Source organism: Leuciscus leuciscus (genome assembly GCF_965113295.1).
Source record: "Leuciscus leuciscus genome assembly, chromosome: 24".
In the NCBI taxonomy this organism is placed as follows: Eukaryota; Metazoa; Chordata; class Actinopteri; order Cypriniformes; family Leuciscidae; genus Leuciscus; species Leuciscus leuciscus.
In genome coordinates, this window is record NC_138723.1 from 26,446,422 (window position 1) to 26,518,212 (window position 71,791).

At 37.1% G+C, this 71,791-nt stretch overlaps 4 protein-coding genes across 5 annotated transcripts; 3 read left to right on the plus strand and 1 right to left on the minus strand.

Moving 5' to 3' along the window:
• The first annotated feature begins 18,816 nt into the window (after positions 1–18,816).
• npy8ar (neuropeptide Y receptor Y8a) lies at positions 18,817–33,613 on the plus strand. 2 transcript variants are annotated; one of them, XM_082157634.1, is made up of 3 exons: positions 18,817–19,031; positions 27,407–27,510; positions 31,201–33,613. In XM_082157634.1, the coding sequence occupies exons 2-3, from the start codon at positions 27,494–27,496 to the stop codon at positions 32,459–32,461; spliced, it is 1,278 nt and encodes a 425-aa protein (XP_082013760.1). In that variant the 5' UTR covers positions 18,817–19,031; positions 27,407–27,493; the 3' UTR covers positions 32,462–33,613. The 2 variants fall into 2 exon arrangements, with proteins under 2 accessions (XP_082013760.1, XP_082013761.1); XM_082157635.1 differs by lacking the exon at positions 27,407–27,510.
• A 4,571-nt stretch (positions 33,614–38,184) lies between these two features.
• On the minus strand, positions 38,185–42,969 carry marchf5l (membrane-associated ring finger (C3HC4) 5, like). The gene is made up of 7 exons (XM_082158226.1): positions 42,819–42,969; positions 42,224–42,323; positions 41,941–42,143; positions 40,525–40,655; positions 40,264–40,447; positions 38,849–39,015; positions 38,185–38,763 (listed from the first exon to the last, which is right to left on the minus strand). The coding sequence occupies exons 2-7, from the start codon at positions 42,250–42,252 to the stop codon at positions 38,602–38,604; spliced, it is 876 nt and encodes a 291-aa protein (XP_082014352.1). The 5' UTR covers positions 42,253–42,323; positions 42,819–42,969; the 3' UTR covers positions 38,185–38,601.
• Positions 42,970–43,399: 430 nt separating this feature from the next.
• On the plus strand, positions 43,400–50,037 carry actr1b (actin related protein 1B). The gene is made up of 11 exons (XM_082158225.1): positions 43,400–43,609; positions 44,701–44,765; positions 45,339–45,414; positions 45,686–45,811; positions 46,311–46,435; positions 46,521–46,737; positions 46,870–46,962; positions 47,274–47,448; positions 47,533–47,594; positions 47,678–47,718; positions 48,447–50,037. Exons 1-11 carry the CDS (start codon positions 43,562–43,564, stop codon positions 48,547–48,549), a joined length of 1,131 nt encoding a protein of 376 aa, XP_082014351.1. The 5' UTR covers positions 43,400–43,561; the 3' UTR covers positions 48,550–50,037.
• Positions 50,038–50,573: 536 nt separating this feature from the next.
• Positions 50,574–55,323, plus strand: kctd9b (potassium channel tetramerization domain containing 9b). The gene is made up of 12 exons (XM_082158224.1): positions 50,574–50,739; positions 50,839–50,960; positions 51,045–51,088; positions 51,174–51,273; positions 52,308–52,363; positions 52,457–52,585; positions 52,864–52,931; positions 53,010–53,105; positions 53,190–53,339; positions 54,310–54,415; positions 54,501–54,634; positions 54,718–55,323. The coding sequence occupies exons 1-12, from the start codon at positions 50,623–50,625 to the stop codon at positions 54,832–54,834; spliced, it is 1,239 nt and encodes a 412-aa protein (XP_082014350.1). The 5' UTR covers positions 50,574–50,622; the 3' UTR covers positions 54,835–55,323.
• The last annotated feature ends 16,468 nt before the right edge of the window (positions 55,324–71,791 follow it).

Genomic DNA, 71,791 nt, shown 5'->3' on the forward strand with positions numbered 1-71,791 from the left:
GTTCTCTCCATTCTGTAACCTGATGGAGTTTGGGTTCCTTGCCACTATCGCCTCTAACTTGCTTAGTTGGGGACACAAAATTATTGATCTGATGTTGTTGTATGATAACTGAGCTGAACGATGACATCATTTTTTGCATGATGAACTAATTGAATATGATCTTTAAAACGGATCTGAATCAACACTGAACTGGCTTCAGCTGAAATGCATTATTTTCCTGTTCATCACTGTAAAGCTGCTTTGAAACAATCTGCATGTTTAAAGCCCTATATAAATAAAGGTGACTTGACTTGGACATTTAATAATGTCACTGAACTGTATAAAAAGGCATTGAGAAGAGTTAAAAGTCAAGGCAACATGATGCACTGGAATTTTTCATTTCACTCAACAACTGTCTTAATAAATTATTCATGTGGCAATGCATGCTGGGTGCTCACAAACACAGCAACAGTTTTGTTTGTTCAGACCTCTTAGACAACAAATAGACTTGTTAGAACAATATTTGAGGGAATATTGTTTGTCTGACTTGTGTTTTTATGTAGATTTTAAGTAATCCTTGGTCTGTGTTGGAATGATAATGGACTGATAGTTTGCCACATACTGAATACTGTATACTGCCTACTGTGTTTTTAAATAGTAAGTGAAACAGCATGCATTATTCCATGGTAGCATCTGAAATCGCATACCTCCCTAGTACTATATAGTAGTCGAAAAACAGTATGTGACAAAAGAAGTATGTCAGTTCTCACAAAAGAGTAGGCAAAAAGTAGCCGGATTATCTATTTTTTCCTGCGAGATTCTGAAGTGTGCATACGATGGACACTTTACTATCCCATGAGGCCACAGGACAGGATTTGTGACTGGCAGTGAAGCTGATGCTGGTAGGTCACATGACAGTGACAACATGGTGAATGTAGTACATTCGGATTACATTCATACTGCACACATTCATACTATATAGAACAAGCTTTTTTAGCGGGCGTGAAGTACTAATTAAAAATAAGAACCAAGAGAGTATGCGATTTTGGACACAGCCATTGAGTAGCATCAGGTTATTGTCATTTGTTTTATCATTAAATTTGGGGTCATAACATCTGGTGGTCCAATGAATTGGTTCACATTTAGTGTTTCAGAATGGAAATGGAAGGTCAAGTTATATATAAGCCACCCACTCAGCTCTGGCTTGCATACTTCCCTACTATATAGAAGCCAAAACCAGAGTAATATGTCAGAATTCACAGTATTCTTCAAATATGCGAAAAGTATACCACAGATTAATAACTCCTGAAGTGTACATCTGACACTTTACTATCCCATGAGGCCACGGGAGAGGATTTGTGAATGGCAGTGAAGCAACGCAACTGGGCACATGACAGTAGCCGCGTTTCCATTACAGATTTACGCAAAACTTTTGCAATATTTCCCAAATGTTGATTAAAAACTTTTGCGAAATGACAGCGTTTTCATTAACTGATCAATCATTCAATAAATCAACTTTTATTTATATAGCACAATAAAAGCAACAGTGGTTGGCCATTGTGCTGTACAACAGGATAAATATATAAAATTCAAGTGAAAATTCAACATTAAAATCAAGGACAGTTGTAAGCCTGTGAAAAGAGGAAGGTTTTTAACCTATGTTATGCAAGTAATTTTTTCCTCTTGCGATAAGTCATTCCAAAAATCATGGCAACTGATGTTAGTTGGTTTGAGTATATCCCAGCCACCGCACTAGCCATTATTTTTAATAGAAGGAGCTAGGCGGGTTATCCAAGCATTAATGGCAAGGAAAGCCTTTATACTGGGAGCGGCTCGAATGAGGTGTTTCTTTGTGTTTCTCCCTCCTGCTTCAAGGTCTTGATCAATTGTAGCATTTCTTTGTTGTTTAGAATCCACTATTCCCGTAATACTTTTGTCTTTTATGAGTTTAAAGGTCCCATTGCATGAAAATGTCACTTTATGAGGTTTTTTAACCTTAATATGAGTTTCCCTAGCCTTCCTGGTCCCCCAGTGGCTAGACGTTTTGATGGGTGTAAACCAAGCCCTGGGTATTTTTGAGAAAATGAAAGCTCAGACCAGCGAATCTAGAAATCTTCCTCTTATGTCATCATAGGGGGAAAGGTCACCTCCCCTTTCTCTTCTTTGCCCGCAAAGAGAATTTGGCCCGCCCATGAGAAAATGAGCTGCGCGATATTGGTTTTTCCTCGAGAGACATCATGGCTTGCAAACGAGCGAAGCATGGCAGTTGCTCAGTGTCTAGATGTACAAATGAACACAAAAGTATTTTTTTAGTTCCTTCATCCGAGCCTCTGAAGAACCAGTGGGTTATGTAAATTTCTGATGTGTAATTGTTCAAGTTCAGACAGATAATCTTTCTCTCAAAGTTGTTCAATACGGTTTATGCATCAGTAAATCAAGCCAGTGACTAAACGATCAACTTCACATCGTTTCTCTTAGTAGGATGGAAATAATCTTACTTAAACTGTAATTAATATATATACAGAAAGTGATCAAAGACCAATCCCTTTCCAATCGCCCAAGCTGTCAATCACATAGCGCGAGTTTATCTGGACACTTGCCAAAACTCGTTATGAAATCAATGACGCTGTTACGCTGCACAACGAAGCTCTTACTGTACTTACCTCATGTTTGCATTGGTGAAATCATAGTGAGAGTGCAGAAACTGCGTTTTGCGATGATAAGATCTTCATTCACGCGATCAACAGGCTGTCATCTGCTCAATGCTCATCACTGCAACCTTTTATGTGATGGGAATAGATCTAAATACTTAAACTTCTCACGATTCATTAATCCCGATAGCTGTAATAGTAAAAACGTATAATAGCAGTAATAGTAAAAGTTTTCGAGAGAGTTCCACACGTAATGCTAAATATTTCATATGCAAGCATGTCAGCCAATCACAGCAGAGGGCGTTTACACTGAAGTCTCACAGCAGACACGCCCCTTCAAACAGAGCTTTCAAATCAGAGGCTAAAATCAGGCTAGGAAATATGCCTTTTATTTCTAAATTATAACAACTTTTGATCTAAAAAACATACTAACATTATAAGGGCACCCCAGGAAACATTCTAAAATAATAAAATAATCCATGCAATGGGAACTTTAATAAATAACACTGTCTCCTGTCTTCTGTCCAAACATACCACGTCATCTTTAAATAATAATCGACTTTTACGTATACACCAGATAGGTGACCTGTAAATGAACAAAAACTGTTTCCATAGTTTTTCTAAATATTCCTTTTCCGAATATCCTGAAAAACCACCTCATGCAGGCGTAAAACTTTTTTGCGATATATGGGAGCTTTTGCGAAATTGTAGCCTATTTTCAATTTTGCAATTTCAATTTACGCAATTTGAAAGGTAGCCTAATGGAAACACGGCTAGTGACAACAGAACGTATGTAGTATGTCCGGATTACAATTTAGATTAATTCATACAATTTAGAACATATTTTACTAGTTCAAAGGAAGGACCGAATTTGCGAATTTGATTTGCTGCACTTCACACATTTTGGTGAATGTACTAGTTTATGTGTATTTTGTGCATGTTTCCTACAACAATGTCCCACAGTTTGTCCCATCTTTTCAATTTTCCATGCAAATGAAGTTAAAGTTACACTTATATTTTTAAGTGTTTGAAAGGATCTTGTTTTTCAGGGTCAGAAGTGAACTATTCTTTTTCAGTTTATCCTTTTAGCCGTCATCTACATAATGTGACCGTCCTTGCAGCGTTTCCTCGTTGAATGGAGTTCCAACGATAGCGACCTGCGACACGTAATGAAAGTGATGAGAGATGTAATGAGATAGATGAGGACGTTTTACTCCCTCTGTAGTGGGCTGCCCATCACATCTGGCCTAAATGATTGAATAATACCTCTCAGTATTCCACAGGGCACGCTACATGTTCCTGCAAAATGACTGAAAAAAGCCAAAGCTCCAGGCGGTCTGAGTGTGTTGTGAGATTACAGAGAGTTGAAGATGAAATTATGTGAATTTCAAGGGGACGTACATGTTTTATATCCTTCCCTTCTCTTTGAAATCCTTTTTAACATCCTGCTTGCCTTGTCAGCGTAGCTACGAGAACTTGCCTTTAATTAGTCTCCGAAGAACATTAAAGAAAAGTGTTGAACGATATCGGCATTCTAACAGTGAAAAAGCATCTATTTCACAGACGAGGAAGCTTAGTCATGTCTAGCCTTTCACAACAGCGTAAACAAGGTTGTTCTTTGTGATTCGAACAACTGCATTCAATATGATGACGGTAATGTTACATAATAGTGCTTTCCAGAGCCATCCTAACAACAGGTGTACAATGAATCTCCCAGAGAATATGCTATGTGTGTTTCCGGAGGATATACTGTGACTAGATGTTTCATATGCTAAAAAAAACACCCCCTCAGATATACACTGATTTTGATAGGCTAGACTTCTTTTAATTATTTAATAGCTGTATTGTTTTCAGGCCAAAAAGGGCTCTCAGCGTCCTTGTTTTGCACAAGTCATCTCTGCTTTTCAATTCTCCACTTCCTTTCTGCATCTCTCAGTGGGGCCGAGAAAAGAAAACAACTGCAGAAAGGGAGAATTTTAAGGAGGGAGAGGGATTTAAATGTACCCGAGGAGACCAGCCAGACATTTGGCAGGCGGGGTCCATACGCACAACACATTTCAGGACAATAGTCTATGATTAGCACTGTGTTTATCTGCGCAACGCGGCCTGCCATTAGTGTGCTGCAGGGGCGCTGTCTCCATAGCAACCAATCTGCCTAAAGTCCAAACCCCAGTTGTGCTTGTCAAAGATCCGCTCAAAAACCTCTATTCACCGTTTTCTGCCTTGAAAGCCCATTTAAGGCTATTATGGCCATTGTAGGGGTGCGTGGGGGGGGTGCGTCACATAGATCTAGACATGGCTGTAAAACCTCACATTAACTTGATCCATTCGCAGAAGATTAATTAACCCAAGTGACCAACGAATAAATGTTTCGATGTGAACTTCACTATTAGCCTGACACTTACTGCCACTTGATATTTACAGAACGAACGGTAGAATAGTGAGCGCATTTCTCCACTGACACGTTATAGTGTTTTTGACAAAATAAAAATGGCAAAAGGTTTATTAGTGGTGCTAATACAAGCACCACTTTTACTATTGCTCATTGGGATATTGAATTGAACAAACCCCTAGCTAACCCTAAACTTTGGTATGTAACTTAACCCACACCATTTGTGCTATACGGACATGAATTATACCTCAAATCATGTGGCTTCTTGAGGAGAGAATGATGTACAACTGGTTTTCTAACTGACCAGATGTACGATTTTAACCTGGCAGATGATAAAATGTGGGGCTAGGTATTGACACAAATGTAACGATTCGATTCTGATTCAATTCGATTTGATTCAATATCGATTATTTTTTTTACTAATGCTGTAAACTATACAGAAAGTCAGTTGGTAGCCTACTACATTACTATAATATTGAAGGTTAAAATTACTTTTTATACAAACACTTAAATTAGACACAAGGATTTTTTTTTAAATAATAAAGTTTTAATAACTTTAACATTTAAAATGGTGGCTGTCGTAAAAAACTTGACAGATTTACTCAAGCATGCATTAAATATTGAAAAACAGTAAAAATTAGGGACTGTTCATTTTTTATTTAAGGGGCTACCGGAGGAGTTTTGAGATCTATAGTCAAAATAGACTTGACCCTCCCTTCGCCAGCAATACATTTTTCTATGACCCTCCAAAATGATTGTGAAAAAAGGCATGATCATTTATTTATTATTTCTATACTGGTTTGCGCTTGGCAAAGATGTCAGATAGCCATTGTTTTTTTGCATAGACAGTATATAAACTGGACACAGCGTTTTGGATTCAATTGGATTCAACGGAGAAAAGTGAAGTCAATTAGAAGCACTCACTTCCTGATGGCCTAGCGTACTGCGCAGACTCAAACTGAGCTTGACGACGTAGATGTGACGTGAGCAACCCGTCTGTCTTCTAGTAGCTGTGCCAAGAGAAATCTGAATCATTCCCTTCCGAAACTTGCAGAGACGGAGATCGTGAGTAGGAGGTCTCCATTAGCTAGGAGCAGGAGAAACTTTTGCTAAGTATTCTGATTAATTATTTTGTCATTTTGCCTCCACGTCCCCCCGATTGACTGCGAGCTTCTCCTCCTGTCCATACGGTAATTTCTCTACTGTGCGACAGAGAGTCACGTGGGTATGATGCAATCGTTAGCCTATTTTTACAAAAACTGCTTCTACGGAGCCATAACGTAAGAACAAGGTAATGGAGCCTTTTATACATTTTCGTGTTTCTTTAGAAATAAATAATGGACAAATGGAGTCTTTAAACGCCTCAGATGTAAAGTTATTCGCTGTCAAAGTGACACCAAAATGAATGGGAGTCAGTGGAATGCTAACAGCAGGTGATGGTCTGCCAATCAATGGCGGCCCCCGGGGAAGCTTCAGTTTTTTTCTGAAAGATTACCCCCTTGGGAAAAAACAAACTCTAGTCAGGCCAATCACATCGTGTATAGAGTTGGCGGGGTGGGCTTAACATAATGACGACGACAGAGTTGCGACGGTTCCCTGTCGGCTGCTGCTGCTGGCAAACAGCGGTCTTTCGAATCGGCTTTGGCCGCGACTCTGGAGGACTTGGAATTAAGCTGTTCTTTGAGAAAAGAGCAAAGCACGGTACTTAAGTCATTCTTAAAAAAGGAAGATGTGTTCGTAGTTTTGCCGACCAGATATGGCAAAAGTTGACTCTATCAACTAGCTCCGTTGGTGGGAAAACGCTCTGGTTGGTTGTAGCGCTGTCCTATTGCATGCAGAGGGAATTTGAAAGTCAACTGTTTATCCCGCCCCTCGGATTGAACCGTGCCAATGGTGAGTTGCCAGACCTAACATCTTGATGTAGGTCTGGCTTGCCAGGCTATGATAATAGGCTACTACTGTAAGATTTTGAGATCCATCTTTTCACACTGAGGACAACTGAGGGACTCAATTCGCAACTATTACAAAAGGTTCAAACATTCACTGATGCTCCAGAATGAAACACGATGCATTTAGAACCAGGGGGTGTAAACTTTTTGAATTTGAAGATCATGGTAAATTGTACTTATTGTGTTTTCTGGGAAACATGCAACTTAAGTATCATCTAAAGGGCATTACTAAATTAACTTATATTAACTTACTAAATTAGCTACTCTATATATATATATATATATATATATATATATATTATATATATATTATATATATATGTTTTTTTTCTGTCAAATCTAACAAACGTTGGTAAATATATAATATATGGTGATTTTTTTACGTTTGTTAGATTTGACAGCAAAAAAAACAAAAACAAAAAAACCCTCTGAATAACAGCAGAGCAACACACTGAAAACCAAGAAACACCCTGGCATTGTGGTGATGAGTTTCGCACTTACATGTTGTTCATAAAATGTGAAAATGTAGTTAGCTAATGCGGTTTTGAAAGTGTATTGTTATCACACACTGTTCATGTCTATTCTTGCTGCACATTCATTATTCCGTCTCTTTGAATCCTCACACAAGTCTCGACGGCACGGCTGTGGTGCTGGCTGGTGATTGACTTGCACCCTGGTTGATTCATCTCAAATTAAAGCACATTCTAGTCGAATGCTCCAAAAATGAGGATTATCAAATGCAGACTCACAGCCAGCCTCCTGCTCTAAGGGCACCAGTGTCTTTCCAAGCTCAGGGAGAGCCTATTCAGACACATCTGGTCTGCCGAGGATTTCTGATAAAGACCAGAGTGATTTCAAACGGAGATAAAACCCCTGAGAATTGCAGTGCGTTGAAAGACCTGACAGTCCTCTTTACCCCCAGGGTGACTTCAGCCCGGGCACCCGCTGTCACGCCATTATGAGAGGAGATTCTTTATAATTGCCCATTCCAGAAATGGCAGATAAGGTGTGTGATATAAATTGATCGGACAACTTTAAATCTGACTGGAAAACCTGCTAGAAAAAGAGTCTCTTCACATTTATATCACATCACATAATGTGATCTAGACTATATTGTTGGAGTTTAATCGGCAATTGAAAACAATTCTATATCTGATAATAATATTCTCCATTTAAATTAGCTTTTTGTTTTGTGTCATTAACTCTTTCCCCACCACTGATGAAATTTTCCATTATTTATGACACAACGCTTCCCCGTCATCAGTAGGCCCTATTGCCAATTTAGGGACTTTGTCACTATTAGTGACTTTTCAGACCCCTGTAGCAATTTTTTTCAAAAATGCAACTAGTGACAAACAGTAACAAAGTATTTTTACTTCGTTACAGTAAGTACATTTTTCAAGTATCTGTACTTTACCAGGAGTGTTTTTATTTACTGAACTTTTACTTTTACTTCACTACATTCTTCTAATTTTTACTCCACTAAATTCCTAAAAAACAATGTCACGTGCTACATGACATGACAACAGTGTCATGTGTCGATTTGTGAGCGAGCTGATTCTTTTCAATGAGACTGTTAAATCGGTTCGCAAATTGCACCAAACGATTCATTCACGAATTAGACTGATCCAATTGCAGCTGTTTTAGAGTCAACAACTCACCGACTGATCCGTTCAGAGCGAGTCTCCTCCAGTTAACTGAATTCACAAGTCGGAATACTTAATACTTTTACTTGAGTGATATTTTATAGTATACTTTTACTCAAGTAGGCTACTTGATTTGTGTACTTTGTCCAGCACTGGCGACAAATCTAGCGACTTTTCACAAGTTCACACTTACATAATCAGATGTAAGGGCCCTATCTTGCACCCAGCGCAATTGACTTTGTACAGTGACGCATGTATCATTCCTATTTTGCACCCGCGCACAGCGGACTTTTCCCTCCACAGACGCAGAAACTAAGAAATACACGTTCCCTAATGCTATTTTGCATGTTTAGAAAACAATTCCGCCACTAACCGAAAAAATCTAGTTTAAAGTCAGTGGCGCATTGCGCATGTTATTCATATGCTATTTTAACGGTGCATGCTTGGCCATAATCAATGTAGCGTGTGCACAACGCGCATACACTTTGATTCTCTCATCTACACAGAAGCAGCAGTTTTCATTTTTGCAAATCATACATTATTACGATAGATAGATAGATAGATAGATAGATAGATAGATAGATAGATAGATAGATAGATAGATAGATAGACAGATAGATAGATAGTTTATTATAAAAGCATACATCTAGCTTACACATTTACCCAAATTATCATACGCCTGTTTAACCGAAGTTAATTTGGGTGTGTTTCTCCATCCCCAATGTCACTTCTCTGTGTTTTACGGCCCTGACGAGAACGTCGGTCTCCTCGGCTGTGAACCGCTCCTGGCGCGCATCTGGCAAATCCGCCGTTATAATAGGAATCCGCTATAGAACAAGCGCGCCTGCTCTTAAAGGGAATGTGAGATGACGCTCTGATTGGTTTATTTCACGTTACGCCCAAACCACACCTATGAATAATGAAGCTACTTCAGACAAACCCATTTTAGATATGCGTCGGTCGCAAGAGTCATTTATCCCGCCGGTATAATAGCAACAGCGCCCAAGACCCGCCCACAAAGTTACTTACGTTTCGCACTTGATACTTGCGTTTCAGATCGTTAAAATAGGGCCCATAGGCTATATCATACTCGTTTCGTACTTCCGTTGTCTGACAGAAAATATGTAAATGAAAACAGCTTTATTGGACATTTGGCTATAAATATATAAAGATTAGGATATGTGAGCACAGATTAGAAAACAAATAAACTGTCAACAATTGGTGCATTACATCATCTACCGACATTTAGCGACATTTTGAGCCATCTTTACTTTGCATTGAAATAGTAGGCAACACCACCTGCCATTGACAAGATTTTCCGGTGTCATGAGTAATCGATGCTGTGTCCAAAATAGAATACTTCCCTATATACATGTGAAAAACATTATGGGAAAAAAATTGTGATCTGAATACATAGTACTATTTTAAAAACAGTAGGCAAAAAAAGTCCCTGAATGGCCTACTACTTCCACCGAGAAGTGCAAAACGTGTTTTTTTTTCAGCTTTTTTCTTTTTCTTTTAGTTGATAAAAAAAAAATATATATTTTTTTAATTAATTTTTTAAAGCAGATGCTCTTTTGATATGCCTATTTTATGTTCATTCATACTGCATAATATTCTGTGACATTTGAGTTTATTATCATGAGTTTATCGTTTAATTTCCCCCACAATTGCTTTAATAAAATAAATGTACTTAAAAAGGTATAACATATGTTAAAATGACTTATTTTTGACCCCCAAAAGGAAAAAAGCGCATACATTTCTCCAACTAAAGTAAAACACCTGCTCACTGAGCTGAGAAAAATGTCAGCTTTATAATTTCAGCTTTGCTAATAGGGTCAAAAGAAAGACATTTTCTTCGTGGCTAATTTGAATGCTAAATATATTGAGAGCATACTTGAGCACTTGCTGACCTTTTCTTTGAAGAGGTTAAAATTATTCTACATGAATGATCACATTAGAAGGGAATTATCGTTTAAAGGGAAAGTTCAAACAAAGATGAAACTTCTGTATTCATTTACTCAACCTCATGTTGTTTCCGAAAACTGTATGACTTTCTTTAGAAATGTCTGTACTGTTAGTGTTTTGGTTACCAACGTTCTTCAAAATATAATTTTTAGATCGACTGTCACTTTAAGGGTACATGTATGAAGTGTGGCTTTAAAACAGCCAGTTAAATGGTTTACAGTTGTGACCTCATCAGCTGGCAGCGCGGGGCAGCGTTGGATGCTAGTGTCATATTGGTGTTGGTGTGACACCACGGGGCGAGCGTGCCAGGATTGGATCCCCTCCCACTCCACTGGCAATCAACCCTCCATCATCTCCTGCCATCTGGCCTTCCATTAGATCACTGCAGTCATTCTTTTTTATTACAGTCTTTCTTTTCCCACTGAGTCTGAATGCAACTACCATCTTTTTTATGTCCTCTTTCTGATGATATTGTCCAGCACCACGGGACTGTTAATCTGGCTGCCGAAAAATTGGCTTGTGTATAAAACCTGTGAAATAAATCATGTGGCTTAGTGTGGCATCTGACAGGATACAAGCGAAGCGACTTTGAATGCTTTTGGGTTTCTGAAGCGCAAAGAGTTGAAATTTACACAGGCTGCCCACTATATGAATAAAATGAACAACATTCACACAAACGTTCAAGGGTAAACACATAAACTGCACATCTGAAGAGACGTGACAGGGGCCAAAGGGATCTCTGATTAATTATGAGGCTTGTATCAAGCATGTAGCAGAAATAAATACACATGAGAAGAGTGAACACGGACTGTCAGACTCAATACATCTCTGCTCTGTTTACATTTATTCATGTATGGAAAGACATGAGTCATCCTACAATAATACACAGCGTGTGGCATCCCTTTCCAGCTTCTCCGTACTCTTATCAACAATTGTGCACATCATTTTGATACTATATATCAATATTCTGTGCTATATTTTTTTTAGTTGTAATAATATATTAATTATATTAATTATATCTATCTATCTATCTATCTATCTATCTATCTATCTATCTATCTATCTGTCTATCTATCTGTCTGTCTGTCTGTCTGTCTGTCTGTCTGTCTGTCTGTCTGTCTATCTATCTATCTATCTATCTATCTATCTATCTATCTATCTATCTATCTGTTCAAAAGAACAGCATTTATTTGAAATAGAATTTTTCTAACAATGTACTGTCACTGTGGGTCAGTTTCATACATCCTTGCTGAATTTTTTTTAATTAAATGTAAAAAAATTATAAATTAATGTTTCATGTGTCTGCACTTTGTCTTAGTTCCATTTTTTAGATTCTAGTTTGAATGATAAAACTAAAAGTCAACCCTGTTACTATCATAGGGTTAGGGATGAAATATCACATAAATATTCCATTCCTTTCAAGTTGTTTTACAAATTAAAGTCTCCTTTTTTATTAATCTATTTATATTTTATTTTTTCTAATGTTTATCGGTTGGCAGTGACCTTAAGATTTCATCCCTGTTACCATTTTTTTTTTTAAATAGTAATCAACTGTTCATTGAAATTTGGTATATTTGTAGAAATGTCAGCAAAATTCAACTCTGTTATTGTCAATCCTGTAAGCTTTTTAAAGGCCCCAACATATAATAAAATGTACTCCTGGTGGCACATTACATTTTATTATTATCAACACATTTTACAGCATTATAGAATGTTTACAATCTAATGAAATTCAGCTATAGGCTATTAAGACTGTGGTTCTGACATTTTCCATTCATAATTTCCTCACCCAAACAAATCAAATGTAGTGCAAACAGTGAGGTGAATGTTAAGGAGAGCCATACAGGGATTATATAAATGTCAGAGACACTCCGTATTTATCATCGGTTCACAATACTAGGCTAGGTGACGTAAAGGGATACTCAAGAGAAATGTCATCACACATTAATTCTCCACATACTGAACATTTTAAATAATTTAGTCTGGGATTGCCTACCGAGTGGGATAATTTGTTTTAGTGTTTGGCTGAGCAATTTTCTGACCATGCGGTCAAGACGAGCATAAGAAGCTTACAGATCGGTTCACTCACCAAAATGTGTTTTCAGTTGAAGACCCTTGAGAGAGCCGCAAATGTCACATTTATGCATTTTTAAAGAAGCTTTTCTTACATGTTCTGTCCTCTCTTTTTACACATGCAGCATAGAGGAAAAAACAGGACCAAATGACCCAGAAACAGTTGGTCACTTTTGATTGGTGTTGTGAATGCAGAAGCTCTGGTTTGATTTTTCAGGGATGATTGCTAAAATGACGAAACGAGCGCTGGATGACATCAGAGGCTTAGTGAACTAATTTCAGCAGTGCTGCAGAGAGATTTTCCAGGGATTTTCCCAAGACCGTGTAAGGCTTTTCACCACTTAAGACTCTAAATTGGGATGCTTTCAATTTCTCAAGTGCCAAATGAAGGCATTGAGCTTCAAGAAATTACAGAAGTGGCATCCTTTCACTTTATCTCATAACTAAATGAAGCTAATAAATATTCTTCTTCTTGTAAGTGTTTATTGTAATGAACTGGGGCTAGTTGTGACACAGAAAAAAGGCTGCATCTCATTAACAGTTTTGAGCCAAAAGTTCAGTTGCTTATTTCACTTCTTAAGTGGCTTTGTATGTTGATTTCAAACACTTACACTGACATCCTCTAAACTAAATCCTCTAAACACTTAAAGGGATATTTCACCGCTGGAAAGATGAATGTGTATTTAAATTGGGTCATTTATGTAGTAGAAATGTGAAATTATTTTAGAAGTTGGTGCCTTCTAGACTGAGAAAAGCCAGAAAATACCGGTTACAGAGGGCAGTATCGGAAGAAATGATACAGCTAGGCTACTAGTCGACTCGAAACTGAAAAGACGCCGTTTTATCGTGAGATCCCCCTATGGGCAGGTCCTACTACTGGCTGTAGTCTCTCACCTCTGGCCAAAAAAGCCTCAGATGACGCAAAAAGTTTTTTTCCCAGACACACAATAGAGGGTTTTCACAACACGTCATCAATCCGGAAGTCGGCCATATTGGAGGCATTGAACGTAAACAATGCCACTGAACTGAACGGACTCGCAAATTTGGCTTATTATTGATGCTGAAAAATTGTCGTGTTTTGGTCTGTATTAATCGGTCGCACCGGGAAAAACATTTGGAGTTCTGTAGACTGCCAAAAGTTAAAGAGAAGAGTGCAAGAAACTGAGGAAAGAAGGCGTTTGTGGTTGAGAGAGGCACAGCATCAGCTCATCAACCACATGTGTAAATGAAGCGTTGACTATGGCTAAAATGTTGACGTAAAGTAGTTCACTATGGCTACGTTCACACTGTCAGTCCAAATCCGAATATTTTTGAATCCGATTGGAATCTGATCTAAAATGACATCCACACTGTGTATCGCAACTGTTCAGATCGATGTGTGTTTTTCCATGCAGCTCTTTCGTTTTCCGGAATATCTACATTGGTTTCTATGGCAATGACGTTAAAGCGGCGCTATGCAGTTTTGGCAATTTCTTCGCTGTTTTCTCGCTTTTTGCTCGCGGGTTTCTCTATAGAGCTCCCCCTACAGCTTCGGAATAGATATGTGACAACACTGTCGTCAACACTCGTTGGCGAATCACCCCCCTCCCATCTTCTCCCTCTGGCCATGTGCATTTGTTTTCAAAGAAGCCGGCAATTCGTTACATCGTGAGACCTGATATCACGCCATACTTCCTGACGCTGAGCCCGCCGGCCCAAAGTTGCAAGGGTGTTTTTTCCGCTCAAAGGCGCTAGGGGTGTGCGAGAAGACCACCATTCACCCCGAAAAAAGTCATATAACCATTCCAATGACTCCGAATCTGTTTAGTTAAGGTAAATTAAGCTAAAAAAACCTGCATAGTTCACCTTTAAGTTGATGGAGGGGTTTGCATTTGCAATTGAGATGTTGTCTTATTTAAATTTTACAACATGGAAATGTGTAGCCGCCGCGCTGGACTACTGCGTCTTGAGGCTGCTGCAGAACTGTAGGAGTCTGGTATGCACAGCTTTTTTCCGCGCTCTTGTCTCCGCAGGTTTCAAAATTCAAAAATAATAATTTTATGCTCGTCCGACACTTTGCAACAACGCAGCCTTGTTTCGGCAGTGACTTTCAGCATGTTTCCTATAACAACGTCTAATGTTCACATTTTACGTGGTGTGAGAAAGTCACATAAACCACACGAAATCCGATCAGAGCGTTCAGACTGAAGCGGATTTCCTGAATAGGATTTCAAACCACATATGGATGTAGCTTGAAACGGATTTCATGTGATTTTTTTGCTGTTCACGTTAGCTAATTCTGATCAGATTTCAATCGGATATATATAAAAATCGGATTTGGACTGACAGTCTGAACGTAGCCTATGTCGGATAAGAAATAGAAGGAAGAATTGTCGGGTCGTCAGTCCATGACGAAGAACTCGTTTGAATCTTTACCACAATTTTGCGCTCTTTCCTGCTTACTAAGTCCTTCTCTATATGATTTAGCAGCTTCCACATGTTTTTTCCGTGGTTTAGATATCATAAATTAGTGTAACAATGTGTTCAGTAGTACATAAACAGTGCAATCCATGCTGTTGTTTACATCCGAGTATCTCCAATATGGCCGTGCATCCGGGTAACTGACCAAACCGTGACGTAGGTGCAAACACTCTATGCAGGCCCTGTCCCAAATGGCACACTTCATATGCACTTTCGGTCTTGTGGACTTACAATGGCTGCCGCGTGCGCGTGTCCGTTAAGTCCGTGAGACCGTAGGGTGTCCCATTTGTCATTTTAGGTCTCAGAAGGATGCTCGCGAGCCTATGTGGTCGATTTGCGCCCTCGATGCGCACTTTTGCCGAGCCCGCACTGATGCGAGCTCCGTAGCAGACTTCTTCCCGACAGTCAAAGCGGCGTTACGTCACGAAAGTGCGGACTCAGAGGAAGACCGCAAGTGCATAGGGTGCCATTTGGGACAGGGCCACAGAACTCTCTCGTCTCAGGGGGACATGAGGGAGGGAAGCACGGTCATTCAAAAATACTACCTGGTTTCTACTGATACAAAGCTTAATGCTAATGAAGTATCCCTTTAAATCCAAAACTAAGTCACATAACAACTCTCCAAATGAGGCTAATAAATATGAGTTGACCAACATATTTTGCCTTTATTACTCTTCCTGTTATTAATTGTACAGAACCGGGGCTAGTTGTCATGCAGAGCTGTATCACATAAGTTCAGTTACACAAATGCTTTCTTTTCTTCATCAGTTGTGATGTATAATTAATTAATAAAGTATAATTAAATTATAGCTGTGTATTATTTCCATATGTACATTATACTCATCTCTGGCTGATAACAGAATACTTAAATTATAACAATAAAACAAGCATTTTCTGTAAAGCTGCTTTGAAAAAAATATGCATTGTGAAAACTTGAACTGAACTGAATTTTCGGTATAGACACATTTCTTTAAGTCATATATGTTTGATTATATGGTTAGTTAACTTCATGTATTCGGTTAAGCAGACACCATGAACGTGTTTGGCCGACATTACAACTTGTAATGATTACAATATCAGGATAATATAATATTTGAAAGTTTTGTGTGTTGATCCAAAATTGCAGTCATCTGAAAAATAAACTACTCTGAGACATTTAGTCTCCTATATATTCATTGATTTGTCTGCACTGACACTATTGGATGAGACCAAAACATAAACTGAATTTAGCTAAATAATGACACTGTTTTCTGTAGAACTGCTTTGTTTGGATGATTTTGCAAGAATGACACATTGAACTGAACTGAATCAACAATGAATTGACTCAAAGTGAATAATGACACTATTATCTTCTGCTTATAGCTGAATTAAACTCATTTCATGATGATGAACTTTCCACAGTTACTGAACTGAACACTGAACTGAATTGAATTCTTTTTGGCATCATTATTTTCCTGTTTATTATTTAAAGCTGATTTGAACAACCAGTATTGTTAAAAGCGCTATATTAGGAAAAGCTGACTCACTTGACTAGAGTAAATATTCCCTTTTAAAGAAGAAAAGAAAGCAACACTTTGAACATCCTTTGCTCAAAACAGCAGCATCACCTGCTTTTCTTCTGCAGACTCAAGATCTGCACTTCATAGCCTTTGGCTCCTGAAGTACTTCTGAAAGTGGTACTGAGAAGCTCATTTGCATTTCAATAGCATGGGTTTAGTATCTTAAAAGACCAAAAACCAAGTTTTGTCTCCCAGCAAGATCTGCTTTCCATCACAAATAGGCTAAGCCAAAAATAGCATCTGTGCAGTAAATCATAGGCAAGAACCAGCGAAGTGAGCTTAATATTTTCCATGCTCGGTTCACACGTCAAGGTCTAGCCATCATCGACTACGCCACACCTGCCACCGAAGTAACTCAAACTCCCAACGCACATCTAATCAAACATTCGGTTAGGCAGCAGACGGCCTGCTCGTTGCGGTTTATTTTCTATTTTTCCTGAGATGAAAGAGCGATATTCGTAATGACAGTTCCTTCTCCGGCCTGCCTTCTTTGTCTTGCATGCTCTGCTCCTTTTATTATCTTCTGTCTGAAATCCTTTTCCCAGGGCCTGAAAACTCATTATTCACAAATTACTCAACAATACAACCCAGTGGAGATTTCTTGGATTTCATTTGTTCTTAAATCATACTGTCATGTTTAAATGGAGCCTGAGTAATTAATTTTGACCCTTAATTGGGTCAAGGAACAAAACGTCGGGAAAAAGTAATAAGCTACTCTGCATTGTACATCTGTTTGACTATCTAATCTTTGAAGTATATATTTTGTGGTAGTTCCAGCTGCTGAATAGCTCGTGTGAACGACATTCTCACTGAATATTAAGTGAACTATAAATACTTTTTCTCCTCACTCTCTTTTCTCAAAAGTTTCTTTATGCTGCAGTAGAATGAGATATAATGTTGTTGAATAAATGGGATTTTAGATAAATCATAACTGGAAAAAAACCATAAAGATTATTTTATATAACCTCTGGTCGGAGAAGTACAGAATAATATTTCTGTTTCAATCTACAATCAATGTGCACTGAAGGTAAAAATGCAGATGCTATCATATTGAGCTTTTTTTATATGATCTAACTATTAAAATGACTTTTGCTGGTTTAATTTAATTATTAAACGGTGTGGTGGCACGTATAATTCAAAGTGACCCCCCTCCATTTTTCTACAATAATTATAGACATGCATAATTTATAACTTCATAACTGAGAGGCCCATGCTGACACTGATTAATGCATTTTGTTCTAGGCCTGTTAAGTTATTAAAAGAAATACATAAAAAAAAAAAAAATACAAACATGAGCACACCTCTACTAAGATTTGACATGTAGCCTATATGACATTTTTTGTGGGGCTTGAAGTCAAAAAGGACTAAGTGGCATGCGTTTAAATACTTAAATAAAATAAAAATAGATTAAGTAGATTAAAAACAAAATTATAGCTGAAAACGTTTGTCAATTAAATAAAAACCAGTTGGGCGTAACCAAGGTGCTATAGGGTGTAACTACGCAGGCAGGAAGCCATTGTTGTCATGGGAAGAAAGTCGAAAACAGAGGAGTCGTGGATCGTTGTGTCTGTGAAGTTAATTAACTTAAATAACGTAAAGTTAATTAACTTTTTTTTTATTATTATTATTAGCCTACATATTTCGACATTTGATAATGATATAAAGGCGCATTTTCTTCAGGTCAAACGGAATAGGCTAACCCTGAGAAAACATCTTGATATTGCTCTAGCCTTCTCTCCTAACGTTTTTTGGAAAAAAAATATTGCGTGATAGCCTGTGTATTCGACGTGCAAGACAAATAGCCTATATGTCCTGATAGTTAGGCGACTCCATTTGAGATTTTTATTTGGTTTTAAATTTAATGGCACCATATTCGTTCTTAATGTAAAGTTCACCCACCTACAATATCGATGTTGAAAAACGTAATTTAAATGACGAGACATCTATTTTCAGCCAATAATAGCCTAACAACACAGTGGCATTACAGCAATGACCTATCATCAGTTAGCCTCTTAATTAACCATCTTATTAATTAACCTTTCTCACAGCATTCAGCGCGACAAAGTCTGTTTACCGAGAGCTCCAAACAACAACCAATCGAGTGATGAGGTGCTCGCGAGAGGGGGATGACACCAAATTCACGTCCACGCAAAGTTTCTCAGCATTTCATCTTGACACTCTCTGCCCATCTGTACGCATGAAGTCTCGTTGAGAGAATCAGACAGATGCTGATGCTGTTACATTGAGTTTCAGCAAATTCCTCCTCCTCCTCCTCCTCCTCCTCCTCCGTCAGTCGAGTTCGGGCTCTCCGCCGCACTGTCGGTATCAGCGCAGGAGAAAATACAGCTGGACTGGTAAGATTGCTTATATCGTGAATATATCGTGCTGTAGAGGTTTAGAAATAACATAAACTCAGTTGTATGCATGATGTGTGAACATCTGAGCAGATTTGCGACATGAACACAGTTTAAAAGCGTCTGGAATTTTAATGATTCCTTGCATTTCTGTGTTGAGTTATGCAACTGATTTTATCATCTGAATCTTGGCATGTGATATGAAATGTGTGTTTATTGACTTTTAGATAAAAATAAGCCATGAATTGATCAGAAACGCTAAATGATCCTTGAGGTATTTTAAAGAAACTTCATTAAAATAACAGAAAAAGTCATTAAAAATGTGTGTCCAACAATCCAGTATCTGAGCATAATCTCAATTCAGGAAGCATTATGTGAAATGTTGATATCTGTTGATGGAAATTATAAGTGAAAGGAGGTGAGAGCATTTTCACCTTTTCCACCAAGTTGGAATTTGAGACTTGATAGAATGATCTAGTAGTTGACAGCTGAATGTGATGAGGAAACAGTCGGAGCAAATAGTAATTCTGGGAACGATTAACCACTACCGCACTAGAGATTTCCACAAGTGGGATTTAAAATATAATATTTGGCTTTTGCTTGTCAGGGTGCATTAAAAATATAATCTCAGAAAATAATGAGTGTTTTTTTTTTTTTTTTTTTGGTCAAGACTAGACACAGGGATTGTTCGGTAATGCAGCTTGAGAGACAAAAGATTAATGTTAGGATGAGAGGTATGTTATTGCACTTTATATAGATTAAGAATCCTTCCAGCCCTTGTGGAGTGTTTATCTTGGTGTCTCTCTCTCTGCAATTTGATAGACAGGTGTGAAAGGATCTCAAGTTAATGGTTATTACACTGTCCTTTCATCTTAAAATAGACCATTCCTGGAGATATTCTCATGACCGTATCACAATTCAGACAGACCCTTCAGTCAAGACATGGTGTGGGGCAGTTGTCACCTAAGTCATCATAAGATTAGTTTTCGGACGGCACCTCCCCTCGCATTATCCGGAATTCAAGGGGTTGTGCTTGTAATCTTCAATGTTATTGCATATTAGCAACACTTCACATTGAACTGCATTTTCTTAGAGGATTACATGCACAAGATGGAAGAATAGTAATGGCAGGACATCATTTTAATCTCTTTTTAAATTAAAATCTGCACAGAAAGAATTAAGAAACAATAACAGATGGCCATAGCAGTTTTAGTTTATGGAGCTTAAAAAGGAAACCTCAACTGGTGGATTAATATTAATAGAAATAGGGGGAAAACGATGCCCTAAATGTACTAAATAAAATGCATCTAACCATGTAATTGTGTTTAGTTGGGGTAGCAATATAAATAGACATGTCAACTTTAAAAGGGAGAAGAAATGCAGCAAATATATTTTGCTCTTGACGTCGAAGGCTCAAATTTATGTAAATTGGTTGACGTCAGATAAATTAGGTTTGTGTTATAAGAATTATGAACAAAACTTCAAAAGGTAAAAGAAAATACAGAGTAGTAGACTATATCACAATGTGGTGTAAGGGTGTGTTCACACTTGGCATGTTTGGTTCGATTAAAGCGAATCCTGGTGCGATTGCTCTGTTAGTGCGGTTCATTTGAATAAGCGTGAACGCAGCCGTCCGAACCCTGGTGAACGCGAGATCGCTGAAAAGATGGGTCTCGATCCGCTTCCAAACAAACTCTGTTGAGGTTTGAATGACATATGAATGCAACGTGGACCACAGACATGTAAATGAACCAAAAACCGGACATGATGCCACGAGATGCGACAGAAATGGACAGAATGCTCAAGCATACCTATTTTTTCTCGTCATATTCGCGATGTTGCTAATCACAGGTTGTCAGAACCGCTTCTCGTCACAGCTGATCTTCGTTTGTGTGTGACGGAGGGATTCCTGCCGCTGTTTTAACTCCTTTACACATTTTATAAGCTCTTCACGAGTTCTCAGCTGGCCAAAATACCATCATATGTAGGCTACGCACATACATTGAGCGCATTTAGCACAGAACAAAGCATTGTTTTGGATGTTCGGTAAGTTCAGTTGTGAAATATACTTAAAGGGATGGTTCGGAGTAAAATCAACCTAGGGTCCTTTGCACCATGACCTCGAGCCAAACACCCCCTTAGAAGCTTTTTTTCCCTTGGTCGAACATTATTAAAGTTAGAGCTTATTTAGAGATATCAGCCGAATGGCTTAGTGCAGGCGCTAATGGGTCCAAAGTTGTATCTCGTAAATTACCCCACTAACCTTATGCATCGCTTTCTGCCAGGACTTTTACAGGCTTTTACCAAATCATGGAAGTGACCTCGACGTCCAGGTTAGCGGTAGCATAAGCCATCAGGCAAGTGTTATTTAAATAAACTCCTGATGTACTTACAAACTTTCCAATGCCTCGTTTTATGAGTAGAGAACCTATTTGTACTACTGTAGAAGTTTGGTATCATTCTGGGCATTATTAGTGGGGTAATTTACGAGATACAACCTTGGATCCATTAGCGCCTGCACTAAGCCTTTCGGCTGATATCTCTAAATAAGCTCTAACTTTAATAATGTTCGACCAAGGGAAAAAAGCTTCTGGGGGGTGTTTGGCTCAAGGTCATGGTGCAAAGGACCCTAGGTTGATTTTACTCCGAATCATCCCTTTAATAAAGGCTGACCAATCAGGTTGTGAACACATCCCTATGCCTTTAGATTTGGTATCTTTAGGCAGGTGTTAAAATGCCAATGTGAATGCTAAGCGGACCATCATTAAATGTTTTTATTTTATTTATTTGTATCCAGAACAAACAAACCAAACTAAAATTGTGAACACACCCTAAGAGGTGATTTTGGGTTGGTTTGGTTCATACTTGATGTTCAATATAAAATCTGCATCCTGCAGCAAAACAAGTTGAGAACCGGGGCAATGTACAGGGTGTATAGATTGTAGACCATTGATTAGTCATGTAGGACTACCTTTCATATTTTTCTGCAGAGGACCAAGAGGTTCAAGGTTGAAAAAAGAAAAAAGTCTTTACATGTGCTGTGTTGAGGGATTTCATAATGAACAGAGATCATACTGTACATATGTCTGTTGGATGTGAAACCACATCAGCCACTGAGGGGAAACATTCCCGTCCTTAAAAGGTGCTGATGAAAACATCAAAGGTCAGTGATGGATGTAATAGATTTTGATGGATTGTCAAACTTCATCAGTCGAATGAAGATGAAGTGTCTAAAAAAGCTATATTCTTATAGTACACTTGTGTTATGCTTTAGCCATCCCCCGGTGCATTTTCAACACCCGTTTTCCAAGAACCAAGGTGACACCAGGAGATTCACCCTGCAGCAATTACTGGATGGGGTGAAGTTGGAGATGATGTGTGGCCTGAGTTTTTACTACAGCCCCGTGGCCCAAAATCTGACATTTTAAAGAAAAGCTTGTATTTACGCTTGTCTTTGATGAAAGATACACAGCTAAGATGCATCTTAAAATGTAAAAGTTCAGTCAAAAATCAACGTGATGTTGATTAAAACCTTTTGAATGAATATGGATGCTGCTCTTTTTCATACGTAATGGAATATTTATGTGTTTTTTAAAACGGTTAGTTCCAATCCTTGATTCTGATTGGTCAATAGCTGTGTTTTATTCACGATATGTTTATGGTCAGGTACTATTTTTTTTTTTCAGCGGAAGGCTTTTAGTGATTTTACTTAATGAAAGTTGCATAGAAACATATTTTTCGGCTTTAATATGTGTATTGTGTGGTAACCGTTTTATAAAAGCAATAAGGTACTTGAGGCTAGTGCTGTATCGTGAATAATTAACGGCTGAAGGGGTTGCACAACGCCCTTCGGCCGTGACTTATTCACGATACAGCACAGCCTCTCGTACCTTGGGGTCAGTATTTTTTTCATGTTTTTGAAAGAAGTCTTTATTTGATCAAAAATACATTAAATACAATAATATTGTGAAATATAAATTCACAATATCAAATATTATTTCACAATTTAAAAGAACCGTTTTCCCATTTGATTATATTTTCAAATGTTATTTATTCCTGTGATGCAAAGCTGGATTTTCAGCATCATTAACTTACTCCAGTCTTCAGTGTCACATGATCCTTCATAAATCATTCTATGCTGATTTTCTATTCAAGAAACATTTATTATTATTATCAATGTTGAAAACATGTTGTGCTGCTTAATATTTTTGTGGAAACAGTGATGCGTCTTTTTTCAGGATTCCTTGATTAATATAAAGTTCAAAAGAACGCCATTTATTAAAAAATTTTAAAACACTTTTGTTCAATTTAATGTATTCTTCCTTGCTGAATTAACTTATATAAAAAAATATTACCAATCCAAAACTTGTTAATGGTAGTGTGTGTGTGTGTGTGTGTGTGTGTGTGTGTGTGTGTGTGTGTGTGTGTGTGTGTGTGTGTGTGTGTGTATTATATGCATATATACACAGATTTTAAGGATCTGTTGAAAGAGAATAGTGACCAGGTTTAAGGGTGAGTAAATGACAGCATTTAAATTTTTGGGTGAACTGAAATGGCTCCTTTAAAGGTATTTTAATACCCTTTTCCCCACATAGCTTTATTCTTTATTTCTGAAACGGCTCCTTTTAAGGTATTTTAATACCTTTTTTCCCCACATAGCTTTATTCTTTATTTCCTGCTATTCATGTCCTCCCAAATAATAGACTACACTAGAGCAGCTGTTCTTCAACCCTGATTTTCCGATAAATTGACTTGTCTCTGTGTAGTTGGCCTGCCCAGATGGATTTAAACCACATCGCCTTGGGCCACTTTGTTGTATTTCAGCAGTGTTATTACCTTCAGTGTGCGTCCTGTGTAGTGAATTGCCCTTCCACCATCCTATAGGGAGACACATATTTATGGAAACTCTTGTGTTCCTCAGAACTGATGTGAATCCACTACAGCAGAGAATCTGGCATTTCCTCTTCAATCAGAGGGCTTCTGTGGCCATGAACCCGCATCAATAACACTGTTGTTCAGCTGTTATGTGCCACATGTCATTGTCCTTCTGCTGAAGGTCGAGAGAGCTCATGTCAAAGAAAGAGAGAGAGATAATGTCCTGCTATCCAGGGTTGTTGAAATGTGTAATTGCCATCTGTGTAAAGAACATAATGAGTGGAAATGTGGTTGTATGGTCAGAATAGCTCAGGGATACGATTCTCAATCAAGATGTGATTCCATCCTTGACAGCTACATTATATATATATATATATTTTTTTTTTAACAAATTAGAGTTGAAAAAAAAAGATGTCTAGATGTCTTTAGATATAACTATGGTCTCTCCTTGAATGTAAATGAGTTTTCTTCATTTATATTATTATCCATCAGGTGAACATGGTCAAAACAATTGGTCAGATGATTTAGAAAAGCACTAGCACAATGTAGCTGTCTTCAAACAAAAATGTTTTTATATGCTATTCGAGCAAATCAACCTAAATGGTTTACTTACAGTTGCCGTGTCATTCCAAACCTCAGATTTTTTCTTCTTCTATGAAACACAAAAGAAGATATTTACAAAGTCATTTGACACCACTGACATCGTAAAAAAAGAAAAGAAAAAAAAAGGTTAGAACAACATAAGGGTGAGTAAAGATTAATCTTTACTCTTCAAAGATTAAATAGGAGAAAGTATTTTATCGGAGAAAAAAATTACACACTTCAGCAAGACAATTATTTTAAGGAATGGTTTGATTAGGTTTGATCACTCCCGTTATAATTTGTTGATTCGACAGTTCCATCAATAGTCTGTTTAATCAGAGGTTGTGCTTAGCCTGGCATAACTCAAGGTCATTATGAAGCTGTCAATTTCCCAAGTGACTCACAGATGCTAATATGAGTCAAATATCTTTCTAATAACGAGAGCGCAATAAAGTACCAATAAAAAGGTTGCCAGAAAAAACATTAATGTTCCACTGAGTTGGTAATGGTATAGTAAAGGTAATGCTTGTTGTCTGACTTTGATAGTGGTAGTTGTCATTAGCTTATTAGCTGCTCTTCAAGCGGTCCCGGAGCCAGGACACACCACATGGGGGGGCTTTTATAATTCTTTTTCTTAATGCGCTTGAGATCATGTGAAGCATTTTAACCTCCCAGATTCAAGCGAATGACAAGAAACGTGCAGCTACAGTGAAAATGACAGGATCCAAATCCAAATCATGAGGAAAGATCGAATAAACTACTAGGGCCAATCGTGACCTGTTCCTGGAGATCTGCCTATACCTGCAGAGTTCAGTTCTAACCCTGATCCAACAAGCCTGTCTGTGAAGCAAGACAAAACTTGTAGTCCATTATAACATCTACAAAGACAGCCTTCATGCTTTCAATATGGAACTAGGCAAAGCTAGACAGACTTTCTTCTCAAATTTTATAAACAGCAATTTAAACACACGCACTCTTTTTGCTACTGTAGAGAGACTGACAAACCCCCCAAGCCAGATTCCCAGTGAAATGCTCTCAGACAACAAGTGCAGTGAGTTTGCTTCTTTCTTCTCTGAGAAAATCAATAATATCAGAAAGGTGATCAGCACATCCTTGAGTTGCGCTGGGGTCAGACAGATCAGACCACCTGAGAAAGTAGTTACTATGTCTGATTTCAAAGAAATTGATGGCAAAATTTGGAAGAAACCGTACAGCACCTTAAAACATCAACATGCGCTCTTGACACACTTCCCACATCTTTTTTCAAAAGTGTGTTAAACAGTTTAGAAGAAGATCTTCTAGAAGTGGTAAATGCCTCACTTCTCTCTGGGAGTTTTCCAAACTCCCTGAAAACTGCAGTTGTCAAGCCCCTCCTGAAAAAGAGCAATCTGGATAAGACCATATTAAGCAACTATAGACCGATTTCAAATCTTCCTTTCATAGGCAAGATCATTGAACAAGTTGTCTTCAATCAGCTGAACAAATTCTTATGCTCGAATGGATACTTCAATCTGGTTTCCGACCGCATCACAGCACAGAGACGGCGCTCATAAAGATAATAAACGATATTTGCTTAAATACTGATTCAGGCAAATTATCAGTGCTGGTACTACTCGACCTCAGTGCTGCATTTGACACTGTCGATCATAACATACTTCTTGACAGGCTGGAAAACTGGATGGGGCTTTCTGGGATAGTCCTAAAATGGTTCAGGTCATACTTAGATGGGAGAGGTTATTATGTGAGTATAGGAGACCATAAGTCTGAGTGGACATCCATGACATGCGGAGTTCCTCAAGGCTCAATTCTTGCGCCACTCCTGTTCAACCTGTATATGCTCCCAATGAGCCAAATAATGAGAAATAACCAAATTGCTTACCACAGCTATGCAGACGACACACAGCTGTACTTAGCCCTATCGCCTAACGATTACAGCCCCATTGACTCCCTGTGCCGATGCATTGATGAAGTCAACAGTTGGATGTGCCAAAACTTTCTTCAGTTAAACAAAGACAAAACTGAAGTCATTGCATTTGGAAACAAAGATGAAGTTCTCAAGGTGAGCGCATACCTTCACTCTAGGGGGTCAAATAACTAAAAATCAAGTCAGGAATCTTGGTGTGACACTAGAGTCAGACCTTAGTTTCAGTAGTCATGTCAAAGCAATAACTAAATCAGCATACTATCATCTGAAAAATATTGCAAGAATTAGATGCTTTGTTTCCAGACAAGACTTAGAGAAACTTGTGCATGCTTTCATCACCAGCAGGGTGGATTATTGTAATGGACTCCTCACTGGCCTTCCCAAAAAGACCATAAGACAGTTGCAGCTCATACGCTAGGATTCTGAGCAGAACCAGAAAATATGAACATATCACACCAGTCCTCAGGTCTTTACACTGGCTCCCAGTTAAATTTAGGATTGATTTTAAAGTATTATTACTGGTATATAAATCATTCAATGGCCTAGGACCTCAATACATTGCAGATATGCTCACTTTATATAAACCCAACAGATCACTCAGATCATTAGGATCATATCAGCTAGAAATACCAAGGGTTCACTCTAAACATGGTGAGTCTGCTTTTAGCTATTATGCTGGAACCAGCTTCCAGAAGACATCAGATGTGCTCCTACTGTAGTCACTTTCAAATCCATAACACTTCTGTTGAGCTATGCATTTACTGAATGAATGCCACTGTTCGTCCGACTGTTTGTACTGTACTGTATTTTATTTTATTTTTCTAAACTGTTTTAATTATTCTTATTTCTTTTTATTATTTCTTTTAATTTCTTCTATGTAAAGCACTTTGAATTGCCATTGTGTATGAAATGTGCTATATAAATAAACTTGCCTTGCCTTGCCTTGCCTAATTATCAAGTGTCTTAATTAGCTGGTTCAATTGTGTTTGATCAGGGTTGGAGATGATCTGTGCAGGAAGGTCTCCAGGAACAGGATTGGGCGCCCCTGTACTAGAGCATCTGTCAAACCTTTTCAAGGTTAATGGAAGAAGAAAGCAGGTTGGCAAAATTCACTCTTTTGTTTTCTGACTGAATCTATCTGACCTTGTAGACAGTCAGCAGCTCACAAATAGTGATAAATGTCCTGTTGTGTTTTGGCTTCCTGTGAGAAGAGTTTTACATAAGCTTTAGTTAAAGGGACAGTTCACACAAAAATGAACATTTTGTCATAATTTTCTCGTGTTGTTGCATGTTGTTTGGCTTTTTTTCTTGGAACACAAAAGGATATTTTGTTGCCTTTGAATGAAAGTGGATGGGCAGGGGCTATCAAGGCAATATATATATTATTAAAAAAAATACATCACTATAATAGTATTTCAAATGACTTTTATGAGTTAATTCAGGTCTTTTTGTTTAGCAGTGGTGGTCACCATTTACGTTCATTGTATGGACCAGCTTGGACATTCTGCTATAATTATTTAATATATATATAAAATTCCGCTTAAAAAAAAAAAGTCATACCGGTTTGGAAATGACATGAGGGTGAATAAATAATGACAAAATCTTCATATTTGGGTGAATAGTTCCCTTAAGTGTCTTTTTTGATTTTTATTCTGTACCTCAGCTTGATTTAGATGCCTGCTAAAAATACTTGTTTTCATTCATTTTTGTCTTTTTGGTGTATTCATTTCTTTTTTTATCCCAAACGACAATGCATTTGATTTGCACAAGTAGTGAATCTCTGTGAGCGGTTATGAAAGCATGTCGCTCAGACTTGTCTGTGTGATATGAAAATTAGATGATTAATTTAGTTCTGCCTTATATAATTTCACACACTCCCTTAAATTCTTGAGTCATTCTCTCCACACACACAAACCTCCGATGCAGCTGCCTGTGATATATGCCAATATATTTCAGAGAGACAGCATGTCAGCGCTGTGGTAATACGATATTTTGTATCCTGTGAAGGACACATCTATCAAAGATATCACATATCAGTATATCATATTCTCATATCTGACCTCTATCTTAGAATGTAGTGCTTTTAAAAATGCTAGGTTGTTTCAACCCATGTTTAGAGAGATCTAACATATAGGGAACAGAATAGACTATTTAGACTGACAACCTAGCAACCACTTAGAACAGTTTAGCAACCACATAGAAATGCCCTGTCAACCTTGCAGAACACTCTAGTAATCACCTGGCAAGCACCCAAAATGTCTAGAAGCCACATAGCAACACCCTAGCAACCATTTAGAACACTTTGGCCACTGATAACAGTACCCGGGCAACCACCCAAAATGTCTAGCAGCCACATGGCAACACCCTAGCAACCACTCAGAACGCCTGGACTGCCTTGTAACTAGGGTTGGGTATCGCTTTAATTTGAACAATTCCGATTCTTATTGATTCCTTTATGATCATTCACATTTATTCTAAGTCTTATTGCAAAACATTTCATTTTAGCTGAATACCATGAACAAAAATCAACAGGCTAATAAATAAGACTTACACAAGGAATTTTTGCCTATGGACTCAGTATAGTATCGGGAACTATTCAATATGAGAGGCGGCCTTCACATTTTGTGTGCGCAAGACAGAAAACAGAACGCAAGTCTTCTTGCGCTTGAATGGTTTAAAGTCATTTGAATGCACACAAAGGAATCGATAAGAGGAATTAATTTTTTTATTTTATAACAAGTATCTGTATGACCTCACAAGTATGACCTTCAGTATTGATTTTCGATTCCCAACCCTACTTGACACCACCTAAAATGTCTACCTGCCACAAAGCCACACCCTAGAAACCAATCAGAACACTCTATTAAACATCTGGCAACCACCCAAAATGTCGGCAATGGCCTACTAACCACTTAAGCTGCTTCATAACAATGTCCTAGCAACCACTTATAATGTCTAGCAGCCACATATCTACACCCTAGTAACCACTCAGAACACTTTGCATAGCAGTGCCCTGGAAATCACCCAAAACATCTAGCAGCCACGTAGAAACACCCTAGAAACCACTCAGGCAACGGCCTAGCAACTACTCAGAACACTTTAGCTACTGCATTGAGAGCCCCCTGGTCTTGTTTTGCCAAAAGCAACATACTCTTTTGCTGCCTTAAGCATTGGTATTTCATTTGTGAAATGCAAATTGTAGAGCACTTCTTTAAAAGATTATGTGTGATAAATTATGCTCTTTAGAGCTGTGAAGGATTGAAACTGTGGAGTAGATAAACTCAATAAGGCATTCCCTGAATCAGCTTCCCTCTCCATGTGAGATGAATGACGTAATAAGCTGGTGTGAAACTCTTGACAGTTGGTTTGGAGGAGCGAGAGGATATTAGCCGCGGCTTAATTACAACACTTACTCAATCCAAGTGAAACTCAGAGTGGCCGGCTCGGGGAATAAATTAGCTAAAGTGACTGCGAGAGTAAAATATTTTATGCGATTGATACCAATCTGTATGCATTACAGAAGTCAAATGAAGTCACTTTATATGCCGTGCTTATTCAAGTATGTGGAGTAATAGAACGAAGGAAGGAAACAATTCTACAATTTCATCTAAAAATTGTTTTTGAGAAAGCATCCCTAATACATACTATGCAAACATATATAAGTCGTCATGAAATCAAAATAGACACTATCTACTTTCTTAGTGGACATTTACTAGTGATGTGGTGAACAATTAACATGTGCAAGTTAATACACAGAAAAAAATAGTTTGTCGTGGTAAACTTTAATCAAAATCTAAAAAAGTTGCTTCCACTCGAGAATGGTGTTCCCTCTCCGATGTTCCTCCAGAGAGAGAGAGTTGCGTCAACTCCGTTCACTCCAATTGACCGTTTTTCTTTTTTTTTTACAGCAATGGCTTCCCAGAAGTAGCGGCAAATACACCGTAGAATTGCAGCGTAACAGACAGCTTGTGATGCATCTGTGATGCATCTTACATGTTCTCCTATTTCTTGTTATGCACAAATAGCTAGGACAATGCAATAGAAAGATGTATTTTCTATGAATGTCACTGTATTATTTGACAGTGTCCAGTTTTCCTGTCTCATGTTCAATTCAGACTGCTAACTAAAGCATAATTTCTTTGGCTACGGCACGGTAGATTCAGTAGCATAGCGTGGCCTCAAAAATATTTGGTTCTAGTATTTCATTGAATAAGGTTCTCAATATCCATCCCTTCAGATTGACTGAGGTTGACAAGGTAAACCGGTCAAATACTGTGTAAAAATGTGCTGATACATTGGCAGCTTTTAAATCAGTAGTTTGTGATATGAATATTTTTATCACATCATCACATAAAAGCCATTTGAGGCCAAAGAAAAGAGAACTTGGAGATAAAAGGGATAAAGAGAGAATACTCATGAGAGAGACCTCCATCTGTCAGCTTAACGGACAGGATGACCTGTCAACATCCCAAGGGAGTTTTTGCACAGAGTATTAGTTGAGTTTATGCCATTATTAGAGCATAACGAATCAGATGTTTTGGTGGACATATGCATAAACTAATTTATGAAATGATAAGGTGAAAATACTGTAGAGAGATTTGCAGTGTTTTCTCCTTAAACAAGATCTGTCTGCTCAGATTTCAAGACCACAAACATCTGTTGGATTAAGGGGTTTAACCTCTCCCAGAGATTCACTTGTTGAGTTAAATCCTTTCCTATTAAATCCCTCTCAACATATTGCACATTTTAATGCCAGCTAATGGTCTTTACATGCTCCTTTTCCTCCAGGTCAACCAAATGGCCGTCTGCGAATAAATGCAAGGACCTCAACAATGAGTCAACTTTCTTATGGTGTTTGAAGAGTGGACGCTTCTGTGAACGCCTAGCTGTTTCTCATTCAACTTTGGAACTTATGGAGGCCTCTCCAACCTCAGACAACATCAGCAACACCTCAGCTGTGTTGGGCCAGAGAACATGGGTGGATTCCAACGTGTGCCCTCCCTCTGTGAGTGGCACAACCCTTCTGATCGTGGCCTACAGCACTGTTATAGCGGTGGGCTTGGTGGGCAACACTTGTCTGGTCTTCATCATATCCAGACAAAAAGAGATGAGAAACGTCACCAACATCCTCATCGCCAACCTCTCCTGCTCCGACATCCTCATGTGCGTGGTGTGCCTCCCCGTGACGGTCATCTACACGCTCATGGACCGCTGGATCTTGGGTGAGACGCTGTGCAAGGTCACGCCATTTGTGCAGTGCATGTCCGTCACAGTCTCCATCTTCTCGTTGGTCCTCATCGCGTTGGAGCGGCATCAACTCATCATCCACCCCACCGGCTGGACGCCCGCGGCAGGCCATTCGTACCTGGCCGTGGCCGTCACCTGGATGGTGGCCTGCTTCATTTCCCTACCCTTCCTGTCCTTTAATATCCTAACTAACGCCCCATTCCAGAACCTCAGCCTGCCGTTCAACCCATTCAGCGACCACGTCATTTGCATGGAGCTCTGGCCGTCCGAACGCAACCGTTTGGCGTACACCACCTCGCTTCTGCTTTTCCAATACTGCCTGCCCCTGCTTCTCATTTTAGTCTGTTACTTGCGCATATTCCTGCGTCTGCGCAGACGGAAGGAGATGGTGGAGCAGGCCACCGAGGCCCGGCAGAGAAAAGCACGGGGCGCTCAACGCATCAATGCCATGTTGGTCTTAATCGTAGTCGCTTTTGCTCTCTGCTGGCTCCCGCTCAATGTTTTCAACACCATCTTTGACTGGTACCACCAGGTGCTTCCTTCTTGCCAGCATGACGTCATCTTCTCCGCCTGCCACCTGATGGCCATGGCGTCTACCTGTGTGAACCCGGTGGTGTACGGCTTCCTCAACACCAACTTCCAGAAGGAGCTGAAGGCGACGCTCCAGCGCTGCCATTGCGGCTGGGGCGTTCCGGAGACCTACGAGAGCTTCCCACTTTCGACGGTGGCCACCGATGTCACTAAGGTTTCGTCCATGCAGCAGGGCTCTCTGGGCAGATCGGAACAGTGCGCTCACTGCTAAAGAGACTGCAGGAACGGAGAAGAGAACAAGGGGAGGGGTTGAGGATGAGCTGGCACTGTTTCCATGGAGATGTGGAATTGCTGTGTGGGTTTCTGCATCAGTTCATACCCAAGAGATCTAAAAACAACCTCTACCAACTGTTGCCGTGTTTTCCGGGGTCCAGGTCTGCGTGTTCCTACGAGGAACACAGCGTGATGTTTTGTTAAAGACAGCTACGGTAGTCAGGGCATCATTCCTTTCCTCAAGTACGACTTGTACGGGATAAATGTTCCATCAAGAATGTGATTATTCCTCTGATGATGCTTTCAAGCTGTTGTGTTATGAGAGTAAGGACTGATTTATGAGACTGGATTGTTTTAGCGCTCATTGCGCGCCAGACGTTTCGCATCAAACAGGAAGGTGTTAAAATGAAATTACTTTTCATGTTCAGTTCTTTTAGTTCTTTGTTAAAATCTCTTTAGCAGTGAGTTGGTGCCCTGACCAAAGTATTTATTCTTTTCATGTCAGGTTTTGTTGTTGTTGTTGTTGTTTATTGAATTAGAACTATTACTATTTATTGTGTTGCTTTGGTGAGATCGCTTACGCTGCATTTGAACTTTGAATTGTGCCTCTGTAATGTTGGGAAACATATTAAACGTTTGAGCATCGGTGTTAACAACACACCCATCTTCTGCTACAATAGATACATGACTGTACCAATGCCAGTTTGGTATTACACATTTTCTTGATGATCGAAGTCAAAGCAAAGTTAAGTTTCTACAAAAGTGTTTGGTGTTGACGTTCTTGTTGCCTTATGAATACTAGTTCTGAAAGCGCAAATAAATTAGGAAACATGACATCCATGTACTTCTCTTCTGTCACTTCTTGTTTCTCTTGTTAAACTTCACTCTCTTGTGTGGCGACATCCCTGGTAATTGCATTGAACGCTCATTCTCCAAGCTCATTACTGAAGATGAAATCATTTGCATATACAGCAGGAGTGTCTGTATTACCGATGCATGAACCACTAAATGCATGTTTACAGAAAGAAATCTTTTATGCAGGTAACATTCCACCTGAGGCATCTTCCTTTAGATGCCCGTCAAGGTATCGAGTCGAGTTTGCCTCTTTAGAAACAGATTGCCATCTGAGAGGCAATTTTCCTGGCTTGCATAACGGCAACAACGTAACAGCAATTTCATCACAGATACAAGAGTAAATGTTTTATAGCATTCCTGTGGTGATGGAAAAATATGGGGAATATTAAAATGTATGATTCTCATTTTACAGATGCTGTAGTGACATTGCATTCAAGGTATAGCTTATATATATGCATATGTACATTTATTTTAAATGATTTTTTTAATAATAAAAAAAATCCTTTTGATTTTTTGGGGGTGAAATGTAACCTTGACATGTTCTTGAAAGGTTTCATGTGATTTTTTAAACATAATCATTAACCGTAAAACATATAAATGTCTTTTTCATTCAAAAGTTCATTGGTGAAAGGGGCATCTTACATTTTGTCATAGAGAGTTAAATTTATGCTAGATCATGCCGCTCTTCAATGCGCTGTCCAGAACATGACATCCCAGGTGATAAAATCACAGCCATTCGTGCGTGAACGGTGTCCAGGTCAAGGAGTCCTGTTTAGAGGTGTTACTAATCTCAGGCCACTTGATCTGCTGTCTCACGTGTCCCATTTCTCTTTCACTGCTGTGCCGTGGTTTCCTATTAAAGGAGATGAAACGTGTGGCACACAGATAAAAGCTTTTTGGCCAACCTTGTTTTCTCATTCTTGATAAGATGCACTTATTTTAAATTGCCATTGATTTCCAGCAGGTCACTAATAATATCCGAAAGTGAAGTGTTTGAAGACAATCCATTGGTTCGTGTAGGATGTGTAGGCCGAAGCCTCTGGGGACGCGGTACCAGCAAAATAGAGCTTATAAAAAACGGATAATCATCATTTGTCCAGAGGGATTGTCACTTGCATCTCCTATCTGTTTTATAATTCTCACCACAGTTTATTAGCTTGCCGTGGGTTATCTGCAGTCTACTCTACTCTAATGAGCCCCACTTTTGTTATTTTATTCATACGTCATATAAGTAAGCCCAGCAGCTTTGATGTGTACTGCTTGATATGACAGAATCTCCCCTATAGTCTTTCTGCAATCAGATTTACTTGCTAATGCAGCACATTTTGATAGTGTTTGATGTTTGAGGGCAATGCCCTAGCTATATAGCACATTTTCATGTTTATTGGATAAATTATTAAGCTAGAAATACAAATTTTAACATGGAAATCTTATTCTCTTTTTTTAAAATCATATTTTCACAGTTAAGTTAACGTAGTGGTTAATTTATCTATTTAGTATAAGCCAATTCCTCAATAACATCATCCTTCAGGAAGTGACATACTTTTGGTGGGAAAACAAAGGCTTGAGCATCTGTAATGGATAGCAATGGATTTCATGAATTCTGTGATGTTATGTTTTGTGATGTTTGTTCTATTGTATATTACAAAAATGTATGTTATAAAAAAAAGCTAATACAAATCCTTATGAGCTGGCTAACTGTAGAAAGGGCCATTTACACCAAGAACGATAACTATATTGATAATTATAAAACGGTTAGTTCCAATCCTTGATTCTGATTGGTCAATAGCTGATACCAGTGACCAGAGCCTATTTATGAAAGTATGATATACTGTTTTATAGTAATACTTCCTTTAAAATACAACAGGAATGAATGTTTATGCTTTGAAAGTGACAGATTACAAAAGGTAGGCTACTGCAGAAAAAAAGGACCCACTTATGTTATGAGTTATAATGAGTCATTGTTATAACACACTTTTTGCTGTGGTTCTAGCGTACTGTTTATAGCTACGTTTCCGCATAGACTGTCATTTTATAGTAGATAAAGTAACATAGCCTATATGTGTATGATTCTAGTTGTTGTTATTTTGTTTTGTTCTTAAGATGTAAATCCAAAGTCACATAGGCCTATGTATTTTCCAAAAATTGCCTTTTATCTTTTTACTTTTGGATCTTTTATGCCTAGCCTATGTGTCTCTTTTAATGTTCCTTTTCTCGTTCCTTTTCATTATGTCTCAAAGTACATTTATTTTCATCTGGATCATCAAGTAACAAGGATGGTCTAAAAATATCAGAAAATAAAATGTGTTCTACTTCGATGCCGTGACATGAATTTCGACTGTCATTTTGCCTGTGTTATGCATCTTCAGCCATCCAAATCCTTTGATTTCATATCTGGCTGACTGGCTCCATTCAAATACCTTAAATTAAAGCATTTACTTACAACTTTATGTGCGAAGTAGGCCGATTACATCGTAGGTGGGCCTATGTTTATGGCCCGTAAGTGACAGATGCATTGTGGGGTTTAAGATTTTCTGCGTCATGAACGTTCCACTGTCTGACTGTATGTTTGACAGCTGTGATAAAGCCTGACTGTCTGCCGTAGTAATACTTGGTAGAGATGTTTAAAAATGAGCGACAAACAATCCCAGAGGACTGTTTTAGATGCGGCTGTGAGCGGGGGTGTATTTTTAAACCCAAATGAAGTCATCTCGGGTGAGCCGATTGCGCTCCCCCTGCTGTCTTTTCTCCCAGCCAGCCCTTTACCATCTGCAAACTTTTACATTATTCATGTTTTTTTTTTCTTGTTTTTTTTCTCTCAGAAATAAAGAAATAAGAGATCAGAAGCAAACCAGAATGTTAATGGGGTGCCTTTTCCCTCAGTCTTGTCTTCACCATTTCTTCAAAAGGCAGCCGGAGTGCAGACATGCCGCTCGCTCTCGGCGTGAAGGAAAGCGCGGGAAAATTCTACGATTTTGTATGATTAACACTTCTGTTTAAGATAGACATCACTGTTCTGCGTTCCTTAACCCAAAAAAGATTTGTTCCCCATCGTTTACTTACCCTCATACATAAGCCCGCTGCCCTAGAGTCCACGGATTAGTTTTATTATTATTCTTTCTTGTGATCACGACATAGCAAAAGTTGTTTTCTCATTATCAGTTATCACGATTTAATTTTCGTTAATCTCGACATAAAACATTTTTCTCTAAGTTACACAAATAAATTTTTTTGCATACATTGATTGAACAGTGGTTAATTAGCTCATAGCCTAATTTATTTATTGTATACTTTATTATTAGGTGAAGCAAACGTTTTGTTGAAAATATCCCCAATAGGCCTAACGTTATATGAGTGCACGGTTTATCTGTCGACAGAGGCGCTGAGGTTTGCATTCGTTCGTGCAGTGTGTTTTAATTAAACAATCATTGTAAAAAATAACAACTTTTGTTATGTAGACATACCGAGAATATGTCAAGATCAGGAGTAAACAAGATAGAAAAAATAATAATCTATGGCCTTTTAGGGCTTCCATACCCTCAAGATATTCCAACCATGTATGAATTTCTTTCTTCTGTTGAACACAAAAGAAGATATTTAAAAGACTGTTGGTAACCAGACAGTTGACAGTAGTAGTATTATTATTATTTTTATTTTATTTTTTTTACAATGGAAGTCTATGGCTACTCTGATTACCAACATTCTTTTAAATATCTTCTTTTGTGTTCAACAGGTTTGGAACAACTTGAGGGTAACTTTTTTTTTTTTTTGGTGAACTATGCCTTTAAAATATGATCAACACTCACACATTTATTAGATCCACTCAGTATTTTCCTTTTCATGCGAAACTTATGAGACCTGTCCAAGATCAGAGGTAGCCTATATATTTTTTTTTAATTTTTTACCCCAAATCAAAAGAGATTTGTATATTTGTTTTATATTATGCATGTATTTTGCATAAAGAAAATAAACCCAATTTTTGGCACCATTAAGATTGGTTGGATTGATACATTATTTTCATGACAAAAATCTCATTACTCTGACAAATTCTCCTTTTCACTACTTTAATGTTAACATTTTAAATATATTTATTTCAGATTTTTTATTTATATTGCATATGCTACATCATATTATATAGCCTACATATATTTTTACTTTTCATTTTTATTGCAAAGTTGTCTGTTAACATTAGTTAATGAACCTGAACTAACAATGAACAGTTGTATTTATACTAACAAAGATTAATAAATACTGTAACAAATGTATTGCTCATTGTTAGTTAATATTAGTTAATGCATTAACTAACTTAACTAATGGAGTCTTATTTTAAAGTGTTTCCAATAATGTATATATATATATATATATATATATTTTCTTTTTTTTATACATAAAGGCCTTTTGCATTAACATGAGAAACATTGAAAACTATGACAATCACTAAATATATAATAATAATAATAATAAACATCCAAGTGCATTACAGCTCATTTGAAATCGGTCTGAAAATACATTTATTTAATACATCACAAATCCAATGCAAAAAAACAAAAAATGTAATAGCTCTAAAAAATACATCTTTATGCAGAATATTATTTCTTATTTCTTTAAATTTTGGAGTGAAATGATCCAAATGTTTCTTTCCATGTTGCACCTCCTAATCATGCAACCAATCTTAACGGTCCTAAAAATTACAATTCATGCAAAACACATGCATAATATAAAACAAATATAAAATCTCTTTGGATTTTGGGGTCAAATATGACGTCTGATCCTGGACTGGCCTTGCCCAGATATGCAAATTGATCTTTATCTCCAGGTTGTACCACCTTTATCAAAAACGATTACAGTAAAGCATCAAAGTCAAAGTTTCTGGGTTTATTATCTTTATTAGTAATTGCCTTTAAAGAGAAAGTGTGTATTGCCTTCAATTAGAATCAATAAACTCATTCTCATTCCATGATTCTGCTGGTACATTTGCAGCATAAATGACAATGTCTTTCTTCACCAGACATCAGTGCACAGTGCAGTTTCCAGCTTTGTTTTGGCGCCATCTGAAGGTGCAATTCGCCATTACAAGCACTTCAACACCCCAGCAAGAGTTTCTCACAGATGAAAGAATTTCAGCCATCATTGCATTATAATAACACATAGCAAACGTGTTTGTGCTATATTAGAGCCATGTGAAGCTGAAAAGTGATGTCTTTAAACATCCGTAAATATGTATTTTTATTCTGCGAATCCTATACTACAGTTCATTTGTTGATTTCCGTAAGTGCATCCTCTTCATTCATTGCTACTGTCTTCGTTGTCGTCCTCAACAGCGCCGTCTGCTCGTCCCTCGGGCTCGGGGTAATTCAGGATGTGTCTGTTGGCCTGGATGAGGTACTGCTGCTGTTTGAAATACACTTTCAGCACTCCCTTAATCACCACGAAGGCAATGCCACCCTGGAAGAGGAAAGCGGGGTTAGGTTTGCACTTGTTAATGTAATTCCAGGTTGTATGGTAGGCGCTCAGGGCTGTGGACTCTCACCAGGATGGTGCGCTGCAGGTTTGACGTGACTCTGCGGAACAGGAGACGACCCACCAGGCTGGCGATGGAGGGGAAGATGAGGGCTCCACACAGGGTGCGAGACACAGAGAGATGGTCTCCTCCGTATCCGCCTTCTGCTGGGGCGCGGGGCAGAGCACGACCCATCCCTGTGCAAACAAATGAGATTTTGTACTTCAAAAATGGGTTTATGGTATGATTATGACAGTAAATCATCCGTTCTAAGATGCTTTAAAAGAACAGTTCACACAAAAATGAACCATCCACTAAATATTTATACATATTAAAATGGGTTTAGAATGAGAGGGTGAGTAAATGTCAAAATGTTAATTTTTGGATGGATCAGTGTTATTTTAGTATTATGTGTAATATACTATTATAGTATTTATTAATATTTTGAATTCGCTTTTATTTAAAAAAAATTATATTTAGCTTTTTTAATTTCAGTTTTAGTCATTTTAGTACTTTAACGACTTAACTGAAAATATTAAAATAAAAGTGAATTAAAGTACTAAAATGACTAAAAGTGAAATAAAAATAAAGCTAAATATAGTTGCTTTTTTAAAATAAAAATGACAAAAGCAATTAAAAAGTGAAACTTAAACTAAAATGAAAATGAAAACTTACAATAGAAAAATAAAAGCTTTAATTTTAGTTTAAGTTTTAGTCATTTTATGTTTTAAACAATTATATTTAGCTTTAATTTATTTTTATTTCAGTTTCAATTTTTGTAATTTAAGTACTTCGCTGAAACTAAAAATATAAAAATAAAAGGGAATTTGAAGTACTGAAATTACTAAAATGTAAAAAAATAAAGCTAAATATAATAGTTAAAAAATAAATATAACAAAAGCAAATCAAAAGTGACAAACAAACTAAAATGAAAATTTCACTTTTCATAAACATAAACGCTTTGTTTATATTGTTATAATTTCAACAAATTAACTGAAAACAAAAATAAATTAAAGATGAATCTAATTGTTTTTTAATAATGACAAAAGCAAATAACAAAATGACTAAAACTTAAACTAAAATAAAAATAAAAGCTTTAGTCATTTATGTGTTTTTTTTTAAAACAATTATATTTAGCTTTATTTCGTTTTAATGTTAGTAATATTAGTACTTCAACAAATTAACTGAAAATATATAAAAATTAAAGCAAAATATTATAGTTTTTCTTAATAATAGCAAAATGACTAAAACAAACTTAAATCTAAATGAAAACATAAAAATAAAAGCTTTCATTCTAAATTTAGTGTTTTTGTCTTTTTTTTTTTGTTTTTTTAAGTAATATTTAGCTTTAATTTCAATTAACGAAAAAGATTTTGGATAGTTTTAGTTGAAGTATAAAGAATCTCAATGAACTACAGCCCAGTTTAACCCTGTCTTCCACATACCAGGTACAAGCCCGCTGAAGATCTGAAGCTTGGAAGAGTGTCGCTGCCAGAGCCGCACCACGTAATCCTCCCAGCGGATCATTTTCCCCAGTACCAGCATGACGGGGATGGTGGGTAAACCCATGAGCAGGAAGAGAGGATCCGCGCGCTCCATCACATCCAGACCCTTCTTATGCCCCACCACCTGAAAACAGAGAAGAAAAAGTGTTCAAAAGAGCCAAGGAGAGCCAAGCTCCTATCTTCCTCCTGTCTTCAACGCACCTGCATAACCGTGACGGCACCGTAGGTCACGGCCGACCAATAAACGGTGCCCACCACGACTCCAGCCGCAGCGAACGGACTGGCCCTGGACAGAGCTCGATCCACCTGCTGGAGGAAGTACACCAGAGGCCCTGGAACAGAGACACAACCACACACTTAACACTTCCCTATTCACTGACCAAAATAACAGCCACACAGAATGACGGAATATTAGTCATTAGTAAGCCCACACAGCATCTGTGCACTTTTGGCACTTTTTCTGAGCTAATTTGTCAAAAATTAAATACATGATGATGATGTACTTAAATGGTAAGTGAAAATGAGTGCAAAACTGTTATAAAACTATATTTAGTATTACTTATATACTATTTAAATACAGAGGACATATTCCGAGTGTGGGTTACTATACTTGGCCTTCATGTCGTGTCACTTTTAAGAGTAATAATAATATTTTGAACATTTATTTTGACCGGTTTCATTTTAATTTTAGCTTGCTTTATATGCTTTTACAAAAAAACTTTTTTTCAGTTTAAAAAAAAAATAATGTATAGCAATTTTACTATTTCAACTTTCACTTATTTTATTTCAGTATTTAAATTTTCGTTTACTTTTTTTTTTTACGTTTTTCATTAATATTTATATTTAATTTATCTCAGCTTTATTTCAGTTTAAAAAAATTGTTGTTGATAGTTTAGCTTTAATTTATTTTGATTTGGGTTTTAGTAATTTTTGTATTTCAACATACACTTATTTTATTTCAGTATTTCAATTTTCGTTGACATTTTTTAAGTTTAAATTTCCCATTTTATATTTATATATATTAATGTATCTCAGCTTTATTTCAGCTAGCAAAAATATTTTTAATAGTTTAGTTTTTAACTTATGTTTATTTGGGTTTTAGTGATTTTTGTATTTCAAATTACACTTATTTTATTTCAGTATTTCAATTTTAATTTTAATTTTTCATCTAATATTTATAATTTATCTCAGCTTTATTTCAGTTAACAAAAATGATTTTTAATAGCTTACCTTTCATTTATTTTTATTTAAGTTTTAGTTTTAATCTTCAACTTACACTTATTTCAGTATTTCAATTATCATTTACATTTTTTAAGTTTATGTTTTTCATCGAATATTTTTATTTTCATTTACATGAGCTTTCTATCAGTTAACAAAAAAAAATATTTTTTTAAAGAGTTTAGTTTTAGTTAATAACAACACTGGTGCAAAACAGAGCTAACAGTACCACATTCTTATCGGGAGAAAATGATCCAGAATATTTTTATAAATGGGAAGTGATCTGGTGCAATAAGGATATGCATAAAATATGTAAGAGTCCATGACGAGACATACAACGAAAGAGGAAAAACGGTATCAGTAAGTCTCCCTTCAAAAAGGTGAAGTGCAAATACTTACCCATTTTGGGGAAAACTATATGATATTCAGTGCCACATTGCGGGCAGCTGACGGCTCCACCGCTGTTTCCCTTCTGCTTTTCGTCGAGCCAACGCTGTAAGCAAGACTGATGGATCCACTTAGTGCAGCCCTTACAGCGGCACGGACTGACCCATTCTGCAGCACGATCCTCCTTCTCCGTGGCAAAACAAACCCAGCAGTGCCTGTCGGTGGACGACATGTTAGTGAGCACATATCTAAGAGTACCACTAAACGGTGATTCACAACTAATGGAGAAACTCACTTCTCTGGAGGTTCATCTACACAGGCCATCTTGTGTCAGGTTTGATCCACGGTCTCCAGCTCCAACATGAGTGAGCCAGAGCAGGCTCAGTGTACAACACCTGTTAACAGAGATCATTAGACTTAAATACAAGAATATTTGCTATATTGCATTTTTTATTCAATGATACTTGGAGCTAAACACATAATATGCTTGATCTTATATTAGGGTGGTCAGCATCATTTATATTACAGATATTACAAAATATTTCAATAAAAAGTATTTTTAAATATAGTATAGGATATGGCATGACAGTTATATTATATTTATTCTTCTAACGTCTGTCTTTGAATGAAAGATGCGCTATAAATGTTTTGCAGTTACATTATCATTATTATTTTTGAGTTAATCAGGCCTTGATCACGTGTGAATGTCAGGGCAGTGGACACTGCGCAAATTTAAATGTATAATTCAACTCAATTTTCATTTGGAATGACTCACTGTAAACATATTCAAACAGCCCCATACCTCAACATTAAAGTTTTTACAGCAATAAACATACCGCAACTCGTCATTCAGCCAACATTGTTAACGGAATTCAAATGTAGATCCTCACCTGAAGATGTTTTGTAGATTAATCTTTTCTGATAGTCGTTTAGTTTGGATCTCTAGGCTGATTTGACACTTTCAATTTCTCGGAGGACAGAATAACAACCTCTTGAAGAACAATTTCCGGATAAGCTACTTCCGGTTGTCAAAATAAATGTCCCGAACGTGCTATAATATCCGTTTCACGTTTAACCGCGTAATTATTTATAGTCTTACTTATTGTAAGAGAATGCTTAAATAAAAATAAAAAAGTGAATTAAGTGTGTTGGATAATTGTTCAAAATGCAATATGCTAATGCAATATATATTATGTAATTTTTTTAAATAGCTTCCTCTCTGCTACTGCAGTCGTTTGCATCCTCCATTATTTTGCCCCTAAAAAAAACAAGAAATTAAATACCATATATTTCCAATTACATATGAGCATAACATATACATACATTTATAAAATAACACACTTTAAAAAAATATATACAATCTATTTTTTTTATTTTTGTGCAAGTCTAGGAGGATGTCAAACTGCGCCTTCGAACCAAATGACTATTGGCTAAATGAGCTGTCAGTCATCTCCTATTCCCGTGTGTTTGATTGGCTCCCTCCACAGTGAGGTTCGGTTGACGCATCACCGCTCAGCCTGTGGTTTTACTGCCAAGCAGCGACGGTTATTTTTTATTTACATGAACAGAAAATCATAAACGTTGCTTCTAGCGAACGAGTTGACCGAAAAACGCACACAAGCGCAGGCTGAACATGGAGTCGTATGATATTATAGCCAACCAGCCGGTTGTGATTGATAATGTGAGTATGATGTCAGCAGCCCTCCACACCCAGTCTGTGCTAAGAGGCTAAAGCTAATGCCATTGTGCCAAACCCTGCGCTAGCCGGCCAATGCCAAATTAGATTTTTTGGATTTTATTTACTGTGCACAGTCTGATGCACGTCTAAACACTTCATCATGTAAAGCATAACAGTGTTTCTGTCTTAAATGCGTTATCCTGAGGCATTCGCTGCTCAGTATGATGTGTCGGTATAAAGCTGATTTGCTACTCATTTCCCTCTTTCTTTGAATTAATCACTCAAACGTCAAATAAGTGATTCCACGTTGTTCATATTAATGAGATATCGCAAGATGCATGGTTGTCAACGAGAATCTATCAGATAAAAACCTGTATTTTAGCTAGAGTTGTTATTGTTGCCAAGATGGCTGTCTGTGACCCCGCCTTGTATTCACAGCCACATTTCATAGTTTGAAATAATTTATATAAATTACAAAATTGATTTTAACACAAGCCAGAAGAGTGGAGCAATAGATGGAGAACTATTAAGCTTCAGCCTTTAATCAGATTTAAGGTGGGAACTCTGTAACCTCAAAGCCTGAATGAATGTCACAGGTTGCTAAAATTATGAAAACTTAGTAAATGTCAGTGATATTTAAGGGAACATTGGGATGTTTTCTCACAGTGTCTCTCTACCGTAGTCTGTGTTGAGTTTCTTGTTGCTCCCTCCAGCTCTGTCTCATGACTCAAGATCAAACAAGGAGGGTTCAGAACATCAGATGAATCATTTTACAACACATTCACTGTTTGAGCTTTTATAGTTCATACAGTTTTCTGTTACACTTTTTTTTTTTTTACAGTGTCCGTGTTACAGTGTAATTATGCATTTAAGAACTGTGTTATAATTATTAACTGCATGTACTTAGTTAGGATTGGGCTTTGGTTTAGGGTTGTGTGTAATTATGCATCATTTATAGTTATTACAGTAACTACATGTAACAAGGACACTGTAAAATAAAGTGTTACTTATAGTTATACAGTTTACTCCCTGTACAATTGGAGTTCATATTGGAGTTTCATTTTCTTTCTTTTTTTCTCTTACTTCTCTTACAGGGTTCTGGAGTTATTAAGGCTGGCTTTGCTGGAGATCAGATCCCTAAATACTGTTTCCCAAATTAGTGAGTACCCATTTGATTGGTATTACCACATTGAAAAAACCTTCAAAGTTTTGGGCTCAGAAGTTTTTTTTAAAGAAATAATTTTATTCAGCAAGGTTGTGTTAAATCGATCAAAAGTGACAGTAAAGACATTTATGATGTTATAAAAGATTTCTATTGTAAATAAATGGCATTCTTTTGGACTTTCTATTCATCAAAGAATCCTGGAAATAAATGCATCATGGTTACCAGAAACATTAAGCAGCACAACTGTTTTCAACATTGATGTTAATAAAAAATGTTTCTTGAGCAGCAAATAAGCGTATTAAAATGATTTCTGAAGGATCATGTGACACTGAAGACTGGAGGAATGATGCTGAAAATTCAGTTTTGCATCAAAGGAAAAATTTTTAAATAGCAAACAGTTATTTTAAATTGTAATAATTATTTCACAATATTGCTATTTTTTATTGTATTTTTGATCAAATTAATGCAGCCTTGATGAGCATAAGAGGCTTCTTTCAAAAACATTAAAACAAAATACACACACACACACATTGAGGTGTTATGTTAACCAGAACGGTTTATTTCTAGTGTGGGGCGACCCAAGCATGTTCGGGTGATGGCCGGTGCCCTTGAGGGTGATCTGTTTATTGGACCCAAAGCCGAGGTAAACTGCATGTCTCTATTGAAAATGTGTTTTATCTTGACATTCACAATGCATTTAACTTCCGTAATGTGCAACGGTATTCAGTAAATATTATTGGGTGGGTCTTGATTTAACCTGTGATGCTATTGGTTAATAATATTTTGTGCATGTCATCAGAAGAGAATTAATATAACGTACAAATTAAAGGGGCAGTTTTGATTTCATGCTGTCTTTAAGTTGCGTTGTAATCATGTAATTCATAATGTGTTCTTTATATCTGTGGCATATGCAGGAGCACAGGGGGCTGCTGTCCGTGCGCTATCCCATGGAACACGGCATCGTGAAAGACTGGAATGACATGGAGCGCATCTGGCAGTATGTGTACTCAAAGGAACAGCTGCAGACCTTCTCTGAGGAGGTGTGGATTGAATTTATTCTTCGCCAGAATTATTTTAGTGTTATTTATACTATTTGTTCATTCTTTGAAGTTTTTATTTTTATATTTGGGTTAGTTATCATTTAAATGTTATTTTAATAATTTTTGCAATGAGTATTTTTTTTCTTCTCATATTTATTAGTTTTTGTTTATTTTAAATATTTCTATTTGGCGTTCATTTATCTTTATTTCAGTTTTAGTCATTTTAGTACTTCAACATAACTTATTTATTTCTGATAGTTTCTTAGAAAACATTTCAAGTTAAACTTTTTGATCTAATTATTATGTTTGGATAATTAATAATTATTAATAATAGTTTTTTTAATAGCTTTTTCCCCCTCATTTTTAAGTTTTACATCTAATATTGATATTTTATTGGATCTCCATTTTATTTTAATTACCAAAATGTTATTGTCTTTTATAGTCTTAGTTAACAGCACTGTCTTGCGCTATATTGTTCAGATATTTATGTATCTTTCAGCATCCTGTCCTGTTGACTGAAGCACCACTGAACCCCAGTAAAAACCGTGAACGGGCGGCAGAGGTTTTCTTCGAGACCTTCAACGTGCCGGCGCTGTTCATCTCAATGCAGGCGGTGCTCAGTTTGTGAGTTCAGAGCTTTCAATGTCCTTCTTCCTGATATCACGCCTCATACTCCCTCTCTCATGCACACTCGTTTCCTGCCTGACAGATACGCCACAGGCCGAACCACAGGTGTGGTCCTGGATGCTGGGGATGGTGTGACACACGCTGTCCCCATATACGAGGGATTCGCCATTCCACATTCCATCATGCGCGTGGACATCGCCGGACGTGACGTCTCCCGATACCTCCGCCTACTCCTGCGCAAGGAAGGCTACGATTTCCACACTTCTGCAGAGTTCGAGGTCGTTCGCACCATCAAGGAGGTACGAGACTCCACATCTGGATTTATATGACACTATCTTTTGCGGTTCCTTTTTAAGGACAATTATAATCTAGATGTTAGATGTTTCACGTTGAAGAAAATATAAAAAAATGCTGTTTTATTTGTTTTCCAGAGAGCCTGCTATCTTTCCCTTAACCCCCAGAAGGATGAAACTCTAGAAACTGAAAAAGCACAATACACTCTACCCGACGGAAGCACTCTAGATGTAAGAATGAATTTACCAGTAGATGTTAGTGTATGATAAGATCATCATAAAATTAGGGATCATATCCTAGTTTAATTGAAATTCAGTAATGGTTCAGTCCAGGTTCAAGTCAAAATTGAATGGCATTCATAACCTTCCATAATGTGGTGTATTTTTTCTTCTTTGCAATGAAGTGCATTGATAACTTGTTCATGATGACACCAGAATTTTGTATTAAGAAAGTAAATGGTGTTTATTTTTATTTCATATTGACTTTGACTAGTACTCATGTAAACCATTTGGTGTTACTCACAGCTGTTTGTCTCTCACAGATCGGCCCGGCGCGGTTCAGGGCTCCAGAGCTTCTCTTCAGGCCTGATCTGATTGGAGATGAGAGTGAGGGTATTCATGAAGTGCTGGCCTTCGCCATTCAGAAGTCAGACATGGATCTGCGACGCACCCTCTTCTCAAACATAGTGCTGTCTGGCGGCTCAACGCTCCTCAAAGGTAAGGCAAACATATCAGTCAGGAACTTCTTTCAGTTCTCCACCCAGTGAGAAAGCTGAAAGTCTGTCTTCTTGTTCCTCGCAGGTTTTGGAGACCGGTTGTTAAGTGAAGTGAAGAAACTCGCACCCAAAGACGTTAAAATTAAGGTGACCGGCACATCTAAGGAAATTTAGCTTGGCTTGAGAACTGTGTGTCGCTAAATAATAAAAAAAAATAATTCTTGTTTCAGATATCTGCACCACAGGAGAGACTTTATTCAACATGGATAGGGTAAGAATATGTATACATGTTATATATATACAAGTTTATATGTTACCGTTCAAAAGTTTGAGATCAGTTTAAAAAAAAGAAAAGAAATTAATACTTTTATTCAACATGGATGCATTAAATTGAGCAAAAGTGACAGTAAAGAAATTTAGAATGTTAAAAAAGATTTATATTTAAAATAAATGTGGTTCTTTTGAACTTTGTTCATCATTGATAATAATCAGAAATGTTTCTTGAGCAGCAAATCAGAATATTAGAATGATTTCTGAAGGAAGACTGGAGTAATGATGCTGGAAATTTAGCTTTGCATCACAGGGATCAATTACATTTTAAAATATATTCAACAGAAAATTGCAATATTACTGTTTTACTGTATTTTTGATCAAACAAATACAGCCTTGGTGAACAGAAGAGATTTCGGTTACACTTTATTTTAAGGTGTCATTGTTACAGTGTAATTATATATTTAAGTACTGAGTAATATTAAGCAACTTCATGTACTTACTATAGGGTTAGGGTAGGATTAAGATTTGGTTGAGGGTTAGTTACATGTAATTATGCATAATTTAATGTTACAACTAAGTACATGTAACATATGTAACAAGAACACTGTAAAATAAAGAGTTACCGAGATTTCTTACCGACCCCAAACTTTTGAACAGTAGTTTATGTATTTTAAGTTAAGTTGTTTGGGTGTATTTTATGGTGTTTTCCCCTCATGCTTCGTATAGGGGATCTATCCTGGCTTCACTCGACACCTTTAAGAAGATGTGGGTCTCCAAGAAAGAATACGAGGAAGATCGCGCCCGTGCCATCCACCGGAAGACTTTTTAATGGGGTTTAGGCCACCAGCCTCCCTGATCTCTGCGGTTTCACATCCCTCTCCTCTCTCGCTTGGCCTCCCTCTGTTTCCCTCCCTACCCACCTACCCGCCGGGCCTCCCATCCGCAGCTAAGGCATGCCTTCCGTGTCCTCTGCCCAGCTCTCGTTCGGGACACCCTGCGAGCGGGACTGGGGCAGGATGCGACCGGGCATCCCTTGCCCGTTCTGCACCCATCAAACACCGAAAAACCCCCGGCTTTTCAGGGCATCAGTCAATACTGTTAACAATTGTTTCATTTAAAGCCAATGCTTCAATCCTGCGCTTAGATATTTATTACACTATTTACCCTGCCCTCTATGATATTGTCATATCTATTCTAATGAAACATGAAGGTGAATGTTTTACTCTGTTGTAAGAATTTCATTCCAGAACCGAAGAGGTCGAAGTTGTCAACACAGTATTTTTATTCTTATTCATTTGACTGTTTTGCGGCGTTAATGGCGAACGTATACAGTAGAAAAGGCATCGCTCACCACTACAACATTTCACTGTAATGGACACTACTGTGTTTCCTGTCTGTGTCCCTCCCTTTGACCGTCTCGAGGCTGAAACCACTCAAGGGAACTTAATAATGTATACTGAAATACAATGTACGCGGTAGGTTGCTAGGTTTATCGCTGCTTGAAACGTCAACAAGTGTTATTATTAGTATACAGCACATTTTAATGTGGAATCATCGGTTTATGAAAAGGGGCGGCTGTAAAGAACCATTTTGAGTTGTTTACTGTCTATAAATTTTGCTCTCAGAATTATGTTTTTCAGCTTTAAGTTGTAGACCATAACTGTCACCGCACAGAAATTGACTTGATGCGAGCATTAGCCCTTTTTAGTTGTTTTTTCCACTGAATATTTTACATTTCCCATGATTCTCATATTGTTAACTCCACGGACTGAAGCTTTAATGAAGTGGTCCAGTGAGTTTCATGTTGCCATAAGACTTTGTGGCACGATTTCGATGTAAATTCAGAGACTCCCCGAATTCCTGATTAGTGCATGAAAACAACAGGATGACAGAGATTGTGTGTTATTTCAATGTAAATCTGATTGACGTGGATATAGAAGGCAGAGGGTGGGCCGAATGGATTTAGAAGCTCTTCTGGCACTAGTATTTCTGTAGTGTTTGTTGCTGCTCTCTATTGGGATGATGGGTAGCAGGGTTGCGTTTAAGTCCAGTTTGTCCAACCTAGGATTCGCCTTACTCCGGTGTCGTCATTGGAAAGTTAGAGCATCTTGGTTGTTTTTCTTTTTAAAGATCTAGAAATATCATCATAAGCCTTGTGTACAGTGGGTTGCTATTCAAAACTGTTAAAAACATTAAAAAAACAAACAAAAAATAAATGACAAAAAGGACTGAAATGTACAAACCTGTTTCTTCAATTGTTGCTTTTTCTTTTAATTTTGTAAATTCAGTATGATAAATAAATTAATGATGTCTGGAATATGCTTCTGTCTATTCTGTAAACGAAAGCAGATGCTTGTCTGTTTGTGCATTATTGCTGATGTTGTTAACAGTGGTTTTCAAGACTGCTGAATTTTGTCACATTTAAGTGGTTTGACTTGGTATGCCATTTTTAACACACCCAAAACTCATCTTAGGGTCCCTAAATCAACTATCATATAACTTTTACTATAGCTATTAATATTATAAAATTATATAATGACATTTTGGAGTTAGTTGCTGTTATTGATAGTCAAATATTGTGAAATCCATTGAATTAGACTTTTTTTTATATAAAGGTGCAAGTGCAATGTGATCAGGTCATCCATGTGTTGCTTCATCAGCGGTCTTGACAATATTTTTTCTTGAATAATCGCACGAGAAAAAGGTAAGTAGTCACTTGAAATGTAAATTTACAAAGTTATTTAGACCCACCGTACCCGACCAATCAGAGACGATGTTCGCTCCTCTAACCCCGCCCACCGCTGGAACTGCCCTGCCCTGCTGCGCTCCGTTTTCAAAGTCTCTGATTGGCTGCGGTCATTACGGAAGTAAACAGTCTTCTGCAATAGTCGGAAATGCTTTGATGTTTTACAGTAACGTGGAGTTTAAACAATATAAACAAACACCTAAGAGTCACATTACACCCTCGGATATGAGAAGAGTCACGCTGTTTGTGAATGGAACCTCACACAATGGGAAGGTGTGTATGCTTTGTGATCTATTGTCCTTTTAATATAGAATTAAAGACATTGGTGGGAAAATAGCATGTTGTTGCTCCATTCATGCCTGCTTTTATCAGGTCGTGGCTGTTTATGGAACTCTAGCTGATCTACTGTCAGTTGCAAGCACAAAATTTGGAATAAAAGCTGCCAACATATACAATGGGAAAGGAGGTCTTATCGATGATATAGCCCTCATCAGGTTAGTACAATAACTACTTCTCTTATGTATATTCATATGCACATATCATAAACATAAAACATTTGTTGTTACATCTGTTAACAGAGATGATGATGTCTTGTATATATCGGATGGAGACTCTTTTGTCGGTGAGTTTGAAGTTATAACATTGTTTCGGTCTTAGATCTGTTTTCAGTTGTTTTAATCCGGTCTTCATTGAATCATGTCCCACAGATCCACCAAATCACCCAGACAGTCCGCATGAGTTCCACTCCTGGGCACACACAGATTGGATCACACTCAATGTGGGAGGCCGGCGGTTCACAACCACAAGGTGATGTCACCACACAAAACACATCATCACTAATAATCTCATTAACTGTAATCCATAATCTATTCTAAACCATCACAAGCAACCATCTCTTTTGCTTTGTTTACATGATAATTTTAACAAACATTTCATACTTGTTACAGGAATGTGAAATAAAATATATTATTTAAAATAAATTATTGAAATAATATTAATATTTTTTATTTAATAGCTATAAATAATATATAAAATAATATAAAGTTATATAAGTTAATATAAATAATGTTTATATTTCATTGTTTTGTTGTCATGTCTTTAGCTATTCTGATTTAAATAAAAAATGATTGTGTCTTTAACATTATTACAGTGTTGAGGGTAACTACTGAGGATGATGGAAATGTATTAATAAAAGGAAAATGTCTGAATGCATTACAGTAATGAGAATTTTGGGGGGAAATGTGAATGAAAATTGTTACAAAAGTGCATTTCTTACAAATCATTCAGGAAATCATTCAGCAAACACGTTGATGGCCCAGAAATCCACATTATCCACTGAGCTCCATTGAAATCCCACAAGTTTGCAAATTAAGTAATCCTACATGCAAATAATGATTTTACACACACACACACACGCATATATATAGAATCTATATCTATATATAATTTATAATCAATATATGTATATATATATATATATATATATTACAATTATAAAAATATGTCATGTAATTACAAATGACTGGAATTCTAGCACTGAGAAAAGTAACACGTAGTCTACCACATGACAAGGTCACCTATGCGATGCAGTCTTGACAATATTTTTTCTTAAATAATGACACTAGAGAAAGGTCAGTAGCCACTGAGATGTAAATTTACAGTATAGAAAATAAAAATATATATTTGTCAGTAATAGAAAATAAAAAAAATTAGCAAAATTATATATATTTTTTTATTTCTGTATTTTGAATGTTTTTGTGACTCCCTCAACCCATTTAATCTGCTCTACATCTGCTCTGTGTGATGAATTTAACACTTTAACACTTTCCTTTGGTTATTAGGAGCACTTTGGTCAAAGAACCGGAGAGCATGTTGGCTCACATGTTCAGAGACAAAGGTAAGGACTGATCTAATGTTGTTTTGTCAAACGTTAAAAAATGTGTTCGTGCATTTGGAATACTACAGTTTTTTTTCTATCGTTCCCTGGCAGATGTTTGGGGAAACAAGCAGGACGAGCAAGGAGCGTATCTCATTGACCGGAGTCCAGATTACTTTGAGCCCATATTAAATTACCTGAGACACGGACAGCTCATTATCAATGACGGGATCAATCTGCTGGGTACGAGGCTTGAAAATGAAAACGAAACAAATTCCACCCTTTTTATAGCGTTTTATTGGTTATTGGTTCCACTTATAATGTTAGGGAAGGTTTCTTGCACCAAACAACATAATTTCATTTTCCATGACCTTTACACTGCATCCGAAATCGAATACTTCCCTAATATATAGTAGGCGAGAAGTACCCGGATCATGTTCTAATATGTAAATGAGCTCTGTTATGATTGGCTAGCCTCTTTGCATGTTAATTGAGTACATATTGAACACTATTTTGTACAGGTGTGCTTGAAGAAGCTCGCTTCTTTGGAATCGAACGTCTTGCTGAGCAGCTTGAAGGAGTTATTAAGGTAAAAAAAAAGAAATGCACATAAAGTTAAGTTGACTTGAGCATGAATAACAACAATGGGTCTTTCCTCCTGCGTCAGAATTCCCAGCCTCCTGAAGACCACTCGCCCATCTCCCGCAAAGAGTTTGTGCGATTTCTGCTTGCCACTCCAACCAAATCAGAACTTCGATGTCAGGTAGCCACTGATTATTTGCACTGGTTTATGTTTTTATTCTGTGCATTATTTCAATCTCTCAAATGCGTGAACTGTTTCTCCTAGGGCCTGAATTTCAGTGGGGCGGATCTCTCTCGTCTTGACCTACGTTACATCAACTTCAAGATGGCCAACCTCAGCCGCTGTAACCTCACACACGCCAACCTCTGCGGTACCAACCTGGAGAGGGCAGACCTCTCCAATGCCAATCTGGATGTAAGGATGTACCTGTCATTCACCCTAAAATCAAAAAACATTTTGGATCATTTTTTGCATTATTTTAATGAGAATTTAGCAGAGTTTCATTACTGTAATAACTGAAATAAAAGTTGTATTATTTAAATTAGATTTTTAAATAGCATTTAAAATATTTTACACTACCATTCAAAAGGTTGGGGTCGGTAAGTTTTTTTTAAATATGTTTTTTAAAGACTTCTCTTGATCAAAAATACATACCATTCTACTGTTTTCTGTATGTTCTATACCGTTTAATATATTTTAAAACGTAATTTATTCCTGTGATTTTCAGCATCATTACTCCAGTCTTCAGTGTCACATGATCCTTCAGAAATCATTCTAATTTGCTGATTTGCTGTTCAAGAAACATTTATGATTATTATCATGTTGAAAACAGTTGTGCTTCTTTTTTGTGGAAATCATGATAAAAAAAAATCAGGATTCTTTGATTGAATAGAAAGAATTAAAAGTAACGTTTTTGTAACGATATGAATTCATTTAGCGTCATGTTTGATCAATTGAATGCGTCCTTGCTGAAAAGAATTATTAATTTCTTTAAAAGAAAAATACTGTCCCCAAACTTTTGAAAAGTAGTGTATTTATCATGCTATTTGTTATGCTTTTAATTATGCTAACTTTAATAAATCTTTATTATATTACAGTGCTGAGAGTCAAATCAAATGTATAAATCAATGATAATCATCACAGAGAATAATGGGAACTATAAACAATAAAATAAATATTTCCAAATGCATAACAGTAATGAGAATTTTGGATGAAAATGCACTTATAATTTTCATGAAAACGGTTTTCAATAGTAAAAAATAGTATTTTTAGTAATGCAAAATATTATTTATTTTAATTTATTTACGTATTAGTTATATTTTTATGACATTCACCCAACTCTCTCTGTGACACTGATTTGGTCTTTTCGCATTTGTTCTTCCAGGGGGCCAATTTACAGGGCGTGAAAATGCTTTGCACCAATGCAGAAGGGGCGTCTCTTAAAGGCTGTAATTTTGAAGATCCCGCCGGACTCAAAGCAAATCTAGAGGGTAAAATGAGCACTCTTGACTTGAACTGAACTGCTTCTCTTGGATCTCATATTCCCAGTTTGTAATGTCTGTCATTTCCTCACAGGTGCCAATCTAAAGGGGGTGGAAATGGAGGGCAGTCAGATGACGGGTATAAACCTCCGCGTGGCCACGCTGAAGAACGCCAAACTCAAGAACTGTAACTTGCGGGGCGCCACTTTGGCAGGAACCGACCTGGAGGTGACAAACCGTTCCGTTTCAGAATCATTCAGGAGTTTGGCATGTCGTCTTGTGTTTTTCACTGTGATGTTTTTGTGAAACAGAACTGTGACCTGTCCGGCTGTGACCTCCAGGAGGCGAACCTGCGGGGCTCTAACGTGAAGGGGGCCATTTTTGAGGAGATGCTGACACCACTGCACATGTCCCAGAGTGTCAGATAGCCGCTTATGTTCGCCTCTTCACAGAGCAGCTTTAATTGAAAACCTACCTGCAAACCTAATGACTGTCATGTGACCTTACGCCTGTTGATATTATCTGTTCATCTGTTGCCTCAAGAACATTTATTTCGATGTATTGCTTTATTATGGATGGCGTTTGCTATATTTCTCAATGCACGTCATGTGACTTGCAATATTATGCATTACATTTTTGCAAAGCTTCTACATGTGTCACTGCTGGTCTGTGAACTGAACATCTGAAATTTGTGTTATTGCATTTGATTCAGATTTAGGAATGTGGCTTTTCTGTGAATGTGCAATTTTATACCTTTTCATACGTGCCAGTTTTACACTGTTTTGCTCGTTTCACTGTTACATGGCTTTTTCTGGACTGTGTCTGCATGCAAAAAGGAAAACATCAGCCAGAAACCTGCTAGTTTGATGTCACCAGCCCTGTCAAGATCCAATAAAGTCAAACACTGGAGATTCAAAGAGGAGTTTGGCTTTTTAGTTTTTGCTAACCATAACCCTTACAGACACTTTATTTATTCATGCAAGAGAAAAAGTATTTTCATTATATTAGATTATTAGCAGATTAGCAGATGCGGTCTAGATTGTTTTTTGCATTATTTTCATGACAATTAAGCACAGAAATTTCAGTCTCATTGTAATGTGAAATACCTATATTTTATTTTTAAAATAATATATAAAATATTTAAATATAATAGTATTTGTTGTCATGCTTTTATGCTGATTTCAACAACAACAAAATTATTACAAAAATCATTAACTATATTTCAGTTTCAAATCAAATTGATAACCTAATGATAATTATTAAAAAAGGGAAAATAATCTTTAAAGCCACTTTTTAAAAATGCACTTAATTGTCATGAAAACTCACAAAATCTTTATTGTTAAAGTGATGGTTCACCCAAAAATGAAAATTCTGTCATCACTTACTCACCCTCAAGTTGTTCCAAACCTGTATGAATTTCTTTCTTTTTTTGAACACAAAAGAAGATATTTTTAAGAATGTTGGTAGAGAGTTTGATGATAGTCATTGACTTCCATAGTTTTTTTTTTTCCCCCATACTATGGAAGTCATTGGGAACTGTTCTGTTTCTAACCATTTTCTTCAGAATGTCTTAATTTGTGTTCAACACAAGAAAGAAATTCATACAGGTTTAGAACAACTTGAGGGTGAGTAAATGATTATTATTGGCTAAACTATCCGTTTAATAGACTTGTTTGACTTGTTTCATCATTTTTTGAGCCACGTACTATAAATCATCTTATTCAATTTGCTCTATAAATGATAAAGTCAAATGCTGAATATGAAATATAGCATAAGTTTACTTGCATTCATAGCACAACAGAAATCATCATGATGCTTTTACAAATATCCTGGCAGAGCATTAAACGCCAGCAGGGGCAGCAAAGTCTCTACAAAACCCAGTTAACTTATTGATGGGACGTGTTGGTTGCCATCTACAGATTCTACACCTTCTGGGAAGAGTCTCAGCTCATCCATGACGGTCAGTAGCTCATCACCACAGATGAGTACTGTAGCAGACCGTGAAATCTGTTCACCAGGATGTCCTGCCAGAGTGATTGATTGGACCTGAGTGTGTGGAAAAAACATATACAGGAGCAGATGAGCACTGCTGCTAGCTAAGTCCCTGTTGTAATGAACGTCTGCCCAGCAGTTAGGTATAAATTATATTTACTCATGTACAAAACTGTGACAGTTGCCATTTTCTACAAATATTTCGTATTAATAATTTTAATTAATAGAATTTTCGCAATAATTGAAATAGTTTCGGACGAGCCGAACCACATCGAGTTCCATATTAATGCGCCAAAGTGCACTGCAACCGTACACAGACGACGGCTAATGAACTAGAATACTTGGCGGAAGAATATATATTTTTTTTTTGTGTGATTATTGGTGCTACTAATTGTTCTTAAAGGGATAGTTCACCCAAAAATGAAAATTCTGTCATCATTTACTCTCCCTCAAGTTGTTCCAAACCTGTATGACTTTCTTTCTTCTGCTAAAAACAAAAGAAGATATTTTAAATAAGGTTGGTAATTAAACAGTTGCTGGTCCCCATTGACATCCATAATATTTTTTTTCCTACTATGGAAGTCAGTGGGGTCCATCAGTCGTTTGGTTACCGACTTTCTTCAAAATATCTTCTTTTGTGTTCAGCAGAAGAAAGAAAGTCATACAGGTTTGGAACAACGTGAGGGAGAGTAAATGATGACAGAATTTTCATTTTTGGGTGAACTATCCCTTTAAACCATACATATTTTTGCTGTTCTACCGTTTTATTAAAGTAGTAAATGCTCAAACAATGCCCAAAATAAACATGTCAATTAATTGTTGTTTCGCACCAGTAGCCTATGACTTTATTTATTTATTTATTTTTATATACAATTACAGTGAATGGAGATCGGATCTGTACTCCAAAATGACTAAAAACACACCATAAAGCTATATTCTGTAGTCAAATGAATAGGCCTACTATTTTGTCTGTGATATTATTAAAACAACATTTTGGTTAGTATGATCGGATAATATTTCATGGTAATTTCATGGTATTCTTTCAAATACCCCTATCCGGTCCCATCGTCCCAAAGTCAGTGGATTTGTTGAATGGGTTTTTGTTTAAACGCCTGAAATAAGGCCTGTGATTAACACGAACTTAAAATATTTTCGTATTTTATTCTGTGACATAAAATACATCAGTAATACCTCCATGGAATCTTTTAAAAGCTTTTACTTGTCTTGAAACAGGTGGTTGCTAACAAGTGCCTAAATGGGACTACAGAGGTCGTCTGGGACATTAAACGTCATCACAGCGAACAGGTAAACTCATCTACTCTCTAGTCCACTTTCACACCCTCATTGTGATTATAATCACACTCTTGCAATCTATTTTAACTCAAACTTTCAGGGGAAATGGTTTAAATAAAGACTAAAAGAGCTGACGTTGAAGTCACTCGACCGAGATGTAGTTCGTTTATAGCCTGTATTTAGTTTTTATTTCTGGCCATTGAATTATGATTTTTCACGAATTTGATCAAAGTTATGTTCATTTGTGAAGATTCCTTTGATGAACAAAATGTTTAAGAATCATAAACTTGTGTTGGTCACAGAGATTATTTTCTGCAATAATCCGAAAGCCAATGGAAAAATTCTATTGGGTTTTTGTCGAGGGAACCAGGGTGATGCTAACTTCTGGGTTGACCTGCAAAACGACATCACTGCAGCCCACCATGATGTATGAATATGGTAATCATTCAGTCAGAACTGCTATTATTTCAGCAGGTTCTGGACTTTTGAAAAACTCACAAGTGAAACTTACTTTCTTTGGACCAAAGACATTGATCTGGTGGTTTGAGGTTTGGGTTCGTATATTTGCAAGAGGTGAGAGGAATATCCTGCATTTAAATCATTTTTAAACTGCGTTTACTCAAGGAATGTTCAATAAGCAAAATAAACTCGCTTATCCTGTTACATTGCACTTGTGAAAGAGAAAAGCTCTTGATTCTTGAAAACGTATTTGCCGTTTAAACATTTTCTTTGGCTTTTTGACTAAAGTTGCGACCTCAGAAATTGTGCATGGCCAACCGATCCTGTTTTTAAAAGCACCCACAGGTTCACCTCCTTCTGTTCCATTCCCTCAGTGTCGTGTGTGAAGGCATGAGAGTGTGTTTGTCCTCCTCACATGGAAGGTCTTCACGACTGGCTGCAGTAGCGGCCCACACTCGCCCACACACACATGTGGCCTTTCCTCCCGCCCACTTCCTCTACCCACAGGCCCGTCAGCGTCCGGCCCAGGGCCATTCTGACCCGAGAGCTCCCCACTCCTTTTCCTGTGAGCCCCAGCGGGGACGACCGCAGAGTTATTAGGCCTAATGGCCATCTGGGTTCCATTAAATACGGCCTGTGTTGGATGTTGGCTGCAGAAAAGATCTACCACTGTTTCTGTTTTTAAATCGCCAGGGAGCATTTTGGCAAACCCCACGATGATGCAACAACACTTCATTTATAATCCATGTACAGTTGGGCTTTCTGTGGTATCAAAGCATCAGAATATGTGTGAAATGTCAGCGGGAATTAAACACAGGTCATTTCATACTTGTGGTTGTGATGTTTGGTTATGGTAATACAGAAGTAAAGGTGCTTATTTATATTGTAGCACAAGAAAACCTTTAAAATGATGGGCAAACTTCACCAAACCATGTCCAGGTCACAATTTACTTTGTTTACACCATAGTTTATACCATACCGTTCAAAAGTTTGGGGTTGGTAAGATTTTTTTAATCTTTTTGAAGGAAGTCATGCTCATCAAGGCTGCATTTACTTGGTCAAAAATACAGTTAAAACAGTAATATTGTGGAAATGATTACAATTTAAAACAACTGTTTTCTATTTGAATATAATGTTATTTATTCCTGTTATCAAAGCTGGATTTTCAGCATCATTACTCCAGTCTTCAGTGTCACATGATCCTTCAGAAATCATTCTAATATGCTGATTTGCTGTAGAAACATTTCTTATTATAATTATCATCAATGTATTAATTAAAAAATCTTTATCTTTAAATCTTTATAAATCTTATATATAGTATTATAGTAAAACTATAATATAGTATTTAAAATGTTTTTATTCATTTAATAAATATATACAAATATTTTTATAAATGTTTTATAACATTTATGTAAAGAAACTGCAAGCATAAATACTTGACCATTTAAATGTATTTTTTATAATAAAAAAATATATTTTATATTATATTAATAAATATTTAATTGATCAATTATTTTATAATATAATTTATAATTATTTAATTGATAAAAAATTTTTTTATATAATTTATTACAATAATAACAATCTTCTGTAATATTTTAATAACAATAATTATTTTTATTTTTATTTTGATTGACATGACCTTGACATGTTTTTGGGTTTCATGAGATTCACTCACACACTCTCACCAGCACACGAAGCCCGATGTGCCATAGGGCAAAATTACACAATCTCTGGTTTAATAAAAGAACATCATAACCCCACCCATTGTTTCTCTTACTGTGGCCACAGTTGCATAATTTGCTAAATATACACTTTTTTGTTGTTTGGTTGTTTAAAAAGATTCTGCGCTTGAAAAACAGGCCAGAAAAACATCTTTCTCTATTGGCATCCATTCAAAAGTAGCTGTGTACTCTGGCAAAATAATTTTATGGCAAGATATAAAGACACTATTTCAGATACGTTCCTTCAGGTATAATGAACAGTGTTGGGGAAAGTAACTTTTAAATATAATATGTTACAATATAGTGTTGCCCTAGAAGTAACTAATTACATGACTTAGTTACTTTTTATGGAAAGTCATGCTTTACGATACTTTTGCAAAACTTTGTCTCACTTTGCTGCTTGCAGGTGTTTGTTTAACGTAAGGGCGTAAAAAAGTAACTCAAATATCAATGTGTAACTTTATAAAGTAATGCGTTACTTTACTCATTACATCAAAAAAGTAATCTGATTACTTTTACTGTGCACATTACTTGTAATGCGCAACCTCCAGCACTGATTATAAATCACACACATCAGAGATGGAAAAAAACAAACATGTAGAGTGTATGTGTGTGTTCACTTTTATAGGTGACACTGATCAATTTTGCTGAGGAAACCGCACACGTGTATCTTTTCAGATGTAGAGGCGTGCTGGAAAGCTGGCAGTCTTTTTGTTGGCACCTGGAGCCCATCCAGACGTGTGGTCGTGGGGGTACAGTGCGGAGAAAAGAAAGAAACACATCTGGAGCTCATGGCAGCCGGCGCCACATTGGGCCCCAGAGAGGAGATGAGAGGGCAGGGCTGCTAAAACATGCTTTTATTAAAGAAACATTCATAAATCATCTCTGATTAATTCAGACAATGTTCTGAATTTTATCATGAAATACTTTTACAGAGTAACAGCCTGAATCGATGCCAGACTTTTACAGAAAAAACCCCATCACAGTCTCACAGAGGCTTTATGGCATCTCTAATCGGGAATTAAGCTCATGGATGAATATGGCAGATGGCAGATTGGCTAATGTTGGAATATGGACACTTTTGTTTATTCATTTACAGTCATGACCAAATGTTCTAAAACACTTTGTGTTCTGACAGTAAATAAAACACACACACACACACACACACACACACACACACACACACACACACACACACACACACATTCTTGTACATCTATCTTTATCAGGACATTCATTGACATAATGCAATCTGTAGCCGCTTACCCTAACCTTACCCATCACAACTAAGTGCCTAATCCGAACCCTGACCCTAAACCGATACTTAACCTCATTATAACCTTATATCTAAAACCAAGACTTGACCCTCAAACAGGCCTTTAAAGGGGTCTCAGAAAGTGAGGACCGACCAAAATGTCCTCACTTTACTCTCTTTGTCTTCACTCCAATGCTTTAAACTCAAACTGGTCCTCACAAAGATAGTTGTACAAGTACACACACACACACGCACACACACAGATCCTTTACATGAAATCTGCAAACAATCACATGATTACCACATTGCACAAACTGATTGTCCTCTGCTGATTCTGCAACCAATGCTTGCTCAACATTTAAATAGTCTGGTTCATTAATTGCTGTAAGCTAGTCCTGCATCACGTTATAAGAGTTCCTCTGAGAACCCTCCACCTCCCCCAGCTCCACCTGCCTAGATCTGCTATTTGTGCAGCATAACTTACATGCTCACAGTAGCGTGTTAGTGTATCTGTTAGCAGTAGCCAGTCCATACTTGCTTCGCAGCAGCAGCATTGAACTATCTTAGGTAATGTGCAGTGCTTGGCATTTACGTTAGTACAACAAAAAATTACTAAGCAAGTCTTCACTCAGCGGCAATCTTGGTGACAATCTTTTTTCTATAGTCATAGCCTTACAAGAACAGCTCCTATTGACTTGAATAACGACAGAAGTTAGATCCAAGTGTAATGGCTTCTCGAACAAGAAGAAATGTAGGGCGGGATTTTTGTTCATGGGGAATCCGAATTTATTGTATAGTTTTGGTTTGCAATTGCTGTGATCTCATTTGAGTTGGTATAGGGTTGTCCCACCTTATACATTACATTATCAAGATCACAATTTACATTAATGCATTTGGAAGATGCTTTTATCCAAAGTGACTTACTTTGCATTCAAGGTATGCACTTTATCAATTCATACTTTCCATGGGAATCGACTCCATGACCTTGGCGTTTCTAGTTGCTAGACTGTCCTTCTGGCTATAACTGGGTTTATGACTATATTACATAAACAAAAATGTTTCCGTCAGATGTTTTGATGTGGTCTACATGCCCCAACCAACTTGACCAAGATGTTCCACTCATTTGAAAACAGAATGACCGTCCAGACCAGCCAGAAACCATCCAGATACCATCTTGTCAAATCTTGAAAGAACTCTGTCTCGTGAGTTCACCCAAATTTAAAATGCATGTATTTGAATTGCATGTAAAAATTGCATCGTTTTTTCATAAACAAACTAACAAACTTAATGTGATGCATATTTGTCAGTCATACATAAATGAAACGGACAATATTTCTGTAATAGTACTAATAAAATGAATGTGTTTTAAATACACAATGACCAGCTTTGTATATTTATTATCATTCATCCGTAAATCCAATTAGTTTCGATCTCATACATTTTCACAAATGAATATTGCTTATTTCACTGCTAGCCATATTTTAACCATAGTTTATACTTTTTAACTGAATAAATTTAATTGTTTTCACCACGGACAGATTCACCCTGATAAGTAATTTAAATAAATCCAATGTGAAAATATGATTGTTTAAATAAAAGCAAACTGATGCATGTAGTTAATAATAAACTATGATTTTTTGAGTGCAGATATTTTACCTGTTCGTTTCATTTATGTATGACTGACAAATATGCATGTTTAGGAAATGAAGTCCACCACTTCGGATATCCTGAATTTGACACATGTCTGTATGGGGCAGTGAGTGTTGACGTTGTGTGGCATGTGTGTTTTCAGCTGTCCCATCAGCAGAGGGAGAGCTTCTTCCTGTGTGGAGGGCGAGGGGGGCTGCCAGTGTTTATACCCTGTGGCGTATTTGTTTGCTCCAGGATCCCGCAGAGCATTCGCTCACTTCTTGAACAATAAACATTGTTGATTGCTGACGAAAGCACTGGTCCCGGTTTCTCCGAAGTCCGGTGATTTAGAGGTGCCCGTGGTTTACCGAAGTATCCCCGGGGCCCTGACTGTGGCACAGAGACCGTAAGTGTAAATACAGTTTGGACTTCATATACACGCACTTTGTAACATCAAACTGTACGTGAGCTGGTGGAAGGAGCTTGATTTGTGTCGGGTGATCACAGGCGCCGTTTTGACCTGTTTGCACACTGATGAATCATATAGTGTGTCCCACAGTGGAGAAAACACCCACATAGGGGATTTATTTGATCATTGAGCTTTAGTGTTTGAAACCGAATGCTCTGTCATGTATAGTTTGTATATATTGGATATATTTCTGCATTAATAGCATTAAAAAGTGCATTAATAGAAAAAAAAATCAACTGATTTAAAAAAAGAAAACATGCTTTGCATGAAGAATGAGTATGAGTATTCTGCGTCAGAACGTAGGCTCACTATTGGCCGATGCTGGTCATGTGTGTGATGCTGGCCAATAATGAGCCGACGTTCTGACGTACAACCCGGAAACGCTGCACTGTTTACACTACATCAACAGCGTAGGAGAAAGACATGGAAGATAAGAGATTGTTGAATAAAGTCGTTATTTTGGGCACAAAAAGTATTCTCGTCGCTTCATAATATTAAGGTTGAACCACTGTAGTTACATGGACTATTTTAACAGTGTGTTTACTACCTTTCTGGGCCTTGAAAGTTGCAATGACGTTGCTGTCAATGGAGGGACAGAAAGCTCACAGATTTCATCAAAAATATCTTCATTTGTGTTCCGAAGATGAACGAAGGTCTTACGGGTTTGGAACGACATGAGGATGAGTAATTACTGACAGAATTTTAATTTTTGGGTGAACTTACTAACCCTTTAACTAATGTACACTTCTTTGACAGATCTTCCACACCAGCAGCGGTTGAACTCGTGTGCAGTTCACAGCGGCCTCAGGATGTGACCGATGGCACTCGCCACAGAATGGGGCAAGGTTAAAAATATACGGAAATGCGGACGGCTCCTCGGCAAGCATCCCGTCACCAGCTGCTCTCCCAGCACAGCAGCGTCTCCAAACCTCAGCCCCAGACCCCGCCACAAACTCCAGCACCAGCCCAGAAACATTCCCCGACCGGCCTGTGTTATTCACAACAACTCCTCTCTGCCTGTTACCATCCATCTCACGATCAGAAAGGACTGGATGCTGAGAAATACGGAGGCAGATTACTGAAATCGTCCCTCACACCACAAGGAACTCCTGCACGGCTTTAGGAAGAAGAACAGGTGCTCAAGAAATATCATATCTTCATGCAACCAAAATCCGGGTTAGCTAAAATGATATGCTTAATCACTATAAACTATGAACCCTGCAAAACACCTGTTACTAATGAGTCTAATTTTCATAGACATTTTAACTATAATTTTTTTTTATAGTGTTTATAGTGATCATGGTCATGAAACGGCAAGGTGCTTATTAGAAACATGTTATTTTGGTATCATTATAGCACTATTATAGTTTTTATTAATGTTTCGAATAATTTTTTATTATTTTCTATTTTAATTTTAGTTAAAGCTTTTTTACATTTTTAAGTTTTTTTAAATACCTGTATTTTTTATTTCAGCTTTATATTTAGTTATTTTAGTACGTCAAATTAAGCTAAATAGAAATGAAAATAAATAAGTAGTTATTATTAATTGTAGTTATTACTAGCTTTTATTTCCCATCCATCCATCAAAAATCTATCTATCCATCCATCCATCCATCCATTGGCCCATCCATCAAAAATCCATCCATCTATCTATCCATCAAAAATCTATCCATCTATCCATCCATTTATCCATCTTTCTATAGTATTTCAAAAAATCTATCCATCCATCCATCCATCCATCCATCCTTCAAAATGTGTGCATTTGCTAATAAAGAAGGGAGAAATTGGAAGCACTGAGGTTGGTCTAATTTTCCACTTAAAATATCAAAATATTCTTGAAACGGTAAATTTACTTGTGGAGCAATACTGCATAAGATATTAAAGCTCTGACACTGGTGGAATTGTTTAACTTGTTTTAAGCACAAACAAGTTTATACTTACAAGTTAATACACTGCAGAGCCAATAGGCGGCGCTTCACGTCCAGTTCCCCCTCTCTGGACATAATGGGTGGAGCTTGAAGGTCCAGCCACACCCTAACCCTACCCATTACCCAATTAGGTCAAGCTCCACCCATTAGGTGCTCAGAGGTGGAGCTGGACTTGGTCAAACTCCACCCATGATATCCAGAGAGGCGGAGCTGGATGTCATTTGGCTCTGCAGTGAGCACCACTTGTATTTTTAAACTCCTGTGAATCTCTCAGCATGACTAAATGCAAGGTCATAGAAAGAACTGGACAACCTAACCCCTAGACAGCACGAAGCTGCACTTTGGCCATGGTCAGAAAGTACCAAAACAGGCTTGTTTTTGGCCAAACCGTGTCTCGTCTGTGCTGAATTCACAGCGCGACCACAGACCTAGGTATTCACTCGCCCTTTGTTCTTTATGGTCCTCGTTTCATTTGTTGGTGCACCACAGAGGATTGTGAATATGCAATGATGCTAAACCACGCAAGCATGTAATTTTCAGAAAATCTGCAACCCTTGTGAACTTTGCAAGTAATGACAGGCTCTCAGATACTGAAAATACTGGATGCATTTCCCATTTAATGGACGATCCTGACAGAAGTGGCAACCATTTACCACATGACCTCACCATTACTGCATTTCTAGCTGTGTGGCCGTCCACAGCGCACATTGTGATCTCAAATGTTTGCAGTGATCATGCATCTACATTAATCTTCATGCAGATTGGTTTATTGTAAATGATAGCATCTTGCACAATTCTGTGCTTTCCGTTGGAATAGCCGGTGTCTCGCAGTTCTTTGCCGGATTGCTCCTTGTGGCGATCTGGGTGTGGCGATGCTCGGCCCGGCAAAACCGCATTTGCTTTCCTCAGCATCCATCACTGCCAATGTGGCATAAAGTAGCGCAAACACTTCCTGAATGCTGAGAGGACTGAGAACATCCAGATTCATTCAAAATACAAAGAATAAAACAACTACCAGACGACACAAACCTTGGGATTTGGATGTCATGTCTTCCAAAACCATGTTTCCTCTCTAAAGAAAGAAAAATTTGGAAGAACCGGACAGTTTAGCAGTGAACGTGAAATGGTTGCTGAGTTTTCAAAAATACATTTCGTTTGCAAAGAACTACATAAAGCTATAAGTCTCCAAGCGCTAATCATTCACAGGTGATGAAGTCTTTGATCAGTTTCATGCAATACCACCAACACATCTTTCTCTGGCCAGCACTGCTAACATGTGTTATGCACATTGTGCCTGATTAAAAACGAATTTATTTTGGGCTTTTTATTGAACTACTGTAATTCTGATTCTGACTGATTATGAATGTGAATCTGCGTTTTGGCCATGTGTAAATCACTTGCACAGCTCTACTGTATGTCTACATGACTTCCACGAGTGATCAAAGCAGCATCTGGCGCCAACGCATCTGTTCACTTTCATTAGAAATTAAAGAGAACTCGGACAACATAAATGCAGATATATCAAAAAGCAGAACACCAATCAATACAGAATATCATCCCTATTAGAAATGATGACAGGTCATTTCAGGTCAAATGAGAAGCCTCTTATGTGGGTCATTGTACAAAAGTGCTCCAATATGTGTTCAGTTTGTGTTCCTTATATAGTTTTTAAGTAAAAATTTATGTAATAAATAATAAGCTAATGTCAACTTTAACAATGCGTTTGTCTAAATGCATCAACAAAAAGATATATATTTATACTATAAATACTATAATACTATTAATATACTGTCATATATATATATATATATGTGTGTGTGTGTGTGTATGTATATAGATATATATGTGTATATATATATATTATATGTGCATATACTGTGTGTGTGTGTGTGTGTGTGTGTGTGTGTGTGTGTGTGTGTGTGTGTGTGTGTGTGTGTGTTTATAAAATTCATCAAAGTTGTCCTAAGACAAAGGGTATTGTTCACTCATGTATAACTTTGATATATGCATATATATATATATATATATATATATATATATATATATGTATGTATGTATATACATATATGACAGTATATATTAATAGTATTATAGTAGTAAGTATCTTCTCCCTAGGGAATCAAGAACTATTCTATATTTATTCCATATTCCATTAAGGAAGTGAACATATATATATATATATATATATATATATATATATATATATATTCATATGTATATGTTTTGCTTTACGTTTGCCGGTAGGGGGCGATCTTTAAATGTCAACTCAGTAACCATGAATTTGTATTGTAAACATATAATTGAGAAGTTTATATTTGTGGAAACATCAGCATTCTGTTCTCTGATAAGCACCTTGTCGTTTCATAACATTGAGCGTAAGGTCAGTGTCGGTGGCAAAACAAGGACAGAAGCGATAGCAAAAACAAGTCCATGAAGACCATAAACCATGAAGACTGTGTGTCATTATGAAAAATCTTAGGGTGGCAACCCACTCCCAGCCTGTCATTTTCACCATAATGAATGCCTGTTATTATGAATGAGCAGAGCAAAATGACCATAGTTTCCAGAAGAAATTATGCCAATAAACAAACTGCCTAACGTTTTTGTATTCTAATTCTAATGTACTTGGCAAACTGTATTATTAAAGTACAATACCGTGTGTCATCTTCTAAAACTACGAAGTACCAACAGTTTTGTTTTTTTAACCTGTGATGCACAATTTGAACAAAAAAATAAAATAAAAATGTAAGAGTTGCACAAACCAGGATGGTGAGAAATGAGCAAAAAGCCTTGTGTGAAAAAGTAAAATGCTGTTGGGTTAAACAAAACCTTGAAATTTAACAGACCTGAGCCAATCGCACTATCCACTAATTTTTCTCCAGGGTTGAAGGTTCATAGTATTTTCTTCCCTATTGTGATGTATATCTGAGCAAAATGGATTTTCAGATTTTGTGCATCAGGAATTTATCGGATGGTTGTGGTTTGCTATTGGTCGAGGTCATTTGAGTGACAGATTGCCCCGCCCTCACGCCAGTAAACACGTCATCATAGAAGAGAAGATATGTTGCTGAGAGAGGAGAAGTTATTTTGATTAATATATTTGATGTGCACTGATAAATCATTTATAATAAATTCTGATTTCGTGGTGACTTTAAAAAACAGGACAGTGTCACCACTTAAATGCTGTTGCACACTGAAACAATAACCAAACCTCTTGGACTTGGATGTTAGTTTGGAACAAATGTTATTATATAATCTAATGTGTGTTGAATTATACTGCCACTTTTAGGGGTCAATATAATATTTTTCCTTATTGAGCATGCCTAAAAGGTCATTCCAGGGGATTCCCAGTCAATCTGCCACATTTAAAACTGTGGAGTGTTTACTGAGAGCAGCGTGTTCCTGTCTGACTGCGGTGTGAGAGTGCAGACACAGACGGCCTGTTTTAGAGGGTAACAGTGGTTGAATTAAAATGCTGGAAACTAGTGAGAGGAATGCGTCTAAAGAGCCAATAGCTAAATAAATGTTTAAAAATCTAAATATTTACTTGACCCTGTTTACTTTTTAATTAAACATTCCTGTGCATCATATATGGAAGCTTGTTTCCGCCATGAAATAAAAAAATAAAAAAGGTAATTGCGAGTTTATATCTCATGCTGAACTTATTACTTGCAATTGCGTATTTATATATCACAATTCTGACTTTTTTCCCCAAAATTTTTTTATTTATATTCTGCAATTCTGACTTTTTTTTCTTTAGAATTGTGAGTTATATATATTTTTACAAAATCTGAATTGTGAGATAGATGCAATTACCTTTTCCTTTTTATTTCATGTCAGAAACAAGCTTCCATAGTTCATCTGGGCATATTATTCCAAATTTAAAAAGTGTGTTTTTATAATATTTAATCAAATATAAAGACGTCACAAATAGCCAATGCTCAGTGGAGTTTTATATAGAACCCCAGGGTTCTTGATTCAATTTTAAAGAACCCTGTATGTCAAAAAGGTTCTAAGGAGATCTTAAATATTTGCATAATACTTTCATGTTTGACGGGTTATTTCAGTATCTATACAAGTTGCTTAATTCATAAATTGTATCCCTTAAAACTCATCTTTGATCACCAAAATAACATATTTAAACGTTTTTTTTCCTTGAATTTCTTTTTTCATGCCTTAAAATAGCTTGAATGTAACTCTACACCCTTGCCTCATTTAATATACGCGGTTCTATGAATATGCAAATTAGCCCCTCCTCCATTTACTCACACCAGCTCAGAGATCCACTCGTTGACGATCACACGTTGATCTGATTGGTTACAAGGTAGTTTGTGATGTCAGAAACACCAGCGATTTCAAACCGCGTTTTTGAGACTGTCTTTGGTTCACTGCAGTTTTAAGGAGAAAATACCATTGCTGGTGTTGACTTATGAATTTACGCATGGTTTGTCTTAAAGTGAAGTGGTGAAGTGGATTTACTTATTGTAGAATTAATGAAAGTTATCTTGAGCACTGTAATGTTTGTAGCAGATGTCATAACAAACGTCAATAGACCGGGAAGATTTGAAAACGAGCAGTTCATTCATAAATCCATAAGATCTTACCTTCATGCTGCGGAAATACAAACCTGAAGAGAGAACACAATGAGCGCAGCGCTGAAAAGGGGCGGGGCTACGCAAGGTCTAGTCTAATTCAAACCTAGTTTGCCTATTGTCTTTGGCACAGATTTGCTGCTATTGTTCAGCACTTTTTGAAAGGTCAGCTAAAAGTTTTAGATACAAGATACAAGTCTAGCCACTCCCTGATAAATGAGTTGAAAATAAGCAGAGGAACTCAATACTTCTGACAAAATGGTAGCCTCTGCCTCCAGCGTCATTGTGAGATAGATGACCTTCTCATTTAGTCATGTGCACTATTCATATTTCAGGAAAAAAAGTTTAAAATATCACTTGTGTTGCGATACTCGTTAGTATGGTTTGTGACACATTCAAAGACTGACGTTCATTGGTGATACTGTTAGGTTGACGAATACTGTCAATTAATATAATATATCTATATCAATCACCCCCAAAATGATTCCAAAACTCTCTCAATGATGGCATAAGTCAAAGTGTTATGGGAGCAGAACAGCTAAAATACTAGTTCTAGCATTACCGATTGTCCTGAATTGATTCTGCTGCCAGTTACAGTGATACTGTGGAAATGTCACCTCATTGTTTGCGATTTAACCAATGTTTGACCCTTCCAGTTACAGCAGTAAACGTCTTTCCTCTTGAGTGCTTATAATGTAATGCAGGACTGCGTCCAAACTAAATGGAAGTGTTACTCGGGTTATTGATTGGAAGTTTGGAACATATCAAACAAACCATTTTATGTTATTTTCAAAATCTGAACATTGCATTTTTATTTTATAAAACAAAATTTATATTTTAACCATTCAATATCAATATTTCCTGGAGTTAAAGGGATAACTTTTTATAATTTTTTTGGAAGTGATGAAATGGAAGCCCCACAACTCTTTGGTTACAAACATTCTTCAAAATATCTTCCTTTGTGTTCAGCAGAACAAAGACATTTCTACAGGTTTGGAACAACATGAGGATGAGTAAATGATGACAGAATTTTCGTTTTTGCATGAATTATCCCTTTAAGTACATGCAGTCATATATTGGTGTAGGGGGAAACAATTTCATTAGATTCATTTATTTATTTATTTTGCTTTGTTGAAGTACAAAAACCACACCCAAACCTTTTGGAATATTTTTTAAATCTCTGCATATAGACAGATTTATGGATATTTCTCTTAATTCTCCCCTATCGAAATCAATGGTAGCCAACATTAAATATCACACCCCAGTATATAACATGTATTGATGACACTTCACTGAGATGAATCAAATGAATACTTTTTTTTTCCATACACACTGAACACAAAACATGTAATTGTAACCAGAAAGCAGTTTCTTGAGTTCAGCCTTCTAAAACACAGCACACATACCTGGAAAACCCTGTAAATGGATCTCCAGATGTTAATGCTGCTGGACCTAGACCCGAACTAGGTGGTTTTTCTATGATCCACGTCGTCCTTTTACCACATCAGACGTTCATAAATAAAGCAGGTGGCTCTTGCGATGTGGTGTGTGTATTGAGAGAGTTGGATTGTTTCAGCAGATGGAGATACATTCACTCGAAAAAGGAAGTGAGCAAATGGACTTGAATGTTGATGTAAAGAGCTTCATGGGGAGCTGTTTGAAAAATACAACGGTGTCACAGTAAAAAAAAAGAAGGTAATTAATCAAACGCACTTAAAGTCTTTTAAAGGTTGAGCTGATTTTCTGTTTTTCTTCTTTGTGATCAGAAATTTTGTGTGACCAAATCTTAAATTCACAAGACACACTAATGTTTAGTCAAAATTAAGGTATGTTTTTACATTTTCATTATAAGAGGTTCTGCAAACTTTACCACCGTGATAAAACACAAACACACACAAAAAGGAATCTAGATGGAAATCCTTTTCACGTAAGTAAAAATGTAAGTGATTCTTTTCATTTGGCCGATATATATATATATTTTATAGAACTGTTGTTTAGAGACAGTACTTGGATGCAAGAAACAATCCTTCAATGTCCATTATCA

Bases quoted from the DNA above. Each gene is read 5' to 3' on its own strand.
- marchf5l (XM_082158226.1), bottom strand. From the start codon at position 42,252: ATGGCCTGTGTAGATGAACCTCCAGAGAA. The intron at 42,144-42,223 runs GTGAGTTTCTCC...GTCCACCGACAG, and splicing joins GTAGATGAACCTCCAGAGAA to GCACTGCTGGGTTTGTTTTG. The intron at 39,016-40,263 runs GTATGTGGAAGA...TTGTTTGCACAG, and splicing joins CTTCAGCGGGCTTGTACCTG to GGATGGGTCGTGCTCTGCCC.
- actr1b (XM_082158225.1), top strand. From the start codon at position 43,562: ATGGAGTCGTATGATATTATAGCCAACCAGCCGGTTGTGATTGATAAT. The intron at 45,415-45,685 runs GTAAACTGCATG...TGGCATATGCAG, and splicing joins TTATTGGACCCAAAGCCGAG to GAGCACAGGGGGCTGCTGTC. The intron at 46,738-46,869 runs GTACGAGACTCC...TTTGTTTTCCAG, and splicing joins TCGTTCGCACCATCAAGGAG to AGAGCCTGCTATCTTTCCCT.
- kctd9b (XM_082158224.1), top strand. From the start codon at position 50,623: ATGTTTTACAGTAACGTGGAGTTTAAACAATATAAACAAACACCTAAG. The intron at 50,961-51,044 runs GTTAGTACAATA...ATCTGTTAACAG, and splicing joins GATGATATAGCCCTCATCAG to AGATGATGATGTCTTGTATA. The intron at 52,586-52,863 runs GTACGAGGCTTG...TATTTTGTACAG, and splicing joins TGACGGGATCAATCTGCTGG to GTGTGCTTGAAGAAGCTCGC.